Source organism: Hibiscus syriacus, unplaced genomic scaffold (genome assembly GCF_006381635.1).
Source record: "Hibiscus syriacus cultivar Baekdansim isolate YM2019G1 unplaced genomic scaffold, ASM638163v2 tig00016212_pilon, whole genome shotgun sequence".
Classification (NCBI taxonomy): domain Eukaryota; kingdom Viridiplantae; phylum Streptophyta; class Magnoliopsida; order Malvales; family Malvaceae; genus Hibiscus; species Hibiscus syriacus.
This window is the reverse complement of record NW_024062384.1, coordinates 1,125,426-1,197,514: the sequence shown is the minus strand read 5'-3', so window position 1 is coordinate 1,197,514 and position 72,089 is coordinate 1,125,426. Positions and strand designations below refer to the sequence as shown.

The 72,089-nt window shown below is 34.9% G+C and overlaps 1 protein-coding gene and 1 pseudogene across 1 annotated transcript; both read right to left on the bottom strand.

Annotated features, from left to right (window-relative positions):
• Positions 1–30,177: 30,177 nt before the first annotated feature.
• Positions 30,178–32,406, bottom strand: LOC120208312 (annotated as a pseudogene).
• An 11,587-nt stretch (positions 32,407–43,993) lies between these two features.
• LOC120208329 (DEAD-box ATP-dependent RNA helicase 13-like) lies at positions 43,994–50,275 on the bottom strand. Its single transcript, XM_039207629.1, has 16 exons — positions 50,034–50,275; positions 49,119–49,373; positions 48,603–48,787; positions 48,325–48,519; positions 47,647–47,823; positions 47,146–47,531; positions 46,773–46,953; positions 46,494–46,616; positions 46,287–46,403; positions 46,022–46,126; positions 45,675–45,815; positions 45,349–45,414; positions 44,937–45,095; positions 44,551–44,632; positions 44,390–44,467; positions 43,994–44,293 (listed from the first exon to the last, which is right to left on the bottom strand). Exons 1-15 carry the CDS (start codon positions 50,233–50,235, stop codon positions 44,415–44,417), a joined length of 2,427 nt encoding a protein of 808 aa, XP_039063560.1. The 5' UTR covers positions 50,236–50,275; the 3' UTR covers positions 43,994–44,293; positions 44,390–44,414.
• Between the last annotated feature and the right edge of the window lie 21,814 nt (positions 50,276–72,089).

Here is a 72,089-nt window from a genome sequence, read left to right as displayed (position 1 = left end):
TTTCTTTAGGATATCCAACAAATATACACTTATGAGATTTAGGTTTGAGCTTTGTAGACATTTGATGTTTTATATAAGCTTCACAACCCTAAATCTTCATAAAAGACATACTAGGATGTTTCCTAGTCCATATCTCGTATGGTGTCTTTTGAACCGATTTAGATGGAACACGATTTAGTGTGAAAGTGGTTGTTTCAAGTGCATGTCCCTAAAAAGAAGTCAGAAGATCACTATGACTAATCATCGATCGAGCCATGTCAAACAGTGTTCGATTCTTTCTTTCAGAAACTCCATTCCACTGTGGTGTACCAGGTGGTGTAAGCTGTGAGACAATCCCACATTCTTTTAGGAGTTCATCAAACTCTATGCTTAAGTATTCTCCACCTCGATCTAATCGAAGTGCCTTAATACTCTTTCCTAGTTGATTTTTTACTTCATTTTTAAATTCCTTAAACTTTCAAGGGCTTCCAATTTATGGCACATAATATAAATATACTCATACTGACTGAAGTCATCGGTAAAAGTAATGAAGTAATGGAATCCACCTCTGGCTTGTATATTAATTGGTTCACATACATCACTATGTGTTAACCCCAATAAATCACTTCCTCGCTCACCTTTACTATTAAAATGAGCTTTAGTCATTTTTACCAACAAGCAAGATTCGCATACATCATATTGTTCGAAAAAAATGAATCTAAGAATCCATATTTATGGAGTTTTGATATGCGTTTCTCACTTATATGACCTAAGCGAAAATGCCAAAGATAAGTTTGATTCGAGTCATTTGTTTTTGATCTCTTAGTATTTATGTTATAAATGGTGTTATCTTGATACAAAATATAGAGACCATTAACTAATTGTGTTGAACCATAAAAAACACTATCGAGATAAAAAGAACAACAATTATTCTTAATAATAATCTCAAAGCCAATCTTGTCCAAACAAGAAATAGAAATAATGTTCTTAGTCAAACTAGGCACATAATAACAATCCTCTAAATTTAAATCAAGTCCACTAGGCAAAGATAAAACATATGTCCCTATAGATAATGCAACAACTCTTGCTCCATTTCCCACTCGTAGGTCCACGTTTCCTTTAGCCAGATTCCTTCTCTTTTGTAGTCCCTGTACAGAAATACAAATATGAGAACCACAACCGGTTTCTAATACCCAAGAAGTAGATGTTGACAAATTAACATCAATAACATAAATACCTGAAACAAACGTTCCGTTTGCTTTTGCCTTCTTGACCTCTTCAAGGTACAGGGCAGTTTCTCTTCTAGTGTCCGATCTTATCGCAATGGAAACATTTTCCTTCTTTGCTAACTCTCCCTTTGGGTTTCAATGCATTTTTTCCTTTTGGTTTGGTCTTACCATTGCCCTTAGACTTTGCCAGTACCTTTTTCTTTCCCTTTCCTTTGTCCTTGTGGACCATCAGAATGGGCTTAGGTCCAACCTTTTTCATGTTACTTTCAGCAGTTCGTAACATGCCAAGTAACTGTGGAAAAGTCTTGTTAATTTCATCCATGTTGAAATTAAGGACAAATTGGATAAAGCTATCTGTCAACAATTGCAGGATAACATCAGTAGCCAATTCATCTTTGAGAGGAAATCCCAGCTTTTCCAACGTTTGGATGTAGCCCATCATCTTGATGACATGAGCTCTTACAGGAGTTCCCTCTGCCATTTTGCATTGAAATAGAGATTTATAGGTCTCATATCTCTCTTGACGTGCTTGCCCTTCATATATTTCTTTGAGATTTTGAATCATCTCATATGCAACCATGTCCTCATGTTACTTCTGAAGCTCAGGAGTCATGGTGGCAAGCATTAGACATTCAACATCTAACATATCATCCATATGTTTCTTGAATTTGTCTTTGTAAGCTTTTGAAGCATTAGTTTCCGGTTCATCAGGAACAGGTTCCTCAATGACATATTCATTCCTTTCCTGTTTGAGAACAATTCTCAAATTACGAAACCAGTTAAGGAAGTTTATGCCATTAAGTTTATCTTTCTCAAGGAGTGATAGCAGTTATAAAATGTTGTTTGCCATTAAATATACAACAATGGAAATATTAAAGTAAGTAAATTTTCCGAATTAAAATTTATAAATAGGACTTTATTTACAAATTACTCCCACTATTTTATTCAAAATTAAAAAACCCTCTTTGTTTTAGCGAAATTTTTTCTAGTGGGTGAGGATCCATAATACATTAATTTCCTAAATCAGCTTTGGTTTTTCTTTTAAGATAGTGATTATTTAGGTAAGTAAAACTTTACTAGTTACATCTCATGTAACTCCTCATTTTGGTGAACAAATTTTGTTCAAGTCATCTCATGACTTATCCAAATATTTAACCTCTAGGTTTCTAATCCTATTAGAATAACCTAGCTAAGTTATTACCAATATTTCAACAATGAATATCACTTGCTTATTCTTCGCGTTTAACCAAGATAGATTTATGTGCCAATGCTTTGGCAAAGACCACACAATATTGATCAAAGCCTTAACGAGGGTAAATATTGGACGGTTAAGTTAACTTAGATTATAAAGAGGGATTTGCGTAATTATCTCATCATTGTTCGTTTTAATATTAGGCCCTTATTGATCTCATCAATATTTATTCTTATTTTATCATTTGATGCATTGCATACATAACAAATATAGCAATAAATAAGATGCAATGGTTATAGCCCAAAACAATGACTAAGGTGGCCCATCCCAAGCCAATGGGAGAACCAAGAACACTAAAGCCTAAGACTATTCTCTAGGCATCTTCTCGCCATTCTTCTGCTCCTTGTGAATCTTCATAGGTTTACAATTTTAAAAGAAACTCGTTTTATATAAGAGGGAGTAAGATGAGAAGAGAAATACAACAGAGATATAGAAAGGCACGGCTCGCAGACCGTATTTCAAAATAAACCATTGTAAATTGAACAAGAGCTATAACCATTCATATCAAACACCATGCAAAACAAACATATCATATATATATATACACGTTGTTACGCCTTTGCTAAAAACATTTTTTTTGAAAAACAGTACTTCTATTTCCATGGAAAAACTTCACGATTTGATAACAATTATCTACAGAATCGTGCTTTTGAGATTTTCAATCCTGAAGGTTTTCTGTATCGGAACAACCATTGCTCCACTTTCAAACGCGATCTGCTATCGCACTCCCACATATCATCCAGCAACAAATCGATTGAAAAACATATTAACAAATTAACATATTAATCTTTGCGGTTATCGATTCAAACAATAATATCAGCATATTTATCGAAATCGATAAAACTAAAACATGCATCTCATACATATCGCATCAACCAAAAATTTAACCCAAATTCAGATCGTACAAGTGACTCTGATACCACTGTTAGGACCATCGACGCACACCATGGCACAGCGGGAAAAAAAACTTGACGATCTCACCAGCGATCCAAGTACGAAAAACTAAAATCAGGAGAAAGGGATACGAATACTTATAGCGGGTTCCTTGAAAAACAACAAGGACAACAGTGAATACTGATGGTGTAGATTGGTTCAAATCGTAAGCCTCCAAGAAATCACGTCTCGGCCTCTACTCAGTTCACCCGATTGAGAGTAATATTTTTCTTTCCAAAACAGTTTTTAGAGAAAAACGACTGAAGGTTTTGTGTGTGTGTTCTTAAACGACTGCTAGACCTAACACACCCTTTTATAGCCAAATTACCCTAATCATATTAGGGTTTTATTATTTCAAATTAATTAAATCTATATTTAATTAATTGGAATTTAATAATCCTTTTATATCCAAGTTACCCTAATCATATTAGGGATTTTATTATTTCAAATTAATTAAATCTATACTTAATTAATTGAAATTAAATATTCACGATTATTAAAACATATATTTAATTAAATCTAGATATATATTTTAGTAACGTACAATAAATTGTACATCTTTGCTAGTTTCAATCCTAAGGTGTGACCTTGTAGGTTCTTGTAATGTTAGCAGTAATTATTAGAACAATTCTAATATTACATACAATGAGTGACATCTAGCAATATATCATTGTGACCTAAGTTATAATAAAATATGATTCGACATATCATCTTGGTGATTAACTCTTTTATGTATTACATCCTTATGTCATTTATATCTAGAATAGGCACAAGTCTTGGAATAGTTACACTTGTATAGCCCATCTATTGTTTCTTGATATCTAGAGTAGACTGTAATTAACGAATAGTTATGATATCTCATATCAACTTATTAGAGCATGGCCATGCGTTTCTAGTCTTACTCAATCAAGTGGCCTGTGATATATTTTCTATTATGTAGGAAGGACAAATCCTATCTTAATCATACACACTCACTACATATATTGAGATATATTCAATAACAGTCTTTATAGAGAAACCATTTACGGAGCTTGTTTAGTTGTATCAAAACATACAACAATATATGTTGGGATAGTATTGATCTCAAGTCTGAGGATCATACATATATAGTCATCACCATGAGCAATGTTATGACTATCACATAATAATCCAAGACATATGCTCATGGTCGGTCAATCCAATACATTATTCTCTAACAATAAAATCATGTATCAATTCTTACATCTCTATGTCAATGACAACTCATTGTCATCAATCAATAACATGTTAGTCTTAAGCGTATTATTATGGGCATTATTGTCCATGCCCATAATAATACTTGACTAGGGATCTTTTAATAATAACAATTATGTCATTATAGGGACTTTATTATCTTCTAGTTTATGTTAAACACATATATATAAATGAAAATAATAGCGCCAATGCCTTTATTCAATAAAATTGGTAAATAAAAGTATTATTACAATCATCATATGATTGGTCTTTGGGCATACTCTAACATATGTAACAACTATAATAACTATAACAGAAGGGTTGTTACACTGCAAACTAACAGAACTTGCTAAGCATTGCTAAGCTGGTGCATGTTGCATGCTGGTGCATGCTTACGCTATACTCCATCCAATATGCTCCCTGCTTCTTCCATCTTCAACATCTTTTAACGACACAACACCTAATATTTGTCTAAACATATGAAAATAATATTTTGACAACGCCTTAGTGAAGCCATCAGCTACCTGATACGAAGATGGAACATAGTTAACCTTCAATCTGTTTGCTGCCATCCTTTTTCTCACGAAATGAACATCCAACTCCACATGTTTAGACTTAGAATGGTAAATTGGATTGCCACTCATCGATATGGCACTGGAATTAACACTCCAGATGACAGGCGTGCCTTGTAGCTTAATCCCCATACTATCAAGTAATGCACCTACCCATGTAGCATAAGAGGATACATCAGCCAAGCTTCTATACTCCGCTTCAGTTGTAGACCTGGATACAATTTTCTGTTTCTTGGAATTCCATATGACTGGGTTACCAGAAAGATACAGAAAATTGCCTGAGATTGATCTTCGATCATCCATACTACTCACCCAGTCAGCATCTGCAAAATGCAACAAGCTAAAAAGGCATGTCATTTCGAGGAAGAACAAGTCCATGATATAGAGTGTCATTCAAGTATCTGAGAACACATTTCATAACAGACAAATGCTGCTCACATGGTGCAAGCATGAACTGTGCCAATTTATTGACACTATATGCTATATCTGGCCTTGTGTGACATGCATACAGTAATGATCCTACAAGACTCCTATACTCCTTTGGATCAGTGAGAGCACTACCAGCTTCTCTAGTTAACTTGAGGGATGAGACCATTGGTATGGGCATCGGTGAGGCATTTCTCATCTGCACTTTATCCAACAATTCCATAATTTACTTCCTTTGACTTAGAAATATGCTATCACCCACATGTTTGAATTTGATTCCAAGAAAGAAACTGAGTTGTCCCAAGTCTTTGAGGGAAAATTTCTCACCAAGAAAGCTAACCAATTCTTCCACTTTGCAAATCATACTACCAGTAACAATTATGTCATCCACAAATACTAAGATATAGACTACATATTCTTCTCTTTTTATTACAAATAATGAACAATCAGCAAGTGATGCTTCAAAACTAATATGTATCAAGTGTTCATTCAACTTAACATGCCAGTTGCGAGGAGCTTGCCTCAGTCCATACAAGGCTCGATTTAGCTTGCACACTAAAGGAGTTCCATTTGAGTCAACTTTTTCAAATCCTTGAGGCTGCTGCATATAGACTTCTTCCTACAAATCTACATTTAAGAATGCATTGTTTATGTCCACCTGTCTCAAGCACCACCACTTTTGTATAGATACAGTAAGTATCATATTGATAGTGGAGGACTTTGCAACCGGACTAAAGGTATCTTGAAAGTCTTGCCCAAGAATTTGAGAAAAAACCCTAGCCACTAATCTGGCTTTATACCTTTGTAATATACCATCAGCATTTTTTATCCTAAACAACCACTTGCATCCAACTGGGGATCTACCCTCAGGAAGTCTAACTAGTGTCCATGTATTGTTCCTTACTAAAGCATCAAATCCTTCTTGAACAACTGCCTTCCACTTAACAGATTTAAGTGCAATATAAATTCAATGTGGTTCTTCTTCCTCATCATTTTGTGTGCTCAGGTACACTTTGGATTTGAAAATTCCTCTCTTGCTTCTTGTTATCATGTGATGACTAGATACAACCTTGGAGCTTGAAGCATCATCTAAGCTTGGTTGTGTCATCTCTTGATGCTTATCCATTACCACCATTTTTAGCTGTTATATGTTGCTCAGATCCAGCTCCTTCAACACCCTTCTCAGTTATGTCACGATGATCAGAACCAGCATCTTCATCTTCAGTAGACTGGTTCATCAACCTAGAGTCAAAATCTTGAACTGAACTGCCTACAGGTGGTTGAGCATTAATATGTGGACTTTGACCTATGTTCATGCAATCATAATCCCGAGCATATACTCTATGAGAACTATTGATGACTGCCAGCTTTCGAGGAGACATCTGACCTGTGTCAACTGTTTTGTCACTGCTTCCTGCAAAAGGAAAACAACATTCATCAAAGACTGCATGCCCCGAGATATATATTTTCCCACTTGGTGCCAAGCATTGATAGCCCTTGTGATGGGCACTATAACCAAGAAACGTGCATGGTTGAGACCTAAAGTCCAACTTATGTTACTGAAAAACTCGAAGATGTGGGAAACATCTGCACCCAAAAACACGCATACAACTATAATCTAGTTGCTTGTTGTAAAGAGCTTCAAAAAGTGACTTGCCATGTAGGACCTTAGTGGGCAGTTGATTTATAAGGTACACAGATGTACTTACAGCATAGGACCAGAATCTCAATGGTACTAATGCTTGTGCCATTAAAACTAATGTTGGCTCAATAAGATGCACCGATGCACGCCTTGAATGTGCACCGATGCACAAGGCCATGCATCGATGCATCCGTCGAGATTTTGGATAAAAACCCTACTTTTCTTTATTTTCTCAAAACTCTCTTAAACTCTCTCACGGTTGCCGCTTCTCTCCCTCTCCTCACTCTCAAAATTGCTCCAAATCCTTCGTTTTTGATCGGAAATCATTCATACTACATCTCCAAATCCTACTAACATCATTAAATTATGCAAAACATCATCATATTCCACTCAATCCGAATTTTTCAAGGTATTTTTCCAAAAACCTCTATTTTGATTTTAGAACTAGTTTAGATTAATTCTAGGATTACCATTATATCGGGCATTGATTATAGTATGATTCTAAACTAGATTTTACAATCAATTTCATCAAAACCAAACAATTTTTCAACATTATCTTTGAATTTTCGAAATAATATAAAAAAATTAAAAAAAATTGTTATTTTCGAAAATTATTGATGTTTTTATTTAATTGTATTTTTCATGAAAAATATATGTATTATGATATTTCCAATGTTATTTTCAAATAGTTTTAAAAAACATGCCCATTAGGATTCGATTTAGAGAACCTTGAATTATTGCAGACTCAATTGAGTGTTGGGATTGATTATTGTGCATACATGTGTTTCAAAATTGCAGGTTACATTCCTAATTTCGATTTCTTAAACCATGTTAAACCCTAAATGCCCTAGGACTTCTTCTAGTCATTCTAACCGGCCTCTTAATCCTATTGCTCCTCAAGCTCCAAATCCAAACGATCCTAATATGACCATTCTAAACTCATGTTTTAATATGCCTGAGCGTCGTAGAGAATAACTCTACCATAGGTACATAGATTCCTTCCAAACTTAAAAAATTCGGGAAGAACGTATTCCCTCTGTTCAAGACATAGTAGATATCAACTTTTAATACCTACCGACTCTCAAATCCTAGAAGTTTGATAAACTGTTTCACCTTAAACCTATTGTCTATTATCAGTTAGTCCACATTTTATACTCTAATTCGGTATGTATTCAAAACGAGAGTCAATGTGGGACTATAGGAATTAGATCCTACCTTTTAGGACAATATATTCATATTGACTCCGAGACTATAGCTAAACAATTTGGGCTAGATGATAATGGTTTGTATAATAAGAAAGAAACTGTGGCATATCCCTATCTTCCTAATTCTAGTGTTAGTACCTTACGTACACATCACTATCGTTTTCTACATTTAATGATCTCTTGGTGGTTTCGACCATCCGGAGGTAGGTACTCCACTCTTCGTGTCAGGGATTTATGGTGGATGCATTGTATCCAGCATAATAGAAAGATAAATTTGCCACAAATCATTTTTAGTGAACTAGTATATACCATAAATATTGTCCCTTCTAAACATGTCGAAACTTTAGTTTATGGATGTCTACTTAGTAATCTTTTAATCAAACTTGGTCTTAGAGTTTCTCTCGACAATCCAATTCCTCTTCAAAACCAAATCAATCTCACCTCTTTGAAGAAAGCTGATTGGAAACAGGACGAGGAAACTGGTCAATGGGTCTTTCGTCCCAATAAGCAAACTCCGGGAGCCAGTTCTTCACGAGCTGCTCCTAGCTCTTCTCGTGCTCCTCCTCCTCCTCCGGCACCGGCTGCTAAAGATGATCTCGAGCTTCAATAGCTTATGCAAGATATTGACGATCACATACCAGATGATGAGCCTGCACCAGAACCAGCACAGCAAGAAGATTAAACGCCACCATATTTTCGATCTTTCTTAGAGTCATTTTGATCTGAGGTTTGCTTCCATGGAGTCTCAGATAACTGAATTTCAACGGGAGATGCGTGAACGTATGGACGCTCTCACTCTTGAAGTACGAGCACATTATCCTCCTCTTCCCGACCCTCCGATGGAGTAGATCTTTACTTGCCATGCTCTCTTGAACTTAAAACTTGGATTGATAAACATTTTATTGTTTTTGGATTGTTTTACTTTGGCTGTTGAATATTTGAATTTGTTTGGATTTATGATTTGGATGATTGGATGTTTGAACTTATTATATATATTTGGTTTGGTTTTAAATTTCTTTTTGAGCTTAATGTTTATTAATTTTTGCATCATTTACATATTAGTTGCATTATGACCAATTATGCCATTTCACATTTGATTATGAATATTGATTATGAAACTAATGGCTAATCTTTCTCTTGATTGTGATCTTAGCAGCTTAAACTATGTTTATCAATATCAATTGGCTATGTTTCAATTTGTTTTTAATTGAGTCTTTTTAATTTAACAAAAAGGGTGAGAAGATGCATCATAGTAAGGGGAGTAATTTTCAAAATTGATTTCAAAAATAATTTTTCTTAAACGAATCTTAAAATTACTCAAATGTTTTGTTATATCAAAAAGGGGGAGATTGTTGAAAACATTTTGATATTTTTGATATAACAAATTAAGTTAAATGAATTTTAAGATTTTACAAATGATTTTCTAAGTATATTCAATTCAATTACTCGAATATCAAAATATTACTCCAAGTCTTTTAAGATCAATTTCAGTCCTTACTTAAAATATTTTTGAAACAATTTTCACAAAGTATTTCGAACCAAAACCAAGCCAAAAATTCAATTTTCAAAGAGATGTACCGATGCACTAGTCCTTGCATCGATGCACTCTCAATTAAATTTAATCTCGAATGCATTAAGTGTACCGATGCACTCTCTATGCATCGATGCACTCTTGAACAAATAGAAACATCGAATGCATTCAATGCACCGATGCACAAGCCATGCATCGATGCACCCCGACTATTTTAAAACATCGAATGTGTTTTATGCATCGATGCACTCTTAGTGTACCGATGCACTAAGGGTCCAACGGTCGAAATATTTGAATTTTAAGCATAGTATACCGATGCACTAGCCCTATACATTGATGCATCAGACGCTACCACTAATTTTATTAATTATTTTCACACTTAAACGGCTCCATTGACTCCACTAATCATCCCCAACGTTCAGAATCAATTGAAGGAGTATTTAAACAAGCTTAAAAACCATTGATCAAAAAAAAGAAACAACAATCAACAAGAATCAAGAGAGAATCAAAGAGAAAGCATCAAACCTCAAGTTTGAGCAATTTCAAGCCAAATTTCATTCAATATTCATATTTGCTTTCAAGAACACTTATTGTGCTCAATTGTATTATTCTTGAGTGTTCTTTCTTTGTTCTAGAATTGTGCAAACATCTTGCCTTGTGAGGATTTTCTTGTACGTTTGCAAAATTTGTATTGTTCTCTTTGGGAGAGAGTGTTCTCAAGAATTTGGGGTATAATTCTCGAAGGTTTTGTAAGGTTACTCTTTGTCCTCAAAAGAAAAACAAATTAGTGAATTTGTGGAAAATCCTTAGTGTGGATAGCTAAGGTAGTGGACGTAGACTTTGGTTGAGAAAGTCGAACCACTATAAATCGTTGTGCAATCTTTTTCAATTTTTTGCAAAAGCTTCCACCGAAATTTTAATTACCAATTTACCCCCCTCTTGGCCATATTTGTCGATCGATTAAGTCAATAATTACTCCTTAAAGAATGTCCATTTTCTTATTACATTCATTGTCTTGCTCCTATATTGCAATTGACCTTGGTGGCAACATCCAAAGAAGTGATCCTAGTAATACAATTTTTCTCATATTTGACTACCATCATAAATTTAGTTTCCTCTTCATGCAAGAGACAAGATCAATTGAGAAATGACCATGCAATTCGTATTGCAGATATGATTTCTATTGAAGGGTTGAACACATGAAATGGAAAAAATCATATTGACAGTTTACAACATGCGGGAGATAAAAGGTGGGATTCACATTTAATTTCTCTTCGTAGCTTGCTCAAGATGTTTGATACCACTTTTTCTATTATTAAGAACATCATAGGTGATGGGAATTTGACTCATAGAAGCGAAACAGATAGTGATTATGATGTGATGACATCTTTTGAGTGTGTATTCATCTTGCATATCATGATAGATATTCTAAGTATCACTTATGATCTTAGTCAAGTTTTAAAACGTAAATTTCAAGATATATTAAATGCAAAGCATTTAGTATTAAGTTCAAAAAAGCTTATACAAAAGTTTAGAGAAGAAGGGTGGAATCCTTTACTTGAAAGGTAATATCATTTTTTGATTGATAAGGGATGACAGCGAAGTGATAAATGTTGATCAAAGTCGAAGAATCAAGCCTATGGTTCTAGACTCGATGAAAGAAAGAGATCGGCGTGAGAAAAGCTTTAATGCCAATTTAGGGTTCTTAAATGAAGTTGGAAATTCAAACAAGAAGTTGAATATTAGAAAGATAATGAATATTAGATTATATATATATATATATACGATGAATAAAAGATAAATAAAGATATGAAAAAATTCGAATTAAAATTCTCCCTGGTGAGTATGAAGTTGGCATAAACATGGATAATGGTGGTGGTGGGTGATTTGATGACGATGATGGTGGTGGTGGTGGTGGTGGTGGTGGTGAAGATAAATGGATAGTTGTCCTACAAACCCTCTTAATGGAAATTGACTAGGCAAACTCAATAATTGGCTTTAACTAACCCTCATAATCACAATGAATAGCCCAACCAGAGAGTGAAGATCTCCCTCACAAAGAACATGAAAGAACTTAATGATGAAGAATGTTTCGAAGGCACGAGGCAATCAACTCTTGCAAAAACGAACTTTCGTTGTATTATATTCAAGAAAAGATGTGATTACAATGGTGGGAGGAGTCATTGTTGTAACATGACTAATGAATAAATGTAATGTTCCAATTCTATCCTAATTCTTAATAAAATAATAATAAACTAAGAATAATGTTTTAACTCAATATTAATTCCTAATAAAATAATAAATATAGTTCTAAAAGATAATGCATCATCCTATATTAAATTGTATTACAAATAATCAATAAAAATATTGAAAATTTGTAATATTTACAAAATCACATATTAATCTCATATAGAAATTTATGCATGCGTTAGCTTCACTAAAATGGATGTATCATGAGTTCCCGACATCGAATTGATGCAATTCAAGTACCAATGGAAATATAAGAGACAACTGGTTGTATCTCTAGAATATCTGTTGACCAAATAACACCTTAATCTCTTTCAAAAAGTCGTTGCAAGTCTACTATTGTTCTAGGCTTCTTTTTCAAGGCTTGGATGTATGGATCAATTGAAATATTTAGTCCATCTTCCTTTGATGTGAGCCTTGAGATGTATGTATAATCCTCATTCTCTTGAAAAAGATTCAACCTCAAATCTAAAACATCAGAAGGAGAAAATTCAGAACCATTTAAGAATTCACTCATATTTTACTTACTGAATATATATACTTTGAATCTTCGAGATTTTTTTCTTCTAATAGGTTCGAGTGGAAACATTAGTCCAAAGAAGCATGCACTCTTATCACCATAGATTTTGGATCATGTATTAGTGGTAAATGTGATATATAGATTATTGATATGAATTCTTTGTATAAAGGTGGAAGAGAGAGGTCTCGTCTTCAACAAGATTTCATCTCAGTTGAGCATCGCTATCGTGTTGAAATATTTATCTCTACTATTGATTCTCAAATGCACGAGATGAACATTAGATTCAAAGATGACATTATGGAGTTCCTTAAGCTTAATTTTGCTTTGGATCCAAGGGATGATTTTAAATCATTTTGCATTGATGATATATGAAAGCTTGAAGATAAATTTTACCCAGAAGACTTCACAGAGGAGAAAAGATTACACTTGAAAGTTCAATTAGAAAATTTTGAATTAGAAGCTCAATGGAGCCTTGAATTGAGAAGGACATCAACAATTTAAGAACTTTGTCAAGTGTTAGCAAAGATTCAAAAGTCAATTATTCATCCTCTTTTTGACCACTTTATTCTTCTTGTTTTGACTCTTCATGTTTCTACTACGACCACAGAGCGAGCTTTCTTGGCCATGAAGCTAGTGAAGACTCACTTGCGTAACAAAATGGAGAACGAGTTTTTGTCAAGCTACTTAATAACATGTATTGGGAAGGAAATTACACGTGATTTATCGATAGATTCTTTTTTTGATGACTTTGATCTAATGAAAGAGCGTGAGGTACAATTTTAAATACCTACTTTTGACGAGTAAGAAGATATTCTTTGTAATATTTTGTAGCTTCCTAGTTATTACATATCTTGGAAGTTGTTACTTTATTCTTATTTTAGGAGTTATCTTATAAAACAATTTTTTATAGTTAGTAAGTTTTCTTCATCTCTACCAGATAAAACTCTAGTGTATTGGTGCAAATTGTAAATCGTTGTTTTTAGTGGAACGAAAAAGAGGAGAATGAGGAAGAATGTAATTTGAGGTGCATATTTATTTTGCTAGTTACTATAGTTGTTATTTTATATTAACTTATGTCAATATAGTTTTATTAAATATAAAAATTTGCACCCCATACATAAAATATTACATCCTCCCTGGTGACTCATTGTCTTTTGTGACAATCAAGGGGACGAAAAAAACAGTTCGAACGGAGAAACCGACACTGGCATCGGCGCACAGGAATCTAGTGGAGCTTATCCTCAAGGAGAAAATACGTCAAATCTGAAGGCCGGTGGCCCCCTTCGACTCAACCACCTTTCGATGTCCCTGCTCCTAATAAGGCTACCCCAGGTGGACCCACAAGCGTGTACCTAGACAGAAGGAAAGGGGCTTACGTCTTCAGTTGCTTACTCTTTTTCCTACGATTGAGGGAGAGTGAATGCTCCTATTGAATCTCGAGTGTGGTTAGAAATCGCATAATAAAAAGCAAGAAATTTCAATTCCTCTGATTCCTCTAGTCCTGCCTACTCTTCACTCATCTTTTTATGTAAACAAGCAGTACTTGACAGATCCAGAAGGTGCATCTGAAGATCCATCAGCCACCTATCTGTGGAGGAGTGTAGATAAAAAGAATACTTCTCAGTGACACCTATCAGATGATCGATCATCCGATTAGCACAGAATGAAAAGGGGCTGAACTGAAGAGAAAAGATAGTTCGCGTGACCCTAGCAAAAACGAGGATTCAGAATTTAAGCTTTTGAGAATCGTCAAATCAAATTTATAACATTTGTAATAAAAAAACATTTTTAGCGTCCTAGGCGATCCGACCCTCTCGAAGAAACCTATAGGAAGCTCACCAAAGCGAGTGTTAGGACTAGCTACCCAGATTTACCAGCCATTAAGAAGTCGACATACCTCGATGGCAAGTTTCTTGGTCTTCCAAGAAAGAGCGCTGGTTAGCTCCTTCCACTGGTTGATGGGGTTTTATGCCGGATCATAATCTTTCCCAGAGCCTATCCTACTCTCATCCCCGACAATCAAGCAGCGACGCTTCTTGTGATAGGCTTAGCTTTAAGCCACTATTGTTCGGTTCAGATAAGTCAAGTCCCTTCAGTCGCTTCGCTCAGGTGGTCTTCTTTTATCTTCCCTAACGTTCAGAGTTGTTCTGGTTTGAGAAATGAGCACCGGTCGAGCACCCTGAATGAATAAGAAATTGACAACAGAGAGAATCAATGATTCTTATTCAACCAAGTTGAAGCTAGCAACATGAAAGCAAGAACCAGACTCGATCCACCAATCAAATTAGTGAAAAACACTCTTCATTTTCACTTAGCTTGAAGGCCTAAAGAAATGAAAAAAAAAATCGATGTAGTTGGAGCTGCTATTATTTCTTCACTAATTGATGACTTGGTCGTGCTAGTGGCTTTCGTGCACTAATGTCGTTTCTACCTTTTTTTCAAGTAACATTCGCTTTTTTAGGACACTAAAAAATGCCGACACCTCATGGTGTCTCCCGAAAAAATGCACTGATAAGCAGTCGAACAGTTCCATCCTTTTCATGTGATCCAACATCAGGCGTTGATCGAGAATCGGGACGAGAACAACCTGAGCTATTTTAGCACAGCTAGATTAGAATGCGTACTCCTCTATTGTTTGTTGTTCATCACAAGGATTTCACAGAAGGGCCAGAGGGGATCTCAAGTGGGTCAGCCGCTGCTTCTGAATTGAAGGCTCTAACAAGAGTTCGTGAATAGCTGAGGTAAACAAATAAGAAAGAAACATTCTAGGCCAACGGACCCCAACTATCAGGGGTATTTGTGTTTGTTATAATATTCGAATGATGATTATCGGCAAACAAATAAACAAGTTCAAAAAAGAAAAACAATGAACACAATGATTTACATGGAAAACTCAAAAGGGAAAAACTACAGGCAGAGGACAAGAATTTCACTAATATAAAAGAAGAAAATACAATAGAATATTGGTCAAAGAAAAATTCGATATCTAACCCTGATCCTTAGTATCTATTTATAGGGATAGATACTTTGATTACAACGGAAAACTAAATAAAGTAGAAATCTAATTTAATAAATTTTCTACTTTTAATCAAACTGAGTTTTTATTTTCCCAATATTTATATATTAATTCATTTGTATCACATTGAATTCGAGTCAAACTCTAACAAATCTCCACCTTGACACGAATTCTGAAAGTACAAAGGTTTTGAGACAAAACATTCAAATTAGACGTGACACCCAAACTCAACAAAAAATAATTATTCACCTCAACGAACAAGTTCTCCACCTCTTCCACAACACCATCAAAGGGGTAATCTTCAATAATGGACACTGTCTGAATTCAAACTTCTTCTAGGCTTCGATTTAGTCACATCAATGTGGTTGTCATAAGTGTCAACTTTGCTCACAAATGTTTTATCACAAGCAATATAATGCACATCACGATCCCGGTCATCAATGATAATTTTATCTTCAAATTCATTAGGTTCATGAAATTGAACTCTTTTCTCCTTCACATAACTGTTCTGCCCATGGTTATTTTTTTCAACAACGTTATTTGGCAAGGTGGATGAAACATCAACTGCGTTATCTAAAACTGTTGAACCATGTAGAACATAAAACTTGGTAGTCTTTCTCTGCCCTTTCTACACAAGAAGAGAGTCCTTGTAAATTTTCATAGCTCCACCTTCATTGTAGAATTTATACCGTTTTGAATCTAGAGTACCTAACGAAATTAGATTTCTACTCAAATCTGGAACATGTCTCACATTACCAAGTGTTCGAACAATCCCATCAAACATCTTAATCTTGATTGTGCCAATACCTTCGACTTTACAATAGAAATTATTTCCAAAAAAATACATCACATGTAGATACAGCTTCATACGTCGCAAACCAGTCACGACTATGACTCATATGAAAACTACTACCAAAGTCAAGTACCCACTCATCACTTATTATTAAGTTATCGTCAGCCGCAACTAGGAGTTCTCCGTCATTGTACTCCTATAGTATACCAACCTCACTAGATTTCCTAGAGTTATGCTCTTCATCTTCTATTTTGATTTTATTTTGCAACATGTAACACTCCGATTTAACATGACTTTTCTTTTTACAGTAGTGACAAGTTTTACCTAGGTTGCAAGATTTTGATTTACTCCTTCCAATATTATCAGAAGAACGCTCGCCTTTTCTCTTACTATCTGAGCTAGTCGATTCATGCATCACGAGACCATCTGCCTAGGGCTCGAAACCAGATACAAGATGTTTCATCTTGTTAAATGAGTGCAAGCCATTGCAAACTTCTTCAAGAGTGAGTGTTTTGTGACTGTGCAAGATTATATCTCTGAAAGATGAGTAGAAAAGAGGCAACGAACATAGGAGGATCAGTCCTAAGTCTTCTTGATCATACTTCACTTCTAAAGTCTCTAGATCAGAGACGGTTTCCTTGAATGCGGTCAGGTTCTCTTCAAGAGACGAAACTTCCACCAACTTGAGCAAATAGAGACACTGCTTTAGGTGCAACTTGCTGGTTAATGATTTTTGCATGTAAAGTTGCTCCAATTTCACCCACAAAGATGCATCTATTTTTCCTTTCAACACATCCTGTAAAATTTGATTTGATAAGTGTAAATGAACCTGAGAAAGAGCTTTACGATCCTTACGCTTTTCCTCATTCATCTATTGTGTTACCAGCTTCTCATCAAATCCTTCTATTGCATTGTCGAGATCTAACTCTGTAAGAACATCACGAATCTTCACCTACCATAGCGAGAATCTAGTATTTCATTCCAACAACGGAATATCATACTTCATTGTTTCCATAATATTGAACCCAAAGCTTTGATACCAATTTATTATAATATCGGAACGATGATTATCAGCAAACAAATAAACACGATCGAAAAAGAAAAACAGAAAACACCAGGATTTACGTGAAAAACCCTAAAGGGAAAAACCACGGGCATGGGAGAAGAATTTCACTAATATGAAGAAAGAAAATATAAGATGATATTGATCAAAGAAAAACTTGATATATAACTCTGACCCTTAGTATCTATTTATAGAAATATATACTTGATTATAAAGGAAAACTAAATAAAATAGAAATCTAATTTAACAAAGTTTTCTACTTTTAATCAAATTGGGTTTCCTACTTTCATAATATTTATATATTAATTAATTTGTGTCACTTTGAATTTGTGTCAAACTCTAAGAGTCTTCTTTACCAATGTGTGGTAAAGGTTGGGTACAATATACCTTTTTTACGGCATGGTACGAGAGCCAAATGCCATACAAATGCGAAATGGCTAGCTGCGAATCGTGAAAAGGAATGAAATCAGGTTAAGAGGGTTTCTGGACCTACTAGTTCACGTTCACGTCCTCTGAAATGGACCAGGGAAAACATAGTGCAGCAGAGTCACACTGGAGTGAGAGTTGCACCACGCACTGCATCGGTGGTCAGTACATGAGGGTTTGCTCCAACCACATAATATCCGATTTGTGAACATTACAGCCGACCTCATCCAGGCGAATGTTAGAAGAAGAATGGAGTTTGTCTTAAGTTTGGGTCTAGGGAGCATCAAATAAGGGACTGTCCTCGTTTTGTAGGAGAAGCTCCTACTCGGCTCTCTGGTCTAGATGCTTGAAATGAGTGATATTCACTCGGAACCTAGAGATTTAAACAGGCACCCTTGTCTTTCTTTCAATAGTCAGATTACACCTTTCATGCACCACCAACGACGACTAAGGCTTCACCCACAATCAATTGAGTTAACCGTTGGAGAGGAATCAGAAATTTACTAAATTCACATGGCAAACATCTGGTTATCGAGCTAAGGGAAGAAAAGAAGGGTCGGGACTATTTTTGCATATGGAGAACAACCATTGGTGGAGGCTGACTTGTGGAATTTGAGTAGGAATTGGAGAAGTATCGCGTACGATTCAAGCTTATAAGCAATCCCGTGAGACGGAGCTCAAAGTGGACCCGTCAGCATAGAATGAAGGGGATTGCCTGCCCCTACCTATGGCAAGTCAGGGTCACTTATCACTTGAGAAAGAAGCGTTCAGGTACACCACTCAGTGTACTTGAGCTGCCTCAGTGGATATGGATCTCAAAGCGGCCATGGGGAGATACCGTTTGTGATTCATGGATCTCCGATCGGGAAATCATATCCAATCTCTGTGGCTAGTTTGCAGTCTGTGGACTTTTAAAACTGAGCAAACTGAAACATCTGAATAGCTAAAGGAAGGGAAATCAATCTAGACCTCGTTAGTAGTGGCAAGCGAGAGTGGATTGGGGGTTTGGAGAAAAACAAACATGAAGCCTCTCCTTACAAGTCAAGCTCTTTCAGAGCCTCAGCAAAGTGTTCACTTCTTTTTTTCTCCAGTTTCATTCGATTTGTTATGGATTGGATGATGGAAAAACCAGCAAGCCCCTTGACTTTCTATTTAGTAAAGGGCGTAATGAACTGTAATTGTGAAAAGGTCGAAAGATCTAGCCATAGAAGCTAACACTTGATAAGGACATGTAGCTGTAAAGCTTATTACCATAAAGCCTCAATCACCTCCTTGAGAAGGTCTCATCCTCCTCCGAACCTTTGTAATTGGCTTCGACTGTTGTCTGAATCTTTGGCTACCTCTCGTTTGTCTCCTTCAAAATATCTATATTGTTTTCTATTGGTCAGCATCGTTAACTTAGGCGGTCTTCTTCGATATGTAATTAACTGTTAAATCATGTCTCCTCCTTGAGAAAGCTGGATTTGAGAGATCATCCTTACTTAAAAAGGCAGGGACAATTCCTATTGTTGTAATAAATCAAGTTTCAAAAGCCCATTTATAAATCATATTTTCAGGCACACCAGTCAAAGAAGCGAGAATATTTCCAGCAAGATTTTCGAATGAAATATATGGGAACAATGTACATTGAGGCTCGCAGGCTGGAGTTCATTGATCTGAAACAAGGTAATAGAAATGTGGTTGAATATGAGGCTGAGTTTATGAGACTGAGCCGGTATGAAAAGAAGTTCATTAATTCAAGCTATGCAAGACAGCCAGTAAAGATGCAATTTCATTTGGGAACTTGTTGCTCTTAGGTTTGATTATGGATCTTAAACTAAACCTGAATTAAATATATCTGTATTAAGGAATGAAGCTTTGGGTGCAAGATTGGCAAGTAATGTGCATGCACGTAGACGTTGTTGTCTCCTTGATTTTCTCAGTTCTTTCAACATCTTCCTTTGCTCTTACGAATTCCGACTGAGCCATCTACATTTCCCTCCTGGTAACTCTCTCCACATAAGCCTTCTCGATAGCCGCCAATCGGATTTGCTCAGCTCTTATGGTGATATTCGTCCACCATACTCTAGTTTGTCCACGTAGTAGTGAAATCACTCCATCCAGCTTCTTCTCTTCAGAGCAGTGGAGACCTTCCAACATGATTTTCACATCATTCAACCGAAGTTCCGTAGAAACAAGACATTCCTCCACTTCACCTTTAAATTCAGGAGCTCCTAATCCTTTCAATTCTTTAGCTACATCCATTCTGATGGTTGAAAGAGTAGGAGGTTGGAAACGCATCATGATAGCATCCAACGTCCTGAAGAAAGCTCATTGATCTTGTAAAGGCACTCCTTGGAGTGTCTGTTCTTCACCTTGCCTAGTCAGGGCAGGTGAATTACAACTTTCCTCAGGTCTATCGTCTCCCGCTTCACTTCGAGAGATCTCGTGTTCAGATATCTAATCAGATATAATCAATAAATTTTATTATCAAGACAATATTCTCATTACTTATAATATCAAAAATTCTCACTATTTTGTTGGCATTTATACTTTTTAAGACTCTTAAAACTTTGGTTTATGACTAGAATCGGCTAAAACATAGATTTGATACCATTAAATGTAACACCCCGACCCGTATCCGAACCGGATACAAATCTAAGGTACCACATTAACTTTTCAAATCATTTACTTATACAAGATAATTAAAAAATTCAAAACTTTTATTAAAATAAAACTGAATAATTTACATAATTGTAATAAAAAAGGTTTACAAAACTGATCAGAGCATGTTTAATTTAAACTTTTCAATTACATTCCAACAAAATAACATATAACAAAAGTACATACTACTTAAATTAATTTTGATCTGATCTTCAGTCGATAAACATTGTCTTGCCACTTGTCCTAACTTGGATCTCCTTGTTTCTTTGAACCTACGTATGAAACACTCACACGCTAAGTCACAGACTTAGTGAGGCATAATATACAATAATACAATAATGAAATCATGAAACATGTAGTCCTATAATATCAGAGTGTAATAAAAAAATCATCATATATGTATTTAACAAGAACATACATGGACATGCATTTAACAAATAATAACCTATCACATTATTCAAAGTTATTTCATGTTATACCTTTTATTAGCCCATGGTACATTACTGAGAACTAAAGATATGTAAGTGCATTGAGGTTATGCACAAATGTTGTCACCACAGCTCGTATAAATTGCACCGAAGTGTTGCGTAGAAATACACCGAAGTGCCACATAGAATTACCCGAAGGACCACATATATGTCCCAAAGGACCGCATAGAAACATCCTGAAGGACCACGTAGAATTGTCTCGAAGGACCACATAGAACCCTCGACATAATTTATATCACATAGGCATGTAATCTCATAGCTTATTATAACATATCTCATGTTACATTCTTATATGGTCGCATAGATCATTGACATATAACACATATCACATAGGTTCATATCACATAACATTTAATGCAACAAGGCATGCTCACATAGTACAAAATCATAATCATGCTTCTACTCATGCAACCATATATTCAAAATTTTGGAAACAGACTTGTCGCAAGTCTAATTTCCATATAGAAATACATATATTCTAATAATATGCACTCACCTTGGTCTCACTAGTCCAATCAAGCACCTATGACTCTTGAACACTTTTATAGCTTTGAATCGTCTTGAACTTTCCTTTGATCAATATCTACATAAACATGTGACTTATATGAATACCAGATTTTGAATTTTTAATAATCAATCATTCAAACTAAATCTTAAAGAGACACTTGATTCACAAATTCCATATGAATAGTATCAGTACCCATGGTACAGTACCGATACTTCTCAATTATGGTATCGATACTACATCTCAGTATCGATACCCTTATTACATACTAGAATTATTCCTTAAAAATGGTATCGATACCATTACTATAGTATCGATACCCTTGGTATCGATGTTACTCCTATAATATCGATACTACACTACTGATTCATTTAATTTCACCATATGGTACCGATGTTGTTCCTCCAGTACCGATACCTTAACCTAAATTTCATCTACTTTTGCTTCGAAGTATCGGTACTGTTCATCCAGTACCAATACCCCTTGCCGAGAATTCACTCCTTTAACCCGAAAATTTACCAATGATCATACCAAATCCATACTTTAAACTCCTTTCAATACTCCAAACTCAACTACACTCACCCAAACCATCTTTTATCATTATAACACCTCATATTACTCAATCACTTATCATAACACTTAGAAATAAGAATATTATTAAACTTTCAACTTTGATATAAATCCTTTCTAACTTCATAAATTTCTTATTTCTACTAATGACATGTCAAATATGGCTTAAATATCCATTAACCCCTTCTGTTCCACAAATTCATTTAAAATCCCTTTTATTGAATCATCCCTAACTTCATAAACTTTTAGTTATTGTTTCTCTATAAGTTTTCTTAAGTTTTATTAAGACTCCCAAACTCAAAACTACTCATAAATCGAAAGAAATAACCAACTAACAATACTCTTACCTTATCTCTGGAGTTCACGTTGAGAGGAAGAAGAAGAATAAAGAGTTTTCTGGAAAAGCATTTTCTCCTCATCTCATTAGCTCCACGTGTATATAAAATACACATGATAAAATTTTGTATTCATTTACTTGTCAAATGACCTTTATGACCTTCCATCCATCATTCTTTGTTATTCAGTCCTACACAAAATATTCTAATTAAGTCCCTAAACTTTTCAATTTATCTAATTTGGTTATTAAATCTTAAAATCTTATAAATTGGTCACTAACCCAATGTTTGGGATATTACAGATCTCCCCCTTAAGAAAATTCATCCTCGAATTTTTCACTGCACAAAAAGGTGGGGATATTGTTTACACATATGTTCTTCATGTTCCCAGGTGGCTTCTTCTACTTTATGATTCCTCCATAAAACTTTGACCAATTGAATAATCTTATTTCGTAACCGTTTAACCTCATATTCCAATATTTGCACCGATTCATCCTCATAGGTCAAATCAGGTTGGACTTCAATTTCTTCTGGTTCAACAATATGAGAGGGATAAGATCTATATCTCTGAAGAATGGAAACATGGAAAACATTATGAATCTTTTCCATTCCCGATGGTAAGGCTAACTGATATGCCATTTCCTCTTAAGATCAATATACGACTTCTATCTATCGGATGCCACTTTAAGATTGTGTTGAATCACTTGAACTTTTTTCTCTACTTTCTTAATCAATTCGGGACCCAAAACTTCCCGATCCTTGATCTCGTACCAATTCAATGGTGTACAACACTTCCTTCCATATAAAGCCTCATAGGGAGCCATCTTAATGCTTGACTAATAACTATTGTTGTAAGCAAATTCGACAAGTGGAAAATACTTCTCCCAAGACACTTTAAACTCGATTACACAAGTTCTTAGTATGTCTTCCAGAATTTGAATAATTCTTTCGGATTGTCCATCTATATAAGGATGGAAGGTTGTACTAAAGTTCAATCGAGTTCCTAAAGCTCCTTACAAAGTCTTCCAAAATCTCGATGTGAATCGGGGATCTCGATCAGAAATAATTGAAATAGGTACACCATGCAATCGAATAATTTCTTTGAGGTACAGTTCAACATACTTATCTGTATAGAAATCAGCTCGTACTGGAATGAAATGCGCTGACTTAGTCAATCGATCAACTATTACCCAAATCGAATCTCTTTTATTTGGAGTTAGAGGTGGCCCTGTCACAAAATCCATTGTCATATTCTCCCATTTCCACTGAGGAATGGAGATTGGTTGTAACAATCCTGAAGGGACTTGATGCTCATCTTTGACTTGCTGACACATTAAACATTTGGACACAAATTCTGTAATGCTTCTTTTCATTCTTAGCCACCAATAACGACTCTTGAGATCTATATACATCTTATTTCCACCCGGGTGCATCGTCAACGGACTATAGTGAGCTTCTGTCAACATGTCTTTCTTCAATTCCTCATCATTCGGAATCACTAGCCTCCCTCGATAATACAGATTCTCACCATGCTTAACTTCAAAATCTTTATTTTCTTCCTTCTTTACTTGCTCTATTATTCTCAAACATCTTTCATCTTTACCCTGCAATTCTTTGATTCGATTCAACAATGTTGGCCTCAGCATCAATTTTGCACATAATGCACAATCTCCGTCTAATGAAAACCTTGCATCTAAAGCTCGCAAAGCTACGAATTTTAATACTCTTATATAAATTTCCTTATTTTTTCCACTTCACCTTAGCCCATTAAACTAAATTTAACAGCTTTCCCAAAATAATAGATATGCACTTGTTGTCTTCCAAGGCTATATACATCAGCCCCTGATAAACAATTCTCATATACATGATAATTGAAGCATAAAATATATCTAAGAATTGCAACATAAAAAATCCTAGAACATTGAATAAGGGATATTGTGTACATACCATCTGGGGAATCTGTCTTTTGAATGGACCAAAGAAATCAGGGTCCCAAGAAAGAGAAGCAAACATCTTGCAACAAAATAATGCATGTTCCAATGGCAGGAATGTGGGGTTCAAATCCTTTCATTCATAAACCCAATGAGAGGGAAAAAGAAACAATAAACATCAATGATGACAATCTCTCCAACAAGTGGAGAAAACATTAAAAATGAAAGCAAAACCAAAACTGCTTTGGGTTCCCTTCGTTCTTTGAAAAAGTTGAAAACATAGCTAAATTTGGCTAAGAGGAGGGTACCTCTAACAATGGCGAGAGGAGAAATAAGGGGCATTTCAATGGTTCCGGATCTTTCTAACACTTGTTTCTCACCTTCTACAATTCGCAACTTTCACCAATATCTATGTGACACAACAAAATATACAAGGGCAAACTACATCATTCATACGCTTAGTTTGGTCAATGAAATTTAAAAATCATTTTACTCTCTCAACTTTCGAATTGCTACTATTATTTAACAACGTGATAACGTGGAAATCAACACTAAAATGATATAATTTTAAATTCCTACGGAAAATCAATTTTAAACAAAAATGACGTCTTTTTGATCTAAACAAAAAAATATTTTATTTTTCATTTTATCATCTCCCTTCTTTATTCTTCTTCTACCTCTCTTTTTCTCTTTATTTTCTCTTTTCAATCTGAACGAACCCACATTTTGATCACGATGTTAACCATCGTTTTACCCACCGTTAGCTTGACCTAAATAAGAAGCTATTTTTCCTTCATTTTTTTCATTTTCCTCTTTCCTTCTTAATTCTTCTTCTTCTTTCTTTGTTTTGACCATTTATCACTCAACTATCTTCTTTTTCTTATTTTGATAATTGAAATTTAAAAAATTTCAATTTACTCACTCAACTTTTGAATTATTTCTATTTTAGTAATTATACCGTTAAATAATTAACGGCATGATGACATAGAAACCTACACCAAAACGCCAAAGTTTTGAATTCCTATAGAAAATCAAATTTATAAAAAATGAAATGATTTTGATATGAATAAAAAGCTTTTTTTTTCATTTTTCCCATTTCCTTCTTTATTATTATTATATTCTCATTTTCTCTTCCTCTCTTTTTTATTTCCAATATTTCCTTCTTTCTTCTTTATTCTTTTTCTTCTTTCTTCTTTCTTCTCTTCATTTTCTCTCTTCAATCTAAACGAACCCAGATTTCGACCACTATGTCGACCATCGTTCTAACTATCGTCAACCACCATCGTTAGAGTCCAATAACTCCCAAAATTTCACACTGAATGTGTCTTACCTTTTTGAATGTGAATCTAATTAAACTTAATGAGTTCCTATAAACATTAAAAATATTATTTTAAGAATTGTCACTTGGAATTAGCAAAAGAGAGAATCTTATATACTACAGTAAAGAGTCAGTAGCTGATTACTCAAATATCCTACAATAAAACAACACAAAAGATTTGTCAAGCCATCATTTTGTTAGAGCAAATCTGGATTTTGGCAACATACATTCTTATAAAATACATTGTAATATGCAACATACAAGTACATTCATGTCTTCAAAATCTCATACAACTCAAATTTAAAAGAAACCAACAATGCTCTTAAACCATTTTAAGTAACATTAAATCCAAAAATATCTCTAAAGTATTGTTGTATCAACCGACATGTGTGTGTATATATTTATTGGTGGTAAGGCCCGCATCTAGGCTTGGGCAGGAGAGACACCTGCCCAGGGCCTCCAAACAAAAAGTTAAATTTAAGTGTTTTTTTTCGTTTTAAGTTATAACAAATTAGTGATTAGACTTAAATTGCTTTTTCATGAACATTGGTACTGGTCATTCATTGATTAAACGACGCAAAAGCCAAGAATTATAACTATAAAAGCAACCTAAAAGTACAATTCACTTTTTTGATAAAGTGTATCGACTGATAGTATTATTAATAAAAATAAAGGATGGCCCACAATAATGAAGTGGAGCCGATAGTTACAAGAAACAAAAGACAAAAGATACCCAGAATGTCTTTTCTAAAAGTGAATATTAATTTAATTTATATTTTTTTAAGAAAAGCCATTATTAGTGATTATTATTGTCTTAGTTTTTCCATTCTCCTTTTAGTGTAATTAATAGACCATTTTATGTCCAATGATTATCTTCTCTTTATAAAAAACAGTATGCTTAAAATATTGATATTTTGTTTGGATTATATTTTTTAAAGCTGGTATTTCTATTTTGATATTTTTATTAGAACTTGAACGTGAAATTTCAAAATAAAGAATTTTTTTTATTAGTGTGAGATTATATATTCGAGTTTAAATGTGAATTAAATTATTAAATTTTTAGAAGAAAGTAATCAAAGTCGCAACTGTTTTGTGTTATTCATCTATCAAGATACAAAGTATAAAGGTCACCCAAATTAAAGTAAATATATTTTATTAACTTATGATTGTACTTTGATTTTATTTATATATATTCTGAATTTTTTGTTATATTTATATTTTATGATTGTCAATTATATTTTCTTGGTTTTTTTGGTTAAGTATGATAATTTAAGTGAAAGTGTATTACATCATCGATTAATTTATCTAAAAGTAAGACGAAGTCTCAAAACTTCAACGACGAGGACTCAAGTGCTATCATTCTATATTTTTTACTTCATATTTTCAAAGTATAATTTTTTCGTGAAAATATGCTTTCAATAGTGAAAAGAAAAAAAAAGAAAATGAACACAAGAATTAGTACAACAAAAGGGAGTTTTAGATTTTTTTAAACGAGTAAAAGAGTCTTTGGATAATTATAGATCGGACGTAAATGAAGATAATATTGAACATTCTAATAAAAAGTTGAAAGATAATAATTTCCTCCATGACAATACTACTAATTCAAATAATATACTTGATGAGTCAAATATTGATGTTGGCATTGATGAGCACATAATTCCTCATTTTGATATATATGATCCTAGAAATTGGGGTGTTCTTGATGCTAAAACCAAAGATATTTTGATTGAAAAAAGGCCCATTAGAGAATTGAATCTCATATTACATATTACCGATAGTTTTTCTATACATTTTTCATATTCCTATTTTTATCAAAAGTTGAGCAATGGAGAAACTTATGTTAGAAAATGATTGGTTTACTCTAGACACGTGAATAAAGTAAATTGTTGTTGTTGAAAATTATTCACTTCTCAAAATAACAAAATTCTTTTAACAAACAATGGGATGGAAGATTGGAAGAACTTGAGTGAGAGGCTCAAACAACATGAGAATATTATTTAACATGTGACTAATATTAATATTTGGAATGAAACAAGAATAAGATTAAAAAAATAAAGGTATTGATAAAGATTTGCAAGAAGGAATTTCAAAAGAAAAAGAACGGTGAAGATAAATTTTAATAAGAATAATATCAGTTGTAAAATATCTTACAAAAAATAATTTAACTTTTCCTGGATCTAGTGGAAAACTTTATAAGGATAGTAATGATAATTATTTTAGGTTTAATTGAAATGATAGCTAAATTTGATTTAATAATGCAATATCATGTTAGATGTATCCAAAGACGAGAAATTTATTACCAGTATCCTAAAATTCAAAATGAGTAAATTTCTCTTTTGGCCCATAGTGTTAATACATCTATAATAAGGATTATTAAAGAGGCAAAATATTTTTATGTTATCCTTGATTGTACCACATATGTGAGCCATTAACAACAAATGAGTTCCATAATACGATGTGTAAATATGTCAAATAATGAAATAAAAATAGATGAGTTTTTTTTGGAGTTTTTAAATGTAAATGATACATCTAGATTGATCCTTTTTAATGAATTATTAAGTGTATGCAAGTCACTTGATTTAGACGTTAATAATTGTTATATTTTGATCCAAATTACAATTGTTAATTAAGTTATATTTTATTGTAATTATTTTAGGCAATAATTCTTATGGAATAAGAATTTTTGGTGACCAAATATTTGGCTCTATAAACATATATAATGTCTTAAACTAATTAAAGAGAATTGTTTTGGAGAGATGTAATCATTTTTGGAATCTCTACAACTTGTGAGGTTTATGTTGTAGAGATAGTTTTATAGGGATTGAAAGAGGTTTTTGGGATACACCAAATTTTGGGAATTTTGAAGTTGTATTAATTGGTACTTAAGTTGTATTTTATGGTCCAGGCTATTAAATTTTGAAGGATTTGTTGCTGCAAATTTTATTAGCGATTTTGGAGACATGCAAGAGTAATTTGCAGCAATGAATTTTCAGTTGCACAAAAATAATTCTCGATTGATCTAGTGACACTTGAATGTATATTGCATAACAATTGAAGTTATTGAAGACTTAACAACGATGCTTCAACGGATATGTGGCTTTCATAAAGGTTGAAGTTGTTGAAGACCAATTTTTTATGAAATTTGGGTGAAGGGGGAGATTTGTTATATTTTGACCCAAATTATAATTGGTAATTAAGTTAGATTTTATTATAATTTTTAGGCAATAATTCTTATGGAATAAGAATTATTGATAACCAAGTATTTGGCTATATAAATAGAGATAATGTTTTAACCTAATTAGAGAGAATTATCTTGGAGAGATGTAATTCTTTTGAGATTTTTTTTAACTTTTGAGGTTTATGTTGCAAAGATAGTTTTGTAGAGATTGAGATAGTTTTTGGGATACACCAGATTTCAATATCTATGCCGAGTTTTAGGATACATGTTATCATGTACTTGTACTCTTCGTGTTCTCTACATCTATAATAGATTATTGTTCATCTCGCCTGTGAAGGTAGGCAAGACCGATCCACGTTAAATTTCATCTCCAGTGCATGACTTATTTTATGTTGATATCGCTTTGGTTATTTTTCGCTTACAAATTCTAACAATGATATTAGGGATCAAGGTTATAATAATGGTTCTAATATGAAAGAGGAACACCAAGGGGTTTAAAAGAGGTTACTTGAAATAAATCCAAGGGCTTTATATATGCTAGGTGTTTGTCATAGTCTTAATCTCACTCTATTGGACATGACACACTCTTGTGTGATAGCTATTTCTTTTTTGGAATTATGCAATGCATATACACATTATTTGAAAGTTATACAAAAAATGGAATAATTTAGTTAATAATGTTAAAGATTTTACAGTGAAATCTTTATGTAATACTTGATGTACGAGTCGAATAAAAAGCGTAAAAGCTATTAGATTTCAAGCACCTTAAATAAGATTAGCTTTGTTGGCATTGTATAATTCTAGTTGTGAAGAATTCAACACAAAAAGTGAAGCAGAAAGTTTAGTTAATTCTCTTGCTAGTTTTGAGTTCTTAATGATTTGATATGAGATTTTATTTTCTATTAAGAAGGTGAGTAAGAAACTGCAATTTAAATCTATGGACTGATTGATAGTTGCAAGTCAAGTGGTGAAGAATCGGAAGTGGCGAGAGAAGTGAGGAGTGATTGCATTTCTTTTTCATCTTCGTCTTCCATGGATAAGGAGTAATTGCATTTCTTTTTTATTTTTCTTTTTACGTAAATATATCTTTTATCTTTCTTTAATTGATTCAGATAAATAAAATCATTTTAAAAGTTTAATCAAATTGCACAATCTTCCCGAGAAAGCACAATTATCATCTAGAAAATAGCTGAACATTATTGACATAGCGAGCAGATGCAGAGTCTTGAAGGCAGCCACAGAAACCATCATCGTCCTTCAGAAATGAGTTCGGCAGAGGATGGTCCGGGATCACGCCAACCTACATGGAATAACAGATGAAACAATGGTCGTGCGAAAAGAGCAAAGAGAGACCTAGAGATCAGACATAAACCTTGTCAATATCGTTATGTGCAGTTGTCTCGTAACGAGCTACTGTAACAGCCAATCCGGAACCATCAGATAGCTGAAAAACCGACTGAATCTTACTGCAGTTGTGGAATGCATCATTCCGGTTAGTATCTAGAAGAATATAGGGTGGCATGCTTGTTTAAACACTGTAGAAGATGGAAGAGTAAATTACCCTTTCCCATATGTCGGTTCTCCGAACAATACAGCACGCTTATTATCTTTCAATGCACTTGCTAAAATTTCACTCGCACTTGCAGTGCCCTTATTCACCTAATGGAGATTTCAATGATTGAGATCATGGTCCTTCCTCTCTCACTCGTTCAGACATACATAAATTAAATCAAGCTGGTCGGAATAACCGGGCTTACCAGGACAGCTAGAGGTTCAGAAGCTGCTATTGCAGAGCTTCCATCAGTGTCATATATATCTCGAACACCACGATTATCACAAATGTAGACAATCACGCCTTCGTCTAACCTGTTCGAAAAAAGTTAATGATGATAACATAAGCCATGGATAAAAGAACCGTTCCCTTTCAAGAACCGTTCCCTTTCAAGAGTTTAACTTACCAGATCTTTGCAGTTTCAATGCCTTCTGGGAAAAGCCCGCCGCTGCAGCAAATTTAATCTTTTAGAAAGCCTGCCTTAAGAGCAAGTTTAAAATGGATCATGTCGAAAGAAAATTACCTATTATCACGAAGTCTAACACAAAGGCATTAACACTATTACTCCTTAAAGCATCGATCGCTTCCTTGACAGAAGCTACAGGAAATGCAAACTCTTTATATTCTATATATAAAACTAAACAACAGGAGGGTTTCTCCGAGAAGTCCTACAACCAAAGATGCTGCAAATGGCACTGAAAAGAGGCACAACGAAACTAGAAAAAGGTGAACAAAAGAAAACACAAATATAAAGAAAATGAAAGAGTTTGTATGTATACAAAATTAGACGCATTCAGAAGTATAATGTGTATGAAATCAAAACTATACGGCATACAGTTCCATGGCTTCAGCCCAAATCATAGACAAAAAGAAGAGTATTTGCAGTCAATATCTCCACTTACCAGAAGCATTTTGTTGAATGATGTTAGCTTAATATAAACCGATTCTGGGGTAGCTCTTTTCTGAACCAGGACCTCGCATAGCCTCAACTTTACAGGGTTCAGTGAAACTTTTGCTCGCCTAAAAATTGTAGTCGCCAATGGGTCAATCTTAAATCTTCCCGAAATAGGTACAAAATAGAACAAGAAGAAAGAACAGGTAAAATATTTTGTCGTTCTTATTACAAGGAGCAGAAGGGGATACTAGGAATAAAAATGACAAAATCCATATTCCCATTTTCCACCTCACTTAATTTGGAAAGTATAATAATGGAACTGACACACATTTTAGGATGCTGAATCAAAGAACATCAGTAATGTTACTAATATATCGAGTTCAAATGCATAAGGCATTCGAATGAAACACTTACGTGAGAGCTAAGTGCTTCATTATAGGCCCACTTTGAATTGTTAATTCCACTGAACTTCCTTCTGGTCCCCTGTAGTTTAGTCAAAAAGTAGAGCATAATATTAATAACTGAAAAAGAACAGACAAATCGAGACACAAATACATACAAAAATGGAAGGAAATATCTCTATGACAGCCGCATAAGATTTCTTCAATACGAAATCTAGATGAAAGTTGATTTCGTTTCAACCGAAGAGAGCAACACACTTACTGCAATCTCTCTGCTGCATCATAGATGCCCATGCTTTCTGTGCTTGTATTATCTATTTGCAAGATAATATCCCCAGACGAAATGCCAGCCTGATTTGCAGTCCCCCAGGAGCAGCTGAATAACAACGAGCCCGGCTTGTGATCCTTCGGATCCAGTTGGGTAACCTATCGATAGCCTACACCTGTTAGAGACCCTTGATTCCAGACTGCCTTCAGAAAATATAAGATATTTTACAGAAACTGATATCAACCAAAATTTTCAATGTTTAATGATAGCTACCATGATATTCAGGCTAGAATACAGTTGTGGAGATATAAGAGAGATAGAGGAAGAAAACAGCCCCATACCGCAAACTTTTGAACTTCTCCGGCTCTAGAAACCTAGTGAAAGGATCATTCAGTGTGGCAAGCATCTTCCTTATAGCCGTGTCTGCAAGAAAATATGTAAATATAACTTAAAAGTGAGGATAACGATTACAAGTAAAACGTACAACGCAACAAGCAGATGATATAATATCTCTTAATAAAACAATTACAAGATTGAATGAATCACCCGGTAAACATTGAACTTGTATGAGAGATAATGATAAATAAAAAGGACTCAGCAATTCAGACCTAACGATGCATATTAATCTAGTTGCAGCAAACTACAAACTGTAAAATGCTAAAGATATTCTATATACATGTCTCTTCTCTATTGTTCATCGTTCTTTCGAAGCGCATCTTCTCTGTAACGAAACCAACTTTGTCCATTGAAAGTTTTTTCAATATATGCACGGTCTATCGTTCTCCATGCCTCTAAGAAGAGAAGATTATCTTCAGAATCGCCCCTGTACAATAAAAGAATTGGTATGAAAATCTAAACAAAAGAAACCCATGTAGCCCATGGACTATTTACATAAAATATAACTTACACGACGGTGGGCTGCTTAGAGCAACGGAAGCTGAAGTAACCAGCAACATAGCAGTGACTAAGCAAACAAAACAACCGAGATATGTTGTCTTATTTTTGTGAATGGCTCGTCACCTTTTGATGACTACCCGTCTTCCAGGATCGAAGCGGGTGTCCATGCCTTAATGCAAAGGAACCAGACTGAGATGGAAAGGTTTTTTCAGTCTACCTAATATGCAAAACCAGAAAAAGGTTTAGAATGTGCATCAGAACCGCCGCATCTTCCAGACTCATCGAGATTAGTCCTTTTATACAAGATCCGACACAATAATCGAGCTTCAATGTTCCGTCCAGGAAAAGATTTCCATGGATGAACCTGCAAGTAATTCACACATCCATACAAAATTCAGTTTGAGAGAAAGAATCAATTCCTGAATAACATTTGATGAAAATAAAAGGTCGTTCATTTTATGGCATGCAATCTCCATTGCCAAAACTTCACACTGATGATGTGATCAGAAATCTTTCCAAGCAACACAATTCATGAAACATAAACTGCCAATAGAAAATGCAACCGAACCCCATCAAATAGGGGGAAACTCCAGTTCTAAATCAATCCAACTACCAAAACAGCCACAGAATCAAAATCAAAACTTGCAGACCAAGTCGTAACTCGGTCGCCAATAGCACCGTTGCTACTAGAACATCGTCGGTTCGAACAGTTCAAGTCATAATCTTTCCAACTCAGAAGCCATTTCTCATTCTATTAACTTTAATTACGATAAAAACATTCAATCGTTAATTCTACATAAGAAAGCAGCGATTGGATATTCCTCGTAAAGATGAAAACTTTACCGGAGAAATGATGATGGGCTTGAATGTTAAGAAGATGGCTTATTGGGGTTATACAAAGCGAAACGAGGATATGAAGAAGTAGCAGAGTAGCTTGTTAGCACTTCCATGGCAGCCCCACAAATTCCACTCCCTTTCTACGTTTTTCATTTCAAAGCAGCGATTGGATATTCCTCGTAAAGATGAAACTTTACCGGAGAAATGATGATGGGCTTGAATGTTAAGAAGATGGCTTATTGGGGTTATACAAAGCGAAACGAGGATATGAAGAAGTAGCAGAGTAGCTTGTTAGCACTTCCATGGCAGCCCCACAAATTCCACTCCCTTTCTACGTTTTCATTTCAGTTTCCTTATCGACTATTCTTTGAAGATAACACTTGGTCTTTGTTTTTCTTGGTCAAACTATTTTATTGGTCCCTGAATTATGCATATTTAATTGAATGTAGTTCTTTATTTTTTAATTATAAACTTTTCAGTCCTAATTTTAACAGTACAATGTTTAACTAAATTACAGAGATAAATTACTGAGGACAAATTTAAAATTATTGATTTACAGATATGGTATTTTTCTCGACTTTGACAAGTTTGATCCAATTTGATTAAAGGTTTTTTCCCCTTATATCAAGGGTCAAAATGAATGCAGATAATTTTTGAGGATGAATTTATGTGAAATCCACCTTATTTTAGAATCTGATCGAGGTTGGATGTACTAATTCTGACATATTTTATATCTTATGTACATATTTTATTATACTTTAATTAATTTTCTCGTATTGTAACATTATATTATGGGTAAATTACAGGTTTAATACTTAAATTATTAATTTTATATGTTTTAATACCTAAACTTTATTTTTTTAAGTTATACATAATGTTTAGTTTTTGTTTTTTTAATACCTCGCCTTTAAATTTTAATGGGTAATTGCACGTGACACATTTTTATGGGTAAATTATATTCATTCATCACTCAATTATCTTCTTACTCCTATTTTGGTCACTAAAATTTAAACTTTTTTAGTTAATTACTTAACTTTCGAATTACTTCTAATTAATTACTCTAACTTTCAAATTTATTTTTATTTTTAATTATATATTAATAAATAATAAAAAGTCATGTCAAAAAAATATTAATAAAAAATCAGAGTGATTAAAATAAAATAATTTGAAAGTTAAGTAGTTAATTGATTTTTTTAAATTTTAATACCAAATAAGAGTGAAAAGATAATGAGTAATGGAAGAATACAATTTCCCCATAAAAAGTTGCAGCAACGTTGATTTTTTTTACGGCGAGATACTAAAACGAAATAAAACTAAACGTTTTAAAATTTATATATTAAAACATACCAAAATTGATAGTTTATGTAACCCCCTCAGACCGATGCGGGTAACCCGATCCGATCTGGAGTGTCACATTAGGGCCACCGGAGCGACCCACTGTAAAATAGCGAAAAATTTAAAACTTTGTCAAAACATGTAACTAATAAAATGATTTATCAGTATGCATAAATAAAACGGGTTTTCAGACTCATATATAAAATAAAATATAATCTACATGTCCCCTAATCACATGTACCATATTCTGCGAGCAACGGCAGAATAATTCCTTTACTGATGTCGATAGATGCACTGGTAAAATCCTTCTAACCTGAAAAGATGAGTAACATAGTGAGTTTTGGAAAGCACATTAATATAGAACTACCAGATAATGCTGAAGAACGTGCAAATACAAATAAACATATATTTCCTTATCGGTTCAGACATCTACAGATCTTTATGTTGAGTGGAAATCCTACTGATATTTCAGGTAGTAACAGACAGTGAGCTTTCAGTTCAGAGAAATATTTTGGATGACTGAGTTCAGGAGATCATAATAGGTTATCTAGTGTGTTCCCTCAAAACCAGTGAAAAGATACAGATCTTTTTTTAAAACATATTTTTATTTATCAAAAACCATAGTAATCCCTCCAACCGAACACATCATAATGTGTAGGTTCCACAAAACCATACACCCCCTGCAAAATAATAAGGCCCTGAGCACAAAACCGAGGAACATGCATATATCACCCCCTGCACAACAGTAAGGCCCTGAGCACAAAAATGAGGAACCTGCAGATATAAACCCTCCAACAATACCCCCAAATAAAACATTTTCTGTCAATAAACGGAGATATCAAAAAACAAAACATAATTCAGATCAGATATCAGAACAGAATCCAGGTAAGAAATCAAAACAGATTTCAGATCAGATATCAGAACATAACTCAGAACAGAATCCAGGTAAGAAATCAAAACAGATTTCAGATCAGATATCAGAACATAACTCAAATCGGAAATCAGATAAAATATTCATGTGAGTAGGGAACACACTAGAGTTTCCAGATATTATTCAGAGATATTGGATAATATTATTGGGCAGAGAAATACGGATCTTCAGTTTACCGAGAATGTCGGAAGTTAGAATCACTATTGAAAGAGTTCATTAACTAACAGAATCATCATTTATTCAAAATATTATTTATCAGGATCCTATCTTATTCGTACATTTTTCGGAAGCTCAACGTAATCATAAGGGTATTCAGAATCATTTACATATGAGTTACTTGTGTTTTCAAATATGCCCAGAGTGATTTGACCTGATAAAAGAGAACGAAGATTCAGAAACTTTACAATCTATGTCAATTGATTGGATTATCGAACAACTCCAGATGAATAACTCCCAGAACTAATGCTTGTCGACTAGTCAATTCATTATCCTTTCAGGTTATTTACACTTAAATACCATAAATTCTTGTCCATAGATCATCTTCGGAATCATCGTTGAATAGATCTTCCAATGTCTTTATTTTATTTACACGCTTCCACAATATCATGAAATGCTGACGTGCTTGATTTGTAGTTCATGACTCAGAAGAACAATACATCATGTAAGTTCATTAGCATTTCTAAACTCATCCAAATCACTTATTAGTCAAGTCTATCTCGGTTACTTCAGAGTTTTCCAGAGTAATTCAAACATTTCTGAATTTCGTTACATATTATACTTCCGTTCAGTTCAATTTGGTATTCGCAATTGATTTGTCTAACGTATATCCACTTCTTACTACCGAATGCGATCTAAAGTTGAGTTGAGCTGAATACTTTCATAATTATCATCGAGCCAAACTTGAGAAGACGAACACGCATTCAAGTAATATCTATGTCGTTCAGGTACTGACATATCATTAAGGTTGATCGGCTCACTTAAGTTGTGTTCCATAACTTTTAAGGGTAGTACAACACTCATATTTACTTGGATTCCTTAATTAATCCAAAACATCTACTTAGTCTAGCCATAAGAGTATTGTGGTCATTCTAGTCCTCAGTATTATTCCATTAATTTCAGAGCTCGAGGATATCCAATCATTCATGAGTTTGGTGATATTCTTGGTCATTTCCATTTCAGGGGTATTTTAGTCATTTTATAGATCCATTGTATTACAATAATTTATTTCGTCCAATCTTATTATTAAAGTTAAACTTATCATTTATGTCAGTCCCTTCGAACTATTCTGACAAAATATCACACTCGATAAATTATTATTTAGGTATTTATTTATAACTAAGAGATTTTCAGGTCAAGTGCCTTCTCAGATGTTACAACAGCTTACCAGGAATTTTCTATACAAAGACAGGATCTTAATAACGAAATCTGTAATTTATCGAGTTAAGTACGAATCCTCAAAGTACTTTCTCGTTCATGGTCAACTCGGACTATTTTTTACCTATCAAGGGCATTTTCGTAATTTCTTAACCATATAATTTCGGTATTAACTCTTAATGAAAATAATTATAATTTATAGATCCTATGGTTAATTGCTTTCCCGAACATTATCTGATCATGAAATGATTCCTTAATAGACTTCTAGTATCTTGCACAAACCCTCTTGGGGTTAAAAACCATTTATCCAAATCTTCTAAGCAAAACTAGCATTTCGTATGTACGTCTGTAGCTTTATCTGATCAATATGTCTTTTCAGAGTTATTACTCAACTTCCTGAGACAATTCTTGTCATTTTACAACATACGTGTATTTTAGTAATTTTACCAAACCGGAGTATTCTCATAATTTCTCATCCGAGTGCCTTTAACATTTAACCTTTGATGAAATAAATTATAAGTTACATATCCAGGGCTGATTCCTTTATCAAAATCACAGAACTTGTAATTTTATTCTAACAATCCCTCAATTTCTTATATTAGTCATCCGAGTCGTATTCAGTTACCAAATTTTTCCCGCATTCATATCGAGTGTATGGATTAATTAAATACCCAAATGAGACCAAACATGTGCATTCATGCATTTACCAATACCAACATGTTTCATAAAGCAGGGAAAGGTAGTAATGTATTACCTCAATTTTCGTACAATACTGATCGACCATATAAATTCCATTCGAATGTCATCGATCTTTAATTTCACTTCCAATATTTCCTCAATATATAACAATAGAAATTTCATAAAAAAACGGAGCTTAATTCTAAAAAATTGATCGTATCATATGATAAATCAGTGAAAAACAACTTACCAGGTTCGAATTTGGAGAAACAGACCCAAAAAAACAGACTCAAGACGTCGAAAAACGTTAGGATATGTATACCAGAAAAAATCAACGGTAGGTCAACGCCAGTCAAAGGTCCGATCAACGGTCAACGGTGGTCAGCGTGGTCAACGGTCAGTGGGTCAACAGGTCGAGTCGCGCAGTTGGGTCGGGTTGGGTTGGACCGGTTCAAATATGTACCAACTGTTTTGTGAACCTCCCCCACGCGTAGGGACAGCTTGTGGGGGTGCATGTGACGTCCCCGGAGCCCCTAAAAATTCCAAAAAAATTTCTAAAAATATTTTCATGCATTTTGAGACACTTACTAAGCTCGGTTCAAAATTTTGAACGGCGGAGAGCTCGATTTCGAAACATCGTAAACTTTGATATCCTCACCCCTCTACACGCAAACGACGATTGAGACACGGAGGACACCGATGGACTCGGAATGATGCCAGAAACACGATGGTGTGGGAGGTGTCGAAAAAGGGTGGTCGGATCGACGTGAATTGACGGAAAACCAACGAAAATAGAGTTAAAATCGATGATACTTTCGATTGAAATTAACAACGAACGATACCGATTCACGACGAGAGGTTTAAGGGGTTTTGTTCATCGGTCGACAACGAATACGATGGTGGTTTCGGTTCGTCAAACGGTGGCCGGACGGTGCATAGATCGGATCTTAAAGAAGGGTTGAGGGGAAAGGAAAATGAAAACAATTCTGCAGAAACTTACAGGAGAAGGGGGTTTATAATTCATCATATAAAAGATGGGTAAACTATGAATTTGCTCACTAAATTTCCTGCACTTCCTAAAATGGTATGCCAACTTTGAAATTTTACAATTTAATCCTCAATTTATTCCAAAATACCAATTAAAATCTATAATTTATAATTTCTTAATTTTAACCCCTAAATTGGGGTGTGACAATCTCCTCTCCTTAAAAGAATTTCGTCCTCGAAATTAATTCATGTCACAGAATTGCAGAAATAAAAATTCCATCAATTCTTCCATATCTTCTAGTAGCTTTTATAAAAATACGGATCCTCCACTAATCGTTAACCAGTTGAGCATACATTCTTATCAGAACTTTTCCTCATTTCAATAAAAGAATCCAAACGAAAATTTCCTGGAGGAATTAATTCAGTATTGGTTACGAGAATAGGCTCATAGAGCAGAGCATATCCCAATTTCATTTCCGGAGTCGGGTCAGAATTTCTCAGATAAGTAACTCTCACATGGCATGTGAGGTACTTTATAGAATTTAGATAAATGTTACTGGTATTCCTTTATGCAAAGGTAGAGCCTTAACGGATAAAAAACTTAGGTTTTCTCGTTACAGATAGGGACTCAACCTTGGAGTTCCAGCTCAAAGAAGTACGATTGTAGTCTAAGGGCATGTACTGATCATACATCTTTTTGAAATTCGACCGGTCGGTCTATCTTGAAAAATTTAACTCAACCATAGCTTTGATACCACTAAATGTAACCCCTCAGGGCGATGCGGGTAACCCGATCTGATCTGGAATGTCACATTAGGGCCACCGGAGTGACTCACCGTAAAAATAGCAGAAATTTAAAACTTTTGTCAAAACATGTAACTAATAAAATGATTTATCGGTATGCAGAAATAAAATGGGTTTTCAGACTCAGATATAAAACAAAATACAATCTACATGCCCCATAATCACATGTATCAAACTATGCAAGAAACACCAGAATAATTCCTTTACTGTTGTCGATAGATGCACTGGTAAAATCCTTTAACCTAAAAAGATGAGTAACAGAGTGAGCTTTGGAAAGCTCAATTATACAGAACTACCAGATGATGCTGAAGAACATGCAGATACAGATAAACATATATTTCCTTATCGGTTCATACATCTACAGATCTTTATGTTGAGTGGAAATCCTACTGATATTTCAGGTAGTAACTGACATCGAGCTTTCAGTTCAGAGAAATATTTCAGATGACTGAGTTCAGGAGATCAGAATAGGTTATCTAGTATGTTCCCTCAAAACCAGTGAAAAGATACAGATCTTTTTTAAGACATATTTTTATTTATCAAAAACCATATAGGTTCCACAAAACCATAAACCCCCTGCACGACAGTAAGGCCCTGAGCACAAAGCCAAGGAACATGCATATATCACCCCTGAACAACAACAAGGCTCAGAGCACAAAGTCGAGGAACCTGCATATATAAACCCTTCAACAATACCCCCAAGTAAAACATTTTCCGTCAATAAACGGAGATATCAGAAAACAAAACATAATTCAGATCAAATATCAGAACAGAATCCAGGTCAGGAATTAGAACAGATTTCAGATCAGATGTCAGAACAGAACTCAAATCGAAAATCAGATAAAATATTCATGTGAGTAGGGAACACACTAAAGTTTCCAGATATTATTTAGAGATATTGGATAATCTTTTATTGGGCGAAGAAACACTGATTTTCAGTTTACCGATAGAATGTCGGAAGTTATAATCACTATTGGAAGAGTTCATTAACTGACATAATCATCAGTTATTCAAAATATGATTTATCAGGATCCTATCTTATTCGTACATTTTTCGGAAGCTCAACGTAATCATAAGGGTATTCAGAATCCTTTACATATGAGTTACTTGTGTTTTCAGATATGCCCAGAGTGATTTGAGCTGATAAGGGAAAACGAAGATTCAGAACGTTTACAATCTATGTCGATTGATTGAATTATCGAACAACTCCAGATGAATAACTCCCAGAACTAATGCTTGTCGACTGGTTAATTCATTATCCTTCTAGGTTATTTACTCTTAAATACCACAAATTCTTGTCCATAGATCATCTTCGGAATCATCGTTGAATAATCTTCTAATGTCTTTATTTCATTTACACGCTTCCACAATATCATAAAATGCTGACGTGCTTGATTTGTAGTTTATGACTCATAAGAACAGTACGTCATGTAAGTTCATTAGCATTCCCAAACTCATCCAAATCACTTATTAGCCAAGTCTATCTCGGTTACTTCAGAGTTTTACAGAGTAATTCGGACATTTCTGATTTTCGTTACATATTATATTTCCGTTCAGTTCAATTTGGTATTCGCAGTTTATTTGTCTAACGAATATCCACTTCTTAGTACCGAATGAGATCTAAAGTTGAGTTGAGCTGAATATTTTCATAATTATCATCGAGCCAAACTTGAGAAGACGAACACGCATAATTAACGTTTAGGTACTGACATATCATTAAGGTTTATCAGCTCACTTAAGTTGTGTTCCATAACTTTTAAGGGTAGTACAACACCCATATTTACTTGATTCCTTAATTAATCCAAAACATCTACTTAGTCTAGGCCATAAGAGTATTTTGGCCATTCTGGTGCTCAATATTATTCCATTAATTTCATAGCTCGAGGATATCCAGTCATTCCTGAGTTTGGTGATATTCTTGGTCATTTCCATTCCCGGGGTATTTTAGTCATTTTACAGATCCATTGTATTATAATAATTTATTCCATCCGATCTTATTATTAAAGTCAAACTTATCATTTATGCCTGTCCCTTCGAACTATTCTGACAAAATATCACCCTCGATAAATTATTATTCAGGTATTTATTCATAACTCAGAGATTTTCGGGTCAAGTGCCTTCTCAGATGTTACAACAGGTTACCAAGAATTTTCTATACAAAGTCATGATCTTAATAACGAAATCTGTAATTTATCGAGTTAAGTACAAATCCTCAAAGTACTTTCTCGTTCATGGTCAACTCGGACTATTTTTTTACCTCTCAAGGGCATTTTCGTAATTTCTTAACCAGATAATTTCGGAATTAACTCTTAACGAAAATAATTATAATTTAGATATCCTATGGTTAATTGCTTTCCCGAACATTATCTGATCTTGAAATGATTCCTTAACAGACTTCTAGTATCTTGCACAAATCCTCTTGGGGTTAAAAACCAGTTATCCAAATCTTTTAAGTAAAACTAGCATTTCGTATGCACGTCTGTAGTTTTATCTGATCAATATGTCTTTTCAGAGTTATTACTTAACTTTCAGGGACAATTCTTGTCATTTTACAACATAAGGGTATTTTTGTAATTTTACCAAACCGAAGTATTCTCATAATTTCTCATCCGAGTACCTTCAACATTTAACCTTTGATGACATAAATTATAAGTTACATATCCAGGGCTGATTCCTTTATCAAAATCACAGAACTTGTAATTTTATTCTAACAATCCCTCAATTTCTTATATTAGTCATCCGAGTCGTATTTAGTTATCGAATTTTTACCGCATTCATATCGAGTGTATGAATTAATTAAATACCCAAATGAGACCAAACATGTTCATTCTTGCATTTACCAATACCAACATGTTTCATAAAGAAGAAAAATGTAGTAATGTATTACTTCGATTTTCGTGCCATACTGATCGACCATATAAATTTCATTCGAATGTCCTCGATCTTTAATTCAACTTCCAATAATTCCTCAAATACATAGCAATAGAAATTTCATAAAAACAGAGTTTAATTCTGAAAAACGGATTGAATCGGATGAAAACTCAGTGAAAAACAGCTTACCAAGTACGAATTTGGTGAAACAGACCCCAAAGACGGACTCAAGACGTCGAAAAATGTCAGGATTGGTATATCCGAAAAAAGTCAACGGTCAGTAAACGCCGATCAAAGGTCCGGTCAACAATCAACGCGATCAACGGTCAGTCAACGGGTCGGGTCAGACCAGTCAAACCGGGTCGGACCGGTTCAAATCTGCCCCAACTGTTTTGTGAACCTCCCCCATGCGTAGGGGTGGCACGTGGGGGTGCGTGCTGCGTCCCTGGAGCCCCTAAAAATTCTAGAAAAAATTCTAAAAATATTTTCATGCATTTTGAGACACTTACTAAGCTCGGCTCAAAATTTTGAACGACAGAGAGCTCGATTCCGAAACATCGTAAACTTTGACTTCCTCACCCCTCCACGCGCCGACGACGACGGAGAAACGGAGGACTCGGAACGATGCAAGGAACACGATGGTGTGAGAGGTGTCAAAAAGGGTGACCAAATCGACGTGAATTGAAGGAAAACCAACAAAAATTGAATTAAAACCGACAATACTTCCGATTGAATTTAACGACGAACGACACCGATTCACGACGAGAGGTTAGAGGAATTTTGTTTATCGACCGACAACGAACACGATGGTGGTTTCGATTTGTCAAACGGTGGCCAAACGGTACATAGATCAGATCTCAAAGAAAGATTGAGGGGAAAGGAAAATGGAAATTTTGCAAAAACTTAGGGAAGGGGGTTTATAATTCATCATATAAAAAAATAAGTTTAGTCACTGAATTTCCTACACTTCTTAAAATGGTATGTCAACTTTACAATTTTACAATTTAATCATCAATTTCTTTCAAAATACCAATTAAAATACATACTTTATAATTTCTTAATTTTAGCCCCTAAATTAGGGTATGACAGTTTAGGTACTAAAGACATAATTTACCTTTATATTATATTGATAGTTTGATATTGATTGTCTGAATGAAACTCTAGAAACATTTTCAACTTTCAAAATACTAAATAACAACGGTGGTATACACAGCAATATGAAGTAAAGCTCAGATTCTGTGTGCACCCATGTTTGATGCATCTTGAAAGCCATTGCCATGTGGATTTTCAACTCTCCAAATACATGAAAAGCATATAAAAATTCAATTGCAATAGCACCGGAAAAATACTCGAACCCGACATTCACCTCGAGTTTTCTTAGTAGTAAAAATTCTTCATACATATCCCATCTTTGACATATCCGACAGACGTTCCCATGGATACTTGATTCTACATATATATGATAGAAAATTTTGATCGTAAGTGTGTTAAACACTCGTCCTAGCTCGAGTAAAATTAGCTTGGAGACATAAAAAATAAGAGAACCTGGTATAGATAAGCCGTCTACTACTCACTGTCTTCTTTCGAATAGTTTCTTCTGCTTTCTACGCTGGTCACGTAAACCTGGAACATGAAATAACAAAAAAAAGATAACATTCTCTCGAAAGCGAGTGCGAAAAACAGAAATCGAGAAAATGAACACATACATTTCTTCTCCTCTTTCCTTTTTCTTCTCAAACTCTCGACATTTCTTCGTTTTTGTGCCATGTCTTTTCCATCCATGAGCACCTGATAAATAGAGACTTCTTTGTTAAGACTGAATTCGTTGTTAAGACTCGATGCAAAATTGGGCCCAATGACATGCCACTATGCTACCAGTTATCATCGTAATTAGATGGATTCAATCTGCATCTATCGTGGTTTCAAACATTAGAGAAACATTTTGGGTGCTATATATGATGGAACTTCCCATGTCAGGCACTTGATTTGCGCATTGGTACGGTAATAAATCCAATTTGTAAACGAGAAGGTTTTCAGGGGAAAGAACAAAATTAGGCAAGTAAAAGTGAAATTAAAACATTAAATTTACTACCTCGCGACCGGCACTCCGAAGTGCCTGTAGTGGTTCGATGCAATCTTGGCCGATAACCACCATCTTCCGTCTCTTGGTTTCACCCGAAACTAAGTTGTCATCTCCATTTTTCTTAGCCAATTCTTCAAATTGATGCTGTATAAGATGTGTAACACCAGCCTGGAAAAAATAAACAGAATAACACAAAATAAGTTGTCTAATGCAATCACAATTTCAGGAGAAAATGAATTCTGTCAAAATGCTTTTATGAAAACTTTCTATTCTTAACCAACTAAACTGTGTACATTTTAACAGCAAAACTCGTAGAATACAAAAGTTACTCGCAAAATTGTGTAGAAAATGCAGAACACGAAAACGAGTAAGGTGCCAAAGGATACTGATAACAACGCAAAATAAACTGTTAAGAACTTACCGCAGTTGGATAGCGATGTGAAAATGTTTTTGGACGTAGTGGTCGTGAAAGTAATCCACTGAGTTCCTGTACCCAGAAAAAGAGAGAAAATTCAGAATTCAAAGTTTAGTACAATTTATGTTTCTCCGACTTAATTTTTCTCATAAGTACCCGTATATGACACTTATAATTGACCTATGTTCATATATGTGCTTGGGAATATGACCCTCCAAATACATGGAAATTTTTCGAAAAATTAAAAATAAACGTGCGACATATACACCCAAGTCTGAGTTACATTGATTAGTATTACAATGATTATTCATAGGCCATAGCATGTAAAACACCTGTTGTAATTTCTTCAAGTGAACAGAGCTGGCTTTCTTTTGCTTGAAGTTCTTCACTCTTTCCTCCTCGCTGTCATAATTTTCAACAACTAACTCTAAAGACTCTGCACTACGTTCCAACCAGCTTTTATTTGCCCTTTCCTAAAGAAAAATAAGTTTACGATCGACAATAAAACGTGAAGTTTAAAGAGAAAAAATTTAAATTCAAATAGAACTTTGGGGGGGGGGGTGATACTCCATTTTCAAGCAAGATTACCCGGGCAGGCATACAGGATAAGCCCAAGAAAACCCACATGCCGCATTGTAATGTGGCTTGTAAGATAGCTAAATTATTAAAATTTATATACCTGAGAGTCTTTACGTGAGATCTTGTCGATTTGGCGTGCTAGAGATAAACGTTTCAAGACCTCTGGCATGTATGAGCTCTCTAATGGAAATCGTTTGATGCTTTCCTGCATATCAAGCCAATGCACTCATAAGGCATGTAAGCCAATTGCCAAATGCAAAACTTAATGTAAGAACTAAGAAGATTAATCACTTGTTCAAAGTTATACCCTAAGAATCAATTTAGTTTAAAGAAGAATAGGGAACTCTTTCCTCCAAAATCGGTACCTTAGCAAATGATTTGCAAAGAGAGGCAAACTTTGCAGAATCATTTGGTGAGATAAGAGCAATGCTGCACCCATCAGAAGAAGCTCTAGCAGTTCTTCCACTTCTATGGACATAAACCTAAATCCAAAAAATTATAATTAAGATTAGGATATAAGACTAGAAGAATATTGACGAAAACTTGCTAATGGGCATCAAATTTTGACATACCTCTGCTGAATGAGGAAGTTGATAGTGGACAACAGTTCGAACACCGGGAATATCAAGGCCCCTTGCTGCAACATCAGTGGCAACAAGAATACCATGTCCATTTGCACGAAAACGGTCAATGGCCTGCATCAAACAGAGAACCGAAGATAGGGGATAATTTCAAGCACAAACGATGGGAGAAACTTGGGTCTAATACCAACCATAGTCGATAGAACGTGTATGATATCGACCAATCTAGTACACAGAAGTGAATAGTAAACGCAGTCAGGGGAATGAAACCTTCAAGCGAGCTCGTTGCTGCATCTGAGCATGAAGTGTTGAAACATTGATGCCAAGGATGCGCAATATTGAAGAAATGTGACGCAAAGCTGCAATTGATGTACAAAAAACAATTGTTCTCCCTTCTCCATGAATACACAAAATGTAATACAGATAGGCATCTTTATCTTCTTCCCTGCATCTGGGGAAATTCATGATAAAAGAATTACTTTGCTACTTGAAGAAGATACTTTTATAACATAAATGCAGATGTATTATTATGCATTTCAAATTAGCATATTTGACCTTTAATCACAATAAATCATATGGAATGTAGGTCTATGAGAAAAATAATAATTAACAATAATAACAAAAATATAGGTAAAGCAATTACTCAATAAAAGATTCCTCAAGGTTCTTTGCTAAAATTGATGCATTTGTCAAATCAACAATGGCAGCATTGGGTTTCATTCCTGCTCGCTCAGATAGAATTTCTATAGAATTCAGCCCCTCTGTGGACTGCTTGGATTTTAATGGACCACGCTTCAGCTTCTTACGAAAATCAGCAGAAAGTGCTAAAGTTGCTGAAAACACAAATGTTTGTCTCTTTTTCCTTGATACGCTTGAAACTGTAACACAATTCTCTGTATTTTGTGATTGTCCTTCGGTAGCACCAATGGTCATAGGGAGCATTTCAATTATTGACTGTAACTCACGAAAATGTCCCGCTTCAACCATTCGATCAGCCTCATCCAATACAAAGAAAGATAATGAATGCAACTGGCACAATAGAAAAGAGAGTGAAATGGTGTTCAAATTTAACCAACTCAAATCTAAAAATAAATCACTTGAAACCAAATTCAGTTGCTTTGAATGAAAATCATTCACGTCTAACCTCAACAAGATGTTTTTCTCCCCCTGAGATAAGCTCCCATAATCTCCCTGGAGTTCCAACAATTATTTCAGGCCTTGTTTTTAATAGTCTTTCCTGCTTCTCTGCGGACAAGCCACCAACAATAGGAACCACTCTAACGTTGATATCCTTGCCAAATTCCTTAAGATGATCGGTAACCTGGAGAAAGGGAAAAAAATATTTAAAACTTCAACTTGATTGAGTAAAATAGGAACATAATAACATCATAGTCTTTCTCAATGCACAATGATTTTTCATCAAATCATGGTTAAGTTTCGCATTTTGATGAATACAGTTGCAGCAAGCGCTTAACAAGCTAGGTGCTGGAAATGAGTATATTAAGGTGCCGAAGCCACTATAAATAGAATCCAGCTTATTAAACAATTAAGCTTTGTGTACTTTATAGTTCAAACAAAAATATGAGGCTTCTGCATAATAAAAGCAGTGGACTATGAAAATAGGGTAAGACCTTCAAGGTCCACATTTCCAAATTTATAAAGCTTTAGCATTTGGGCTTTAATCGACTAAATAAAAAGTTGTTTATCCTTATCCAATCCTACTGGCAACTAAGACAGCCCTATGCGGTGAAAAAGGATTGGTGCATTCAGTATGGGCAACTGAGATACTTGACAAAAGCAACAATAAGACAATTATTAATACCTGGAGGGCAAGTTCCCTAGCAGGAGTAATGATAAGAGCTCGCAAAACACCTTTTGGAGCATACTTTGCTGCTTCCTCCCCTTTCTCCTCAAGCATGTTTGCAGCTTTTTCTCGTTCTTCTAAGAGACGTTGGAAAATGGGCAGGCCAAAGGCTAGTGTTTTCCCAGATCCCGTCTCAGCAGCACCAATAACATCCTATCCCATAAAAGAATTACCATCACCATGAAAGAGATATCATCGTTGACCATAAAGCATTTCAAACAAGAATCTAGACAAACCTTTCCTTGATGAGCTGCAGCAGGAATACAAGCTCGCTGTATTGGAGTAGGTTCCTTGAAACCAATTCGAGATATTGATTTCATAAGCAGAGGGTGAAGTCTCAATTCATTCCATTCATAAAATTCAGGGTAAGCTTCATCTCCATAAGGCATCTCTTCTTCCTCAGTGTCTTTGCTATCAATAACTGCAAATACAGTTATAAGATTATGTTGGGATCATAAAATATTCCATTACATCGAGTATTAACCCAGAAATCAACAAAAGTCCAATCATCACTGGCATGTTAACAACTTGAAGTAAGAAACTGTTCTAAAGCACACCAGTAGTTCAGTGACTTATTCTGCCCAAAAGGCTAGCAAAAGGATGTACATGTGTTGAATTAAGCTAAATATTGGCGGACACAAGCAAAAGGGACTTAGAAGTAGAAAATGCCTGTTAATTAAACAAGTTTTACCAAATAAACACACCAAATAGTTTAATAAGTGGGTCAAAATCGAAATACTTGAAGCACTAACCAGTTGCATGCTCATCCTCTTGTTGAACAGTCTTTGTCTTTTTCTTCTTACTCTTCTTTTTCTTTTTTTTGGCCTTCACATTCTTCTCCTCTGCCATTCCTTCTGTGGGGTCAGCTTCAAAATCTTCACCAGAACCCTCAGTGAGGTCCTCAAGTTTTTGTTTCTTTGATTTTGATTTTTTATTAATTTTCTTCTTAGCTCCAGGCACGTCTAAACCATATTCAGATTCATCAATCTCTTCAAGGGAAAGAAAGCCTGCATTCGTCATAAACAACAAAAATTACAAACTAGGAACAAGCTCGAACCCTACAACCGTAATCCTTAGCAGAATAACAAGACAGCTACAGCTTTGTCTCTTTAGTAACCTTATTACATCATTGTTTCACATTGAAAACATAAAAACCACCAACATGACCAGCACTTTGCCATGAATTCTCTATATAACCAAAGAAATTCCAGAAAACAAGACCGATGTGCAGCACAAGCAAAAGATTGTAAAATTTATACCTATACACCAAAATTCCAACACATCCCAAGACTCTATTAGGTCCTTGTGTCCTTTAAAAGCAAGGAAATCAATAAAATGAATCACAAAAATTCATCCTAAATTACACCTTTGATTAACTTAGTTTCAATTTTGATGTCCAATCCCTTAAAAACAACAAATTTTAAATTGAACACATAATAAGCTCCAGCACCTAAAACACCATAAACCCAGACATCCCTTCAGCTCCAAAGCCAATGTTAAGTAACAAATAGATAAAAACATTTATCATTTAATACTAAGCCAAATTACTACCTTGTTAATGTTAAAACAAACAAAATAATTCTAACTAATAATAACCAAGCTCTAAAGAATAACACATTCTAACAAAACGAAAAACATGGGATCTTTCTGTTTTAGTATAGCCTAACCTCCATCCAGGTCCCCAGAGCCAATGAAGAGAGAGAAGGCGTCATCTTCTTCTTCGTTGGGAAGGGAAGAGTTCCAATGGAGCGAGTCGACTCGTTCCAGTTCAGGGTCATGTTTTGTTCTCTTTCTCTTTTGCCTTTTCTTCTTTGAAAGTGAAACCGGTTCCTTTTCTTCATGTTGTTGCGGCGGTGAAAGGGCGGCCATGGCTGTGAAGGTTTTAGTCCGCTGAAATAATGGTCATAAAACAAAGATTGGGTTTTGGTTTGGTTTTATAAGATCGTTTTATGCTTTAGGCTGTGCCGTTTCATTATGCTTTTATTTTGAAATAAACAATATTTTTATTAATTAAAAAATAATAGTTAATAATAAAAATAAATATATTATATTAATGAAATAAAAATGCGAAATAGTTATTTATTCACCGAATTAGAAAATAAATATTTTTAACTTATCAAAAAAATATTATTAAATGATAATAAAATAATAATAAAATAATATTTTTTTATCTTTTATATTTTTATTATATAATTTTAAATGGAAATTAAAAAATAATTACTTAATAAATTGAATGATTAATGATCGATCACACATTTGAGTAGTAAAGATTATTATCTCTCCACTGTGATTATTTATAAAGTATTTTTTATAAATAAAATTTTAATATAAAATATTTCCTTCTACACTCACAGATGTGATATTATTTAATATTTTCTTTTACATTTTCATATACAATTATAAATAATTTTATTTTTTTGGATAAATTAAAGAATCTTATTATCTAAGAAGCATATCTATCTGCTAAAAAAACAAATACAACAAAATCCCATCAAGGGAAAAATCACAACCCCCGTGCTATACACAAATTCTGATTTAGAGTGTCCCCTCTTACGTTTTTCCTATACACCTTAATACAAACAACTCCCTTTATAATATTTACAACATCACTCATACTCCTTTTCACCTGCCTAAACTATCAATGGTTCATTTCTTCCCAAATGTGGTAAGCAAAAGCACACTAAGCCACTTTCAACACATACATTGGGAGTGATTTACTCTTGAACCGAGAAATAGCCCAACTAAGCTCTTCACTCCAGTTCTTCACCACCTTACAAATGCCACACAACCTCAACACAATATTCCACACCTTCTTAGAGAAAGGGCACTAAAAAAACACATGATCTCGAGATTCTTACCCCAATCCATCACAATTCTTGCAACCTACATCCACATTCATCCCAATCCTAACCAACCGATTAGCAGTAGGAAGCCTATTCAACACTGGCATCCAAATAATGACAGAGTGCTTAGGGATATTCATGGAAAACCAAACAACCTTTTGCCACTTAGTCTTCCCCTTCCTTTCCCTGGTCTCTTCTCAAAGCCACCTTATTGTTATCTTTCCCCAACCAGACCTGCCAAGGAACAAAGGCATGCCCCCATCAAACTCAGTATCTTTCTTAAGATCCAACTGAAATGGGATTTATTATCAACCTGCCAAAAATATATACCCTTAAAAACATAAGTATAAATCCAGACCATCCAAAGAGACCTTTTATGGGCAAGGACATTTCTCATCAACAAAAGCACATAGACTTTACTATAGCTCTTCAAGTTACTTAATCCCAATCCACCCTCAGACTTTGGGGTACAAATACAATCCCACTTAATCATGGCTCCCTTAACAGGAATATCCCCTCTTTTCCAAAAGAACCGAGCACAAAGTTGCTCAATTATCCCAATAACAAAAGAAGACATTACCAGTTGCCTACACCAAAAATTGACAATACTATGAAGCACAACAATAATCAACTGCACCCTGCCAGGATATCTAAGCCATCTAATGGACCATTGCCTTAGCTTGGTCATCAACTTCTCCACCAACCCAATGCAGTCCTTTTGAGTCAGTTTCCTAGCAACTAGAGAAACTCTAAGGTATTTGTTACATATTATTATGCTAACTTTTAGGAAAAATCTATATTCCATTAATTGTAATATATTTAGTTACCTAGTTTAGATATACCAACTTGTGTATATATAGCACTTTTCTATTGATGAATAAAACCAATAAGATTATTTTCTCTACTACTTTCTCTACTATTTCTACATGGTATCAGATGGTTTAAAGTATTTGAGTAGTTGATTTTTTTGGGGTTTATTTATGTATCGGGAGAAAGGAGTGTTTTTTTTGTCATTTTTTACACTCATCTATTGATATCGTCAGCTCTAGGAGGTATGTCTGTGTCGATCAGCCATTCTGGAAATTCTGGTCACCGGAAGCCTAGAGCGTGAGCCCCACGCGTCTTTATCATATTTTACAACTCCTTTACGCGTCGACGTACGATAGCCTATTTTTGCCATCGATTCCCTCTATCGTTTTCTCCGCTTATTTTTGACCGCACCCTGCTGCCAATCCGTGCCTCTGGTTCATTTTTTGTTTCAGGTTGGGTGTCATCTTTTTCTGAAATACTGTTTGGTTGTTGGTTTTTTTTGTGGGTTCTTTGTCAACTTGCGATTATTGGTGACAAGAAGGTTGAATTTATGTCTGATATAGTCCCGGGTACTTCTAAAATTATTAACCATAAGTTAAATGATTTTAATTTTCTCGAATTGAATCATATGATTGAGTTGTATTTGCTCAGTCATTCTATGGATAGTCACTTGACTGAAGATCCTCCTATGGATGATTCTAAACTTCCTTGGATGATAGAAGATGCTCACTTGTATATCCATATACATAACTCTATTGATAGTGAGGTGGTAGGTATGGTTAGTCATTGCAAGATGGTGAAACAATTGATGAATTTTTTATAATTTTTATATTATGGTAAAGAAAATCTTTCTCGTGTCTATGATGTCTGTCAGAGTTTTTATAGGAATGAAAAAGAATATCAGAATCTGAAAAGTTATTTTATGGACTTCAAGAAGACATACGAAGAATTTAATATGTTGCTTCCTTTCAGTGCCGATATAGAGGTCCAATGAATTCAAAGAGAAAAAATGGTTGTTATGAGTTTTCTTGCTGGTGCTTCACCAGAATATGAGATTGCCAAGTCACAAATCCTTTATACTCTAGAAGTTTCCAGTCTTGATGATGTTTTTCGGCGAGTTCATCATGCTGAAACTTCTTTACCTGTCCTGTCTTTTCAGCCCTCCAGTGTTCTCCTTAGTAGTGTTACCTCTTCCAACTCTAGAAAACAATAGTACAAAAGTGGTGCACCTAATAGAAATATGAGATTAGGATCCAATAAACCTGATCAGTAGTTTGGAGGTCGTGGATGCGAGCATGGTGAAGTTGTGCGTCACTATTGTCATAAGTTCAGACATCTCAAACGTGATTGTCGGAAGTTACAATCTAAGAAATCTCAATTTTCTTATGTTGCATCTAGTGTAGAAACTTCTTCACTGGTTGTTACAATATCTACGGATGAGTATGCCAAGTTTTTTCACCTTCAAGAAACTATGAATCAACCTTCTACTCCTGTTTCTGCCCTTTTTGAGTCAGGTAAACCAAATACATGCCTTGTTTCCACCTCATCAAAATGGGTCATTGATTCTGGTGCTACAGATCACAAGACAGGTAACCCACGTCTTCTTTCTCACTTTCAGTCTCATTCATCTATGACTCCTGTGACTTTACCCAATGGTTCCTGATAACTCTCCAAAAGATTTATCAATTTAGCACTTTATACCTAGGTTTAGCTTCAAATTAAGTATATTTAAAAGAATTTTTGGTTTAGTTTAGTCTTATTTTTATATATTTTTGCACTATTTAAAGTTTGGTTAACATGGGCTAATTTCTGATTTTTCTTCTGAAAAAAGTGCAGATGTTGTAGTGAAGAAGCAAATGCTACAGAAACTAATGACTCACTAGGCTGGGTAAAACCGTTTGAATCAACGACAGCTGTATACTCTTCAACCAGCTGCTATTACGTGGACAATCTTCATTGGAGACAATTTTGACCTCCTCTACCTATAAATAGGACCTCCCTCAGCTCATTTAATCATCAATTCTTCATTCCATCATCTTTCACACAAAATCTCTCATCTCTTTTCCATGGCTATCTAAGCCACTAATCTGGGGGAATACTATAGCTTTGGGAGTTATTCTTCGTCGAATAGCATCGGCAGTCAACAAGATCACTTTAGGTACTTGGACTTTACCTGAGATAAGTTTAGATAGTTGTTTTTTTTTCTTCATATACTTGTGGATGTTGAATGTTCTAAACTTATCTATTTAGGTGGAACCCTTGTTTATATAAATGTTGTTTAATCTACTACTTTGTGGCTTATGCTTTATGAATGGTGAAGGAGATTTCATTGTTTAATGTATGTTGTTATTTATTTAGAGATAAATTGAATGATTTGCATACTAATTTCATGGCTTGGAATTGTGAGAAGCAAATGCATGTTGAGATGTATACTTCCAAATGTTTAACATTATTATTGTGTGATTATTTGTCTTAGTGAGAGTTAATTCATATTAATTTGTTATTAGTGATTAATGCTAATTAGATTGTAGTTGATTTGATTGCATAAATTGAACTAGAATTCCCTTTTATCATCCCATTCCATTTGATTTATGACTCCGTGCTGAATACAGTGTTGTATAATGACCTTGCCTTTATTTCATTATATTTCCTCTTTTATTACTTTTCTTATTTACATGCCAATTTAATCAATACCTGTTTCCTTAACTCAATTGTAACTTTCTGCTCTCTATGGTTTCGACGTCTAAAATCCTTCAAGGATTTTCGTTTTATTACTTTGATACGATAGTGTATGCTTGAACTATGCTATAGCATTTTCTAGAGCATCAAGTTTTTGGCACCATTGCCGTGTAAAAACTATTTAATTTTGAGTTTTGTTTTATTTTACTAACTCTTTTCTTTTCTTTTTGTGGGTACTTTTCTATTGCATGTCTGATAGTGACGACTTAGTACCATTTGATTATGAGATTGAGAGAACTTTTAGACGTCATCGATGAGAAGCTAATCGAAATTGAATTCAAATAGGTGACCAACCATACGATGTTTTACCACCGCTACAGTATAAAGGAGAAATGCCGCACATCATTGGAGCTAACAACAATATTATTTCAATATGGATGATCGTAACCGACCAATCAGGGAACATGTCCCTACAATAGATGATCTACATCTTAGAATAGTGAGACCAACCATCCATCCAAATGTTGCAGTCCGTGGGACAATATATTGCTCATTCACTGAAGACCCAATATCACACCTTAGAGCATTTATGGAAGTTTGTGATTCTTTCGTTCAGCAAAGGTTTCCTGAAGAGGCGCTGAAGCTGAAATTGGTTTCGTATTCGTTGCACGACAAAGATAGATATTGGCTTAATTCTCTACCACCAAGTGCTATAGCATCTTGGAATGAACTCGCTCAAAAATTTATGCTACGCTTTAATCCTCCTAATATGAATGCAAAGCTGAGGAATGACCTCACCTCTTTCAAGCAACGTGAAGAAAAAAATATATACAAAGCTTGAGAGCATTTCAAGGAGCTACTTTGAAAGTTCCCTATGCATAGATTTCCCCATTTGACGCAAATAGAGATGTTTTATAATGGGTTGAATATGGACACTCGCATGGTGTCTGACACTTCAGCAAATGTAGCATTACTGGACAAGTCGTACAATGAAGCATATGACATATTGGAGAGGATTTCTAATAACGACTATCAATACCCTAATATAAGGGACATGTTCGGCAGACGCAATGCTACAACACTAGACATTGATGCACTTAACTCAAAGGTGTCTCAAATCACAACATTAACGGATATGGTAAAGAAATTACACAAGTCAGGTGGCATGTATGAGGTAAAAAATATTTCTACCTTCTCTTTTGTTTATTGGGGAGATACACATAATTATGAAGAATGTCCACAAAACCCCGAGTCGATTTATGTTGTGAGAAATTTCAATAGGGGAGATAATGGCAACACATATGGGAATGCATAGAATTCCAACTATCGTAATCACCCCAACTTATCCCGGAGAAGTCAAAATGTTGCTAATCCAAATGCTATACAATCTAATTTTGGCAATCAACAATAACATTTCAATCAACAGCCGACTATGCCACAACATCAGTAACCAACACAACCACAATAAAGGCAGAATTATCAAGAGAAAAATTACAATCAAGCCCCTAACTTGAACTCTCTTGAATCCCCACTAAATGAGTACATCTCAACAAATGAAGTAATAATTCAAATCCAATTAGCATCATTAAGAGTGCTGGAGAACTAAGTTGGCCAACTGGTAAATGTTTTAAGCAATATAAAACCAAGGACGCTACCCAGCAACACCGAAGTCCCTAAGGCTCATGGAAAGGCTTATTGTAATGAGCATTGCAAAGCCATCACGATCAGGAGTGGAATCCATATTGGGAGACCTTATGATGAGAATAAGAAGCAAGATGATGAGCAACAACCCAAGAATAAGGAGGTAGCATAAGACGCATATATCATAGATGCTACAACAAAGGATGCTGGACAAAGTAGCAATTCTGGAGCAATGCCTGCAGCATCACTACCACCAATACCTTCTGTCACACCTATGATGCTGCAACTAGCTCAGAATCTACCAACTCCAAGACCTCCTCATTTGTTTCCTCAATGTTTCAAAAAGACCAAGTAGGATTAACAATTTAAAGCATTCATAAATGCACTTCACCAATTAACCATAAACATTCCGCTGATAGATGCTTTGGAGCAAAACCCAAACTATTTTAAATTCATGCGAGAAGTGCTATCCGAGAAGATGAGTCTAGGCGAGTTTGAAAATGTTGTGCTGACTGAAGGCTATAGCGCTATGGCCACAAGCAGACTACCGCCAAAGCTCAAAGACCCAGGGAGATTTACTATCCCTTTCGCATTGGTGACCAATTTGTTGGCAAAGCTTTATGCGACTTAGGTGCTAGCATTGACTTAATGCCCTTGTCTATTTTCAGGAAATTTGGAAGTAGAGATGTAAGCCAACAACATTAACGCTACAACTTGCTGACTAATCCATTATGCATCCAAGTAGAACAGTGAAGAATATACTGGTCCAAGTAGATAAGTTTATATTCCCAATTGATTTCATTATACTTGATTGCGAAGCTGAAAAAAAAGTTTCAATCATCCTTGGAAGATCCTTCCTCTCTATAGGGCGAGCACTAATCGACATGGAAAAGGGAGAACTCACTATGCACTTAAATGATGAATACATTACTTTCAATGTTTTGAAAAATGTTTCTTATATAGATGATTTTGCTGAGTGTAACAATATTGATGCTTTTGATGTTTATGTGTAGGAACATTTAGATGAAAGCTACAACATGAGAGTTGATATTGCCAATGCTATAGCAAGTGAAGAAATTGAGGACGATGAGGAAGAAAATTTTATCCAACACTTTAAGTCATTGGACCTTCCTGAGCGATTCAAGCACTAAATACATCCATAGAGGAACCACCTAAGCTTGAGCTCAAACCCTTGCCTGAGCATTTAAGATATGCCTTCCTTGGAGAAAATGACACTCTGCCAGTCATTATTGCAGCGAAGCTTACAACTTCTCAAGCTGACTGTTTAATTTCAGCCCTGAAGCAATATAAGAAGACTATTACCTAGATCATTGCTGACATAAAGGGGATTAGCCTAACATTTTGCATGCATAAATTCTCTTATGGGATTCTAGTAGTAGTTCTATTGAGCAAAAAAGATGGTTGAACCTAATTATAAATGAAGTGGGTTGTAAAAAAGTCATCAAATGGTTGGATGCTAGAATTATATACCCATTTTTGACAACAATTGGGTGAGTCCCGTGCAATGTGTTCATAAGAAGGGAGGAATCGCCGTGGTAGCAAACGAGAACAATGAGTTGGTTCCCACATGCACAACCACGTGTTGGAGAATTTGCATGGACTAATACAAGCTGAATAAGGCTATAAAGAAGGGTCATTTTAGCTGCCATTTATTGATCAAATGCTGGATAGACTTGTTAGAAGGCTTTATATTATTTCCTTGATGGGTAGAGCGGCTACAATCAGATTGCTATAGCCCATGAAGATCAAGGTAAGACCACATTCACTTGTCCTTATGGAACTTTTACTTTTTGAAGGATATCATTCGACTTGTGTAATGCTCCAACAACATTTTAGCGCTGCATGATGGCGATATTCTCTGATATGATTGAAGGTTGCTTGGAGATTTTCATGGATGCTTTTTCTATTTTTAGGCAAGATTTTGAGTAATACCTTGCAAATTTACCTACTGTTTTGAAGAGATGCGAAGAAACCAACCTTGTGTTGAATTAAAAAAATGTCATTTCGTGGTAACCGAAGACATAGTGCTAGGGCATCGTATTTCTCAATGAGAAATCGAAGTGGACAAAGCCAAAGTCGAAGTCATTGAGAAATTACCTCCACCCTCAAATATGAAAGCCATGAGAAGCTTTCTAGGGCGTGCAGGTTTTTATCGTAGGTTCATTAAGGATTTGTCACAAATAGCCAAACCGTTGTGTTTATTACTAGAGTAAAATAAGAAATTCGTGGTTGATGCTAAAGTTCTTAAATCTTTTGAGACCATCAAATCCAAGCTAGTTAATGCCTCTACTTCTGTAGAACTAGATTAAAATTTACCTTTTGAGTTGAAGTGTGATGCTAGTAACTTTGCTTTTGGAGCAGTGTTGGGTTAACGCAAAGAGAGAGTCTTCTAATGCTATTCATTATGCTAGCAGGACATTGAATGAAACTCAGGTAAATTACACCACAACTGAAAAGGAATTATTGGATGTGGTGTTTACATTTTACAAATTTTGACCATACTTGGTTGGAACCAAGGTGCTAGTCTGTACCAATTATTTAGCTTTGACGCATTTGTTTGCTAAGAATGACACAAAGACGAGACTGATTCGTTGGGTGCTGTTACTTCAAGAATTCGACATTAAAGTTCGAGATAAAAAGGGTACCGAGAACCAAGTGGCTGACCACTTGTTACGTTTGGAATCCAGAAGTGAGGATGGCAATGTGCTTGTGATTTCGAATATTTTTCTCGATAAACGATTGCTAGCCATCAATGCTCTACCAGGGCATGTAGATTTTGTGAATTATTTATTTAGTGGTATGCTGCCACTAGACCTTAATCACCAAGGTAGAAAGAAATTCATAAGGGATGTCAAAGCGTATTTTTTGGAAGAACCTTATCTTTTTAAACAATGCAATGACCAACTCTTGAGGAGTTGTCTTCCTGAGTGTTAGAATCACAACATCTTGCAGTATTGCCAAAAACACACCTTATGGAAGAAATTTTGGAGGCATGCATACAACAACAAAAGTCATCTAATGTGGTTATTATTAGCCTTCGTTGTTCAAGGATGCTTATGCTTTTGTCAAGCATTATGATCGATGCTAAAGGACGGGAAGCATTTCTAGGCACAATGAGATGTCAATGCAACCTATCTTGGAGATTAAATTGTTTGATGTTTGGGGATTGGATTTTATGGGACCTTACCCATCTTCTTGTCATAATACTTTCATTCTTGTTGTTGTTGATTACGTATATAAAAGGGTTGAGGCTGTAGCATTACCCTCAAGTGATGCTAAAGTGGTTCTCTGATTCCTCCACAAGAATAATTTTACTCGCTTTGGAACTTTAATAGCATTTATTAGTTATGAAGGTTCCCAATTTATTGGTAGACAAGTAGCAAATGCCCTGCAACGCTATGGAGTCAAACATTTCATTGCTACAATATATCATCCTAAAAAAATGGTCAAGACGAGGTATCAAACTGTAAAATCAAGCAAATCTTGGAAAAAATAGTAAATCCCTTGAGGAAAGATTGGTCTCTAAGACATGAAGAAGCAATTTGGGCTTATAGGATAACTTACAAAACTCGCTTGGGTATGTCACCTTATCGCCATGTTTTTGGCAAAGCTTATCTCTTACTCGTTGATCTAGAGCACAAATCCATGTGGACACTTAAGAAGTTGAACTATGATTTCAATGTTGCTGTGGAACAACGAAAGTTGAAAATTAATAAACTTGAGGAGCTATGCAATAATGCTTATGAGAGTGCTCGAACTTACAAGGACAGGAGTAAGAGATGGTATGATCAGCATATCTTGTCCAAACAGTTTCACGCTGGACAGCTTGTGCTCTTATTTAATTCCCGCCTTAAGTTTTTTTCGGGCAAACTCAAATCACACTGGTCAGGCACCTTTGAAGTTGTGGAAGCCTATCCTTATGGGGTAGTATTCTCAAAGAATCTAAGTGATGGAATAACATTTAAAGTCAATGGGTAGTGTTTGAAGTATTATTGCTAACAACAACAACTTGATATCCCTTCCATCACATTAAGAGAACCTTCTCTTTATTAAATTTATTTTGCTCTAAATAAGTCAATTTTGACATTAGTTAGATATTTAATTTTTTTCTAGATTTTAATTTTGATTTACTTTTTCTTGTTGATTAGGATGAATAATGAAGCTTACTTGCTAAACTACTTCTCCTGAAGAATTCATGTGCTACACCTGTTGCTATAATATTTTCCAAATGGACGGGTAACTTAGCAAGCAAACATAATGTCTATGCTGAGTCACACGATTCAAATTTATTCTCATCTACATTTTCCCAAGTATAGTATTGACAGTATGCTCAAGCTAGGGATGATGTCTTGAAGAAGCTTTTCACCTCATTAGTTAAGGTGGGAAGTTTATTTTTCCCAATTTTTTCACTAGTGTTCTTGCTGACTTGGCTCAACCATACGTATCCGATGCTTCGGATAGTTCTGCTAGTGTTGAGGAGGTCTCAACAACTAATACTGATGCTGGAGCAGACACAATAGAAGCTGAAACCAAGACTGAAGAAGAAGTTAAAGAAGTCGCAGAAGAAGATACTGAGGAAGAAGAAGTTGAAGAGTAGGAAAAGGTTGTCTCAGCCGCCTCAACTGATGTCATTGCTACTGGATCTAATAATGAATGGAGACCATCGAAGTTGTTATCCAAGACATATACAATGTAAAACTGGCCAGCCAAGAGCAGACAGATATGCGACAATTGTTGGACCTAAACATTGATACTGTTGCAAAGGATGCTGCAACAACAGAGTAGCATGAGCTAGATACAATTCAACTTGTCTCTAGTGTGCTGAAGGATGTGAAGCAATTGGAGGGTACCAACTAACTTAGAGAGATCAATATTGAATCGCTGCAAAGGACTTTGATGCACACACCTATCTAAGAGGTGGCTGCTACCGTTAACTACGCAAAACTTGCTAGTCAAATTGTGAATGAGATACAACAAGCTGCTGCGAGTCAACCTAAGAGCTCACCCAATATTGCTATGGGTAGTGCTAGGGAAAGTTTAGAGAATTTTGATACAATAATGCTTGAACCAATCAAGAAGGTCTCCCTTTTCATTTTTTATGTTGTTGTAGCTCAGGCCATATCAACATCCACAAGCATGAAGTGGAAAAGCTCGATGAAGTCCAAAGTCACCTCCAAGAGAGTCCGTCCCGTTGTTGATAGCCCTCACAAAAGCCCAAGAAAACCAAACTAGGGTAGTCATGTTCCTCTTTCCTTTACTTATTTTTATTTCATGTTTGTTGTTTTGCATTAAGTACAATGCCCCATTTAGGTTTGGCAGTGTTGTCCATTGGTTTGTTGGCATTTCATTTTGTTATCATTTTTTTGCATATTATGTAATTGCATACTGTTAAGCATATCATTTAGCATTGTTTAGTTTTACATGAAAAATGCCTTGGATTAAGTTGTTGAAATCAATGAATTTTTATTCATTTTGATGATGCCCAATGATGAAATAGGTTAGAGAATGAAATGCTATGGAGTTGCTTTAGAACTTATTTGAATTAGGGTACATAGTAAAATTCTTTACCTTAGGTGTATGTTCTCAATACTTAGAGACTTTAGAATCTTTTGAATTGAACTCACATCTATAATAGATGCTATAGTATTTGTAGAAGTAGAGGTGCCCGAAACTTGCTTTAGGTAAAAAAAGAGAAAGAAAAAGAAAATTTCCAAGTTGATAGAGGTGCGTAACACTGGCTCTAGTAATGAAATGAAAAAAATGTTAGAGTGCTCGAAAATTGCCTCTACCATTAGACAATGAAAATACTGGAGGTTCCTACCAGTGGCTCCAACATGAATTGGAAAATTGCTGTAGCTTTGAAATTTTTTGATTGAGTAGGTTCACATTTTTCTATATTAGCTAAGTATTGATTGGAAACACCTAGCCTGCATACTTGCACACTGTGTACCTAATTTGAATGAGCTTTTGATTCAATTCTTACTTGAGATTATTTAGATGATGTTTACATTCCTGTAGCATAATTCTAAGGGATGAAAAATGAAGTAAATGCTGAATTGGTTTTTCTAGTCTTAATCTATGGTGTTGGTGTTTAGTTAGCTGTATAATGTGTTTGTGTTGCTTGAGGACAAGAAAACATATATGTTTGGTGGTGAGATAACTCTCCAAAAGAGTTATCATTTTTTCACTTTATACATAGGTTTTGCTTGAAATTAAGTATGTTTAAAAGCATTTTAGGTTTAGTTTAGTATTATTTTTTTATATATTTTTGCATTGTTTAAAGTTTGGTTAACTTGGGCTAATTTCTAAATTTTTCTTTTGAAATAGGTACAGATGTTGTAGCGAAGTAGCAAATGCTACAACAACTAATGATTCACTAAGTTAGGCAGAACCTTCTGGATCAGGGACAATTGTATCATCTCCAACCAGCTGCTGTTACGTGGAGAATCTTCATTGGAGACAATTTTGACCTCCTCCACCTATAAATAGGACCTCACTCAACTCATTTAATCATCAATTCTTCACTCCATCATCTTCCACATAAAATCTCTTTTCTTTTTTCCATGGCCGCCTGAGCCGTTCATCTGGGGGAATGCTATAACATCTCGGAGTCAGTCTTCCTTGAGTAGCATCGGTAGTCAGCAAGATCACTTCAACTACTTTGACTTTATGTGAGACAGGGAAGTTTAGATAGTTGTTTTTTATATACTTGTGGATGTTGAATGTTCTAAACTTAGCCATTTGGGTGGATCCCTTATTTATATGAATGTTGTTTAATCTACTACTTTGTGCCTTATGCTTTATGAATTGTTAAAGAGATTTCATTGTTTAATATAAGCTGTTATTTTATTTAGAGATAAATTGAATGATTTGTATGCTAATTTCGTGGCTTGGTATTGTGAGAAGCAAATGCATGCTGAGATGTATGCTGCAAAATGTTTAGCATCATTACTGTGTGATAGTTTGTCTTAGTGAGAGCTAGTTCATATTAATCTGTTATTAGTGATTAATGCTAATTATGTTGAAGTTGATTTGATTTCATAAATTAAACTAGGAATCCCTTTTATCATCCTATTCTATTTGATTTCTAACTCTGTGCTGAATCCAGTGTTGTAGCATGACCCTGCCTTTATATGCCAATTCAATCAATACTTGTTTCCTTACTTGAAACTTTCTTCTCTTTGTGGGTTCGACATCCGAAATTCTTCGAGGATTTTCACTTTATTACTTTGATATGATAGTGTATGCTTACACTATGCTATAGCATTTTTAGCATTAGTTCCACATCAACTGTTATTGGCTCTAGCACTTCCAATCCTACTCCATCCATCACTTTGTCATATGTTTTGAGTTTACCACAATTATCTTTTAATTTGATGTCAGTCCGTAAACTTACATGTACCCTTAATTGTTGTGTGTCATTTTCCCCTATTTATTGTTTGTTTCAGGATCTCTTGATGAACAAGATCATTGGTCAAGAACATTAATTGGATATTCTTTATATCCTTGATGCCCAAGACTTGAAATCTATTGCTTGCACTTGGATTTTTACCCCTTTTGAAGAACATTGTCGGTTGGGTCATCCTTCACTTTCTTCTTTAAAGAAGCTTTGTCCTCAGTTTTCCTCCTTAACAACTTTTCGATTGTGAGTCTTGTCAGTTTGCTAAGCATCACCATCTTAGTTCAAGTCCTAGAGTTAATAAACAAGCTTCTCCACAAAATGGCGTTGTTCCATCAAACCTCCTGTGTAGATACCCCTTCACAAAATGGCATTGCCAAAAGAAAAAATGGACATCTTCTTGAAACTGATCGGGCCTTGTTATTTCAAATAAGTGTTCCAAAATGTTTTTGGGCTAATGCCATGTCTACCACTTGCTTTATAATCAATTGTATGCCTTGTTCAATTTTGTTGGGTAAAACACTTTTCCATACCTTGTTTCCAAATAGAAATTTGTTTCTCATCTTACCAAATTTTTTTGGTGTACTTGTTTTGTTCAGGATGTCCATAATCAGGTTACCAAGCTTGATATCAAGTCTTTGAAATGTGTGTTTTTAGGATATTCTCGTACACAAAAAGTGTATTGTGTTATAGTTTTAGTTTGGGAAGATATCTTATGTATGTTGATATTACTTTTTTTAGAACAAACATTTTCCCTTTTTTCTTTAGGTTCTACGCATCAAGAGGAAGATGATTTCTTAATCTGCCCTATTTCATCATATTTGGAGTCATCATCTTCTACATTTGTTCAACATTTATTTGTTAAGCCTTTCATTAAATACACCTACTATCATCTCCCATAACTGGTCAGCTCTAACCCAGTTACAGAAGTTCCAGAATCATGTCTTAATGAGCCAATATCTTTGTCATCAAATCTGGTCACCATAGATGACCTTGACCTACTTATTGCTCTTTATAAAGGTAAACATACACGTACTTACCCAATTTATTCTATTGTTTCCTATAACTATTTATCTTATTCTTCCCGTGCCTTTCTTACATCCTTAGATACTATTTCCATACCTAAAACTATTTAAGAGGCATTAGCTCATCCTGGATAGCGTACAACAATGGTTGAGAAGATGTCTGCTCTAGATGACAATGATACGTGGACCTTGGTACCTTTTCCCACTGGTAAATAAGTTATTGGGTACAAATGGGTATTTACCATCCATTTCAATGCTGGCCTCTGTTAATCAATTGAAAGCTCATCTTGTTACCAAAGGATTTGCTCATACCTATGGAGTGGATTATTATGATACATTTTCTTCAGTTACTAAGTTATCCTCTATACAACCATTTATCTCTATTACAGCCATTTTTTATTGCCCTTTGCATTAGTTGGATACAAAGAATGCCTTTCTTCATAGTGATCTTCGGAAGAGGTGTATATGGAGCAACCACCAGGTTTTGTTGCTCAGAAGGAGTATGAGAAAGCATGTCATATGAAGAAATCTCTATACGACTTGAAACAAAGTCCTTGAGAATGGTTTGGAAATTTAGTCAGGCTATTGAGAAGTTTAAGATGTAGAAAAGTGAGTTAGATTACTATATTTTCTTTAAAAAGTTGGATGGAGGCATTATCTTATTAGTAGTTTATGTGGACGATATCGTAATTATTTGAACTAACTCTAGTAGAATTTCATCTCTAAAGTCTTTTGTTCACACTTAGTTCTACACCAAAGATTTGAGGATATTAAATTATTTATTGGGAGTTAAGGTAAACAAAAGTAAAAGAGGAATCTTTCTATCCCAAAGAAAATATGTACTTGATTTATTATCGTAGACGGGAAAATTAGGTGATAAACCTTGTAGCAATCAAATGGTTCATTTTCTACAATGAACCAAATAAGGAAAAATCTTTTGATGATCCTGAGAGGTACATGCGAATGATTGGAAAACAATAGAACAAGTTTCGCATTATCTAAAAGGTGCTCCTAGACGTGGAATTTTATATAGCAATCATGGTCATACTAGGATCAATTTTTTTTCAAACTCAGATTGGGCAGGATGCAAGGAAGATAGAAGATCTACCTCAGGATATTGTGTGTTTGTTAGTGGTAACTTGGTTTATGGAAGAGTAAGAAACAAAATTTGTTCCCACGATTTAGTGCTGAAGCTGAATATAGAGCAATGGTCAAGTCCATATGTGAAATCATATGGGTATATCAACTCCTCAATAAAGTTGGAATTAAAGTCTCAGTAACAAAACTCTGGTGTGATAATAAAGTTGTGCTTAACATTGCTTCCAACCTTGTATTCCATGAACAAACTAAACATATTGAAATTGATTGTCATTTTATTCACAAAAAGATACAACAAGGTTTGGTCACTACTGGATATTTGAAGACCGGAGAACAACTGGTAGATATTTTCATAAAGGGTCATAATGGAATCTGGATCAATTATCTAGGTAACAAGTTGGGCATGACTAATATCTACTATCCAACTTGAGGGGGAGTGTTACAGATTATTAGGCTAACTTTTAGAAAAAGTATATATTCCATTAATTGTAACATATTTAGTTACCTAGTTTAGATATACTAATTTGTATATATATCTCTTTTCTATTAATGAATAAAATAAATGAGAATGCATTCTCTATTGTTTATACATTATCTAACAGGTAGGGTCCCAATTTTGAATCTAGTAGCCTTATAGACTAGGCTCAACTGAGCCACACTCATACCAGAAGAGAACTTCTCATACTTAACAACATTAAGCCTTAGTCCTGAGTATTCGTAAAATTTTCAAAAACACATTTGACTCATACGATAGAATCAATATCCCTTTAAAAAAGATGAGTACATCATCTGTAAAACACATATAAGTGATAACTCTCCAAAAGAGTTATCATTTTAGCACTTTATACCTACCTTTAGCTTAAAATTGAATATGCTTTAAAGCAATTTACGATTAGTTTAGTCTTATTTTTGTATTTTTTTCATTTTAAAAGTTTGGTTAACTTGGGCTAATTTATGGATTTTTCTGCTAACAAGGTGTAAATGCTGTAACGTTGAAGCATATACTACAACAATTGATGACTCACTATACTGGGCATAACTTTTTGGAATGAGACAGCTAGAGGGGACTGCTGTAAACCCTCTACTATTAGCTACTACGACATGGGAAATCCTCATTGGAGAGGATTTAGCCTCCTCCATATATAAATAGGGCCATTCTTAGCTCATTTCATAATCAACTTTTCATCATCTCATTTTCTACAAAAACTTCTTGTTCCTTTTCCATGGCTACCTAAGCCTTTTAACAGAGGAGTGTTGCAACATCTGAAGATCAGTCTTTGCTGAGCAGCATCGACAGTCAGCAAGATCACTTTAGCAACTTATACTTTACCTGAGATAGGGAAGTTTTAGCCAGTTGAATTTTATGTATTTGTGGATGTTAATTGTTATGAACTTAGCCATTTGGGTGGAAACTTTGTCTTTGTGAATGCTTTTAATTTGCTACTTTGTGCCTTGCACTTTTTGAATAGTGAAAGAGATTTCATTATTTAAGTATGCTGTTATTTTGTTTAGAGATAAATTGAATGACATGCATGCTAGTTTTGTGGTCGTGGTATTGTGAGAAGCAAGTGCATGTTGAGATATATGCTGCTAAGTGTTTAGCATAATTACTAAGTTGATTGTTTGTTTTAGTTAGCGCTAATTCACAATAATCCATTAATGGTAATCAATGTTGAATACATTGTAGCTAAATTAAATGAATGAACTTGATAAAGAATTAATTTTATCATCTTACTCTAATTGACAACTAACTTTGTGCTAAACTCAATGCTATAGCATAACCCTACCTTTTCTCATTATATTCTTTATTTTAATACTTGTTTCAATCACACACCATTTCAACAACCACTTATTTTACTAACTCATTTGTAAACATTATACTCTCTATGTGTTCGACATCCGAAGTCCCAAAAGAACTTCCACTTTATTACTTGGTTACGATACATATACTTGTGTGATTGTTATAACATTTATATATGTATCAAGTTTTTGGTGTCGTTTCCGAGGAGCAACTATTTACATTTGATTTCATTTTTATTTACTAACTTTGTTCTTTTCTTTTTATAGGTGCTTTCTTATATTGCATGTCCGATAGCAAAGAACTTTTTTTCACTAGATCTTGAGATTGAGAGAAACTTTAAACGTTGTCGACGAGAAGCTAATAAAAAATGAATTCAAATAGGTGACTAACCACAAGGTCATAATGCCCACCACCACTGTAGCATGCTGCCGAAGCAGAAATGCTACATGACATTGGAGCTGAGCAGCAACACTACTTCAATATGGATGATCATAATAGACCGATTAAGGAACATGTTGTCCCTCCGTTGGATGATTTACACCTTAGAATTACACGACCATCCATTTAAGCTGCTAACTTTAAGATGAAGCCGATGATGTTTCAAATGCTGCAATCTATGGGGAAATATAGTGGCTCATTTACCAAAGATCCAAGAGCACACCTTAGATCATTCAAGAAGTATTGAAGCTGAAGCTAAAGCTAGAGCATGGATCAATTTGCGGCCACCAGGTGCTATAACATATTGGAATGAGCTTGCACAAAAATATCTATTGCTCTTCAATCCTCCTAATATGAATGCAAAGCCTTATCTCATTCAAGAAAATTGAAGATGAAAAATATATATTAAGCTTGGGAGCATTTTAAGGAGTTGCTACGAAAGTGCCCAATGCATGGATTTCCCCATTGGACGGAAATGGAGATTTTTTTATAATTGGTTAAATATGTACACTCGTATGGTAGTTGATGCTTCAACAAATTGAGCACCGCTGAACAAGTCATACAATGAAGCATATGACATATTAGAGAGGATTTCCAAAAACAACTATTAATACCCCAATATGAGGAACATGTTCGGCAGATGCAATGCTGCAACACCAAACACTGACGCGTTGAACTTAATGGTGTCTCAAATTACAGTATGAACATATATGATAAAGAAATTACAATGGCTGGTTGGTATGTATGACGTAAAAAAATGTTTCTACTCGTGTTTATTTTGGAGATGCACATAATTATAAAGAATGTCCGTAAAACCCTGAATTTATTTATTTTGTGAGAAATTTGAATTGGGGTGATAATGCAAACACATATGAAAATACATACAATACCAATAATGCAACCACCCTAATTTGTTGTGGAGAAGTCAAAATGTTGCTAATTTGAATGCTTTAAAATCCAATTTTGGCAATCAGCAACAATATTACAATCAACATTGATGATACCACATCATCAACAGCCAGTATAACCTCAGCAAAGACAGAATTACCAAGGGAATAATTCCAATCAAGTCGTTAACATGTCCTCTCTTGAAGCTTTAATGAAAAATACATGGCGAGCCAGTCAGCGTCATTGAGGGCACTGGAAAATGGGCTAATACTTTAAGCAATAGGCAACTAGGGACCTTACCCAACAATATCGAAGTACCTAAAGCTCATGGGAAGGCTCATTGTAATGAGCATTGCAAAGCCATCACGACCAGGAGTAGAATCAATATTGGAGGACTTACTATTGATAACAAGAACAAAGGTGATGAACAACAAACCAAGATTAAGGAGGTAGCACAAGACATATCTATCCCAGATACTGTAGTAAAGGATGTTGGACAAAGTAGCAATTCTGGAGCAATGCTTGCATCATCACCTCAAACAATGCCTTCTGTCACACCTATCATGCCACAACCAGCTCAGAATCAATCAACTTTAAGACATCTTACTTTATTTCCTCAACGTTTCAAGAAGACCAAGGAGGATCAATAATTTAAAGCTTCATTGATGTACTTCATCAATTAACCATCAATATCCCATTAATAGATACTTTGGAGCAAAATCCAAACTATATCAAATTCATGCGTGAAACACTATCCAAGAAGAGGAGCCTGGGCGAATTCAAAACTGTTGAACTTACTAAAGGCTGTAGCGATTTGGCCATAAGCAGACTGCAGCCAAAGCTCAAGATCCAGGGAGTTTTACTATACCCTATAGCATTGGTGACCATTTTTTGGGTAAAGCTTTATACGATTTAGGTGCCAACATTAACTTAATGCCCTTGTCTATTTTTAGGAAGTTTGGAAGTGGAGATACAAGGTAAACAACCGTGATGCTATAGCTTGCCAACCGATCTACTGTGCATCTAAGGATATAATGGAGAATATGCTGGTTCGAGTAGATAAGTTTATATTCCCTATTGACTTCATTATACTCAACTGTGAAGCTGACAAAAAAGTTCCAATTTTCCTTGAAAGACCCTTTCATTCTACAGGGCGAGCATTAATCGATGTTGAAAAGGGAGAAGTCACTATGTGCTAAAATGATGAATACATTACTTTCAGTATCTTCAAAGATGTTTCTTATATGAATAATAATGTTGAATGTAATAGAATTTATGCTTTTGATGTTTATGTGTATGAGCATTTGGATGAGAGCTACAGAATGGGAGTCGCTACAACAAATTCTATAGAAATTGAAGATAATGAGGCAAGGAATTTTATGCAACACTTTGAGTCATTGAACCTTCATGATCGACCTATTCAAGCATGAAAGATGTCCATAGAAAAACCACCTAAGCTTGAGCTCAAACCCATGACCGAGAATTTAAGATATGCTTTCCTAGGAGAAAATAAAATTCTGCCAGTTATTGTTGCAACATAGCTTACAATATCACAAGATGACAACATGCTTTCTATGCTAAAGCAACATAGGAAAACAATCATGTGAAGCATAGCTGACATCAAAGGGATTAGTCGAGCATTTTGCATGCATAAAATTTTGTTGGAGGATCCGAGTAGTAATTCTATTGAGCAAAAAAAAAATAGTTAAACCCGATTTTAAAAGAGCTGGTTTGCAAAGAAATCATTAAATGGATGGATGCTGAGATTATATACTCCATTTTTAACAATAATTGGGTGATCCCTGTGCAATGTGTTCCCAAGAAGGGGGCATTACCGTGGTAGCAAATGAGAAGAATGAGTTGGTTTCCACACCCACAACTACGGGCTAAAGAATTTTTATGGATTACCACAAGCTGAATAAAGTTATAAAGAATGATCACTCTTCGTTGTCATTTATTGACCAAATGCTGGATAGACTTACTGGAAAGGCTTTCAGTTGTTTCCTTGATGGGTATAGCAGGTATAATCAAATTGTTATAGCTCCTGAATAAAAGGTAAGACGACCTTCACTTGTCCTTATGGAACTTTTTGTTTTACAAGAATGTCGTTCGGCCTGTGCAATGCTCCAACAAATTTTAGCACTGCATGATGGTAATATTCTCTGATATAATTGAAGATTTCTTAGAGATATTCATGGATGATTTTTCTATCTTTGGGCAAGATTTTGAGCAATGCCATGCTAACTTGGCTATTGTTTTGAAGAGGTGTGAATAAACTAACCTTGTGTCGAATTAAGAAAAATACCATTTCATGGTAACTAAAGGCATAGTATTGGGGCATCGAATTTCTCAACATGGCATTAAAGTAGACAAGGCCAAGGTATAAGTCATTGAGAAACCTCCCTCGAATGTGAAGGTTGTGAGAAGTTTTAGGGTATGTGTCTTTTATCATAGATTCATCAAGGATTTCTCACAAATTTCCAAAACTTTGTGCTTATTTCTGGAGCAAAACAAAAAATTTATGGTTGAGCTGAAGTTCTTAAATCTTTTGAGACCATCAAATCGAGGCTAGTCAATATCCTATTGTCGTAGCACCAGATTAGAGTTTACATTTTGAGTTGATGTGTGATTCTAGCTAATTTACTGTAGTAGTAGTGTTGGGCAATGCAAGGAGCGAGTCTTCCATGTTATTCTTTATGCTAGTAGGACTTTGATGCTAAGGTAAACTATACCACAACTGAAAAGGAATTACTTGTTGTGGTGTTTGCTTTAGACAAATTTCGACCATACTTGGTTGGAACCAAGGTGATAGTTTACACTGACCATTCGACTATGAAGTGTTTTCTTGCTAAGAAAGATAGTAAGCCGAGAATGATCATTGGATGCTTCTACTTTAAGAATTTGACATTGAAGTCCGAGATAAGAAGCTGACCGAGAAACAAGTGGCTAACAATTTATCCCGCCTAGAATCCAAAAGTGACGATGGAAAAGTGCATGTGATAGAGTATGTTTTTACCGATGAACGATTGTTGGCTATTGATTATTTACCATGGTATATGGATTTTGTGAATTATCTAGTT

Excerpts from the sequence above, each read along its gene's own strand:
- LOC120208329 (XM_039207629.1), bottom strand. The coding sequence starts at position 50,235 with ATGGCCGCCCTTTCACCGCCGCAACAACATGAAGAAAAGGAACCGGTT. Across the intron at positions 47,532-47,646 it reads GAGAAAAACATCTTGTTGAG|TTGCATTCATTATCTTTCTT; the intron begins GTTAGACGTGAA and ends CTATTGTGCCAG. Across the intron at positions 46,617-46,772 it reads AGCAACGAGCTCGCTTGAAG|GCCATTGACCGTTTTCGTGC; the intron begins GTTTCATTCCCC and ends TGTTTGATGCAG.